The 60948-nt window shown below is 45.2% G+C and overlaps 3 protein-coding genes across 3 annotated transcripts; 1 reads left to right on the plus strand and 2 right to left on the minus strand.

The window, feature by feature from the left end:
• Positions 1-7675: 7675 nt before the first annotated feature.
• Positions 7676-13990, minus strand: LOC146185609 (endothelin-converting enzyme 2-like). Its single transcript, XM_084607880.1, has 3 exons — positions 12257-13990; positions 10509-10614; positions 7676-7866 (listed from the first exon to the last, which is right to left on the minus strand). Exons 1-3 carry the CDS (start codon positions 13988-13990, stop codon positions 7676-7678), a joined length of 2031 nt encoding a protein of 676 aa, XP_084464006.1.
• Positions 13991-23416: 9426 nt separating this feature from the next.
• LOC146185610 (G-protein coupled receptor moody-like) lies at positions 23417-28544 on the minus strand. Its single transcript, XM_084605562.1, has 4 exons — positions 28230-28544; positions 27368-27652; positions 26014-26137; positions 23417-23775 (listed from the first exon to the last, which is right to left on the minus strand). Exons 1-4 carry the CDS (start codon positions 28541-28543, stop codon positions 23548-23550), a joined length of 951 nt encoding a protein of 316 aa, XP_084461688.1. The 5' UTR covers position 28544; the 3' UTR covers positions 23417-23547.
• A 15914-nt stretch (positions 28545-44458) lies between these two features.
• Positions 44459-59710, plus strand: LOC146185611 (disintegrin and metalloproteinase domain-containing protein 10-like). Its single transcript, XM_084607881.1, has 9 exons — positions 44459-44479; positions 48403-48595; positions 49850-50034; positions 51520-51700; positions 52738-52891; positions 55155-55253; positions 57970-58160; positions 58756-58961; positions 59528-59710. Exons 2-9 carry the CDS (start codon positions 48466-48468, stop codon positions 59708-59710), a joined length of 1329 nt encoding a protein of 442 aa, XP_084464007.1. The 5' UTR covers positions 44459-44479; positions 48403-48465.
• Positions 59711-60948: the final 1238 nt, after the last annotated feature.

Genomic DNA, 60948 nt, shown 5'->3' on the forward strand with positions numbered 1-60948 from the left:
GGTAACTAGTTAGCTTTACATCATTGCCTCCTTCGCAGCTGGATTCTCTTGCATTACATTTAGGTCCATCTCGCGTTTAATATATTTCTTCTTATTCTGTGCAGTGCTTTTTTAGCTTTTCCTTTCATTTCTTTCCAATAATTGTTTCTCCGCATCTCAGCTCGAGCCCCCTAAAATGCACCATTCTGGGAAGAAAACTTCATCGCGTCAGAATTATGATGCTGTACTGGTTATTCCCCTGGAGCCCAAGCTAAACTAAAGCGTTCACTATGACGTTTTCAGCGGTAGGGCTAAGGTCAAACATTGCTTTTTATTTGCAAACTGCTAAAGATACGTTTCAATTCTGTGTTGGTAAAGCTCAACTGTCTATCACATTTCGAACGTTGTCGGCGCCCAGTTTACTATCGCAATGCACGATGACCCCTTTCTGTTTCCTACCTTTGGTTTAGTTAACACTCCTGCCTATAATATTTATCCCCAGTTTAACCTTATGGTGCGTGCGAGGAACGAATCAGTGATGATAACTTCTAGTTGCAGTGTTAGGAAAATACAATTCCGCAGCGAGGACGACTGCAACTACAAGGTTTAAACAGAGTGCAACTTGTTTAGAACTGAGTTCGCGACTGTCAAGAGACTATCATATTCCGCTGTTTTTCTTGACTCATATGCGTATTATTGAAATCCCCTTCTCCTTCGTCCGCCCCTTTTTCTTTTTCGCTTACTGCTTCTTCATTTCCCACTCTTTCCGTGTTTGCCAGAATAACATCAATAGCACACCTTCATACTTACGAGACACACTACACTGGTACGGAAATTAAACTACAAAAGGATGGCGCACGAACACACATTTGAAGCACAAACTAAAAAAAAAATGCGCAAATTCAATAAATTAAGCATAAAGTTTTCGAAGTAAGCTCATATCTACCAACGCTACTCAGCAAATGAGGAAACAATCTGCTCAGAATCTCGAACGCTTCATGAAATCAACGTTTTGTTCACATCAGCTCACAATGTTGTCCGAAGCTACTCCTGGAAAACTGCTATACAACAGTGGGAATCTGGAAATGGCGCGCGCAGCTCGGATACTCTGGTATCTCTTCGATTCTTTCTGCGACTTTTGCTTTGTTAGCAAAGTAGCATGTAGGCTAAACTACGCAGCAATGGACCCTCAAGCTGAACCCGGACATTTCTGCTCTTAATGGCCCCAGCTTTCACAGGAGACATAAAAGACAGGCCAATGCAACCACAATCGATGATCTTAAACAGAACATCGAGAGCAAACTGCATAGCTTTGAAGTACAGCTTTAGATATCTGCAGCCCTGCTCTCTGAACAGCTGGTGCTGCATTGATCATCAAATGCACAACAGAGAACAATAAAAGACGTCCACACAAGTGAACCTGCACGCACGTTTTAATGCAGTCCTGTTTTCAGGCCTTTTCCCAACCAAAGAAGTATTAAGTGATGTCATTTTGGTTTCGTTACAACAAGCAAACATGCTCGGGCACGATTGCCAAAGGGTGTTATGCAAGCTTATCAGAGGCCTGTCTTCCCATCTCTCCCGCACTTCTGATCGAAAATCGGAAATCAAGAAAAATGATAGTGCCATGCCATTTAAAAACTTGTAATCTTACAAAATAAAAGGATACCTACTAGTTTTTTGTTTTGTTTTGTTTGTTTTTTTTTTTTTTGTACGCAAGCTTGCCATAAGGCATTTTATATAAACTCATGTAAATGGTTTTCCGTGAGGAACCGGAGCAGGCTCCCGCTCTTAGCATTGTCGGTGAGCCATGCTATATTGTTTGGTGCTGCATGCACATCAGTTCGAGTTCCGCGTAAGCGCATTTCTCTGGTAATGAAATGTGGAACCGGCAGTCCAGGATCATTTCAGTGCTTCTTGCAAATGCCCAGGTGGCCGTGATTATTATAGAGCACTAGCAACTGCTTTAGAGGGAAGCTTTGGTACACAATTGTGCATTGGCCATTTTAACGGGGAAAGAGCTAATTTTACGAACAATTTTACTCTACGATAGTTGTCATCTAAACACTTGTGAAAGATTCTTGCTTACACCGTTGTTGCACTCGTGTCTACGCCACACCATGGGGCGTCTTCCACCTCTCTTTTCTTCTTCAACCAAAATGGCATCGCGCAGGCCGCCGCCACGTACCAGTCCTTTAGCCAGACCCAATTCATTTTTCCCGCTCTTTCACGCGCTTATTCCATCCCGGCAAACGCAATTTTATGCTCATTCAATCGTCCATAGGTGACGCCACTAGCACCGCCGGCATTCGTTTTCGGCTTCCCAGATGGCGCGCAAGGGATATAGAAGAGCAGCGATTCCTGGGAAGCGCACATTGCCGATTTTGTAGCCTTTTGTAGTCTCTGCCAGTATGCTTAAGCCCGTGAACATCGATTGCCGCTCCAGTTCAACGAAATTTATGACTCACGTCAAAAAGAAATATTTATTATTATAGAAGATGTTGCATGGCGAGTGTTGATTTCAAGCTGCAAAAGTTGAAAATAAACTAGACTCGCACAACCAATGGTCGCCTGCTCAAAGGAATCTAGGACATGAGCACAGCCACCAATTTACTGGTTTCATAATTAATGTGTCTGCCCCATACATATTCAGTGTGTTTTCGTAAAAATGTCGAAAAGAAAACAAAAACAAAAAAAAATGAAACGAGTGCCTTTATAATAAAGTATAACTCAGTTGCTTTTCACTCTTGCTGTTCGTGCCAGTAGCAAACGGCTGTAGCGAAGCCCTGGCGTCTAAGGCACGAGTATCAGGTAGTTACACAGGATTGTCGGTAAATTGACTACCGATAGTACCGATAGTGTTTATTGAAACCATCGACTGTGTAAAAAGAATCCCGATAGTGCTATTATCGGCAGACTACCGATTGTATCTTTAATAGCTCATTCGGCAGTATTAATATTGAGAAAACAGTGTGGAGTATTTATACAGGTACTATCATCGATAGCTTTACTGCCGATAATACGATCCATAGTGCTCTGAATAATTATGAAGCTGTTAGCCAGTTAACCAGCGATATTGCCAAAACACTTACAATCACTTATTCAGCTAATTATGTAGATTACGAACAATTTTTCGAAACTAACATTTCCGCTGTTAAATTCTGGGAATACCTCTGTCAGTGCAACAGTACAGAAATCTAATTGCACCACAGCAAGACATTTTGATAACGTTTTTATTTTAATTCCCCAAATTTGTTACAATTAAATTTAAAGCGATGCAGTTCCGCAGGCTTGTAACGGCTTCTTTCACGCTACGGCTGAACGGTTAAAATTAAATGTACGGCTCTGGTTCAATGCAATTGTAACTTGTCAGCCTGGTTCCGCCAAATATTATGGTGAAGGGATACAAAAAGGGTTAAAAGCACCTTGACTCTCTTGGCTTATCCTACATTAAGTAATATGTCGAACCGGTGAGAATACGCGTTCTTCTGGCACCAACGAATTGCACCTATGTTGTACGGAAATTTTCCTAACACTGTATATTTTTATTTTTTACTGCACCCGTATTTAAGTAACATGGCTTAATTTGCCTCCAACTGCATGCATCGTGCAAATGACTCGAAACAGCATTCAAAACATGAATTATGTCTGTTCAAGAAATCTTGTTAAGAGACCACGGTGCAAAACTTATAATGGGTTAGAATGTCAGTTCAGTAACTATAAGCGTTTTTGAACAATACTGCGTTTACGAGTACTGAACTGTTGGTAGTTCAGGCGGGAAAATGTTTGGGTGTGTTGGTGCATGGTCCCACAAAGGAAATTGCAAAAAAACACGACAAAGGACGAGCGCTTGTCCTGTCCTCACCTCGTCCTATGTCGTTTTCTTAGCACTTTGCTTTGAGCGTTGGGCTCTGCGTAATCAACATATCGCATGCGTGCTCACACTGAACGTCCTGTAGAAGCTCGCATGTCACAGGTGCCCGCTTCTACAAATTTAAAACCACCCCCATCTGAATTTCGGATAACACAGATTTCATCAGCAAGCATACCTGACTTCAGCTCAAAGGCAGGTGCGCCAAGTGGTGTGTCTAGATCGTTGTCGCCGGCACTGCTAGGAAATTCGCAGCTCTGACACTATACTCGGTGTCTCAACGTAGAGTACGTTAACACAAATCGGTGACGCGTAGACTGCAATAACTGAGAGTACTGTCATATTTACCATCACCTTCATATACGCACTCAGAAAACCATGTTTACCCTGCATTGCGTTTGCGCGGTTGATCACGTATCATCGAATGCACTTCGACAGTGCTCTGAAAATAGTGCTCCCGAAAATGCTATTGATAATAATGCTATCTACAGAACTATTGATATTTTTATTTAACACCGATAGTCCGGCAGTGACTCAGCTATTCGTGTTATTGATAGCTTTGCGTCACTAGTTTTAGGAGGAATATCTTGGACACCACGATGACGCACTGATGCAACGCACTTTCATGCAGAAGCAGTTTTTCCCCACCCCGTAGTTCCAAGAACGCGTTCTTTCCGTTCAGTTCTATACGCGCGGCTCTATTGACCAGCCTGCAATTTTATTTTACATCGCTCACTGTTTTCGCATACACCCATGAAAATTAGCACTCGCCTGCAATATTGTTTTACATCGTTTACTATTATACAATATCCACCAATAAAATTAGCGCTTTCCAGGATTTGTTTACACGTGATGCCTCTCGAAATGTTCGCTTCACACTGTGGCGATGGCTTTGTTTACAGTCGCAGCTTTCTGGGACCTGCGCTCCCTTACAACGATCTAGGCTAAACTGAACATCGCGCGCTGCAAAACTTTGTCACTTTCGCACCAACCTTCCTGATACCGGTGGCTCCATCACTGGGCACGCACAAGAACCGTCGTACAGCTGCTGCACGCAGGAGGGTGCGTACTGCCACCGTAGCTAGGGAGGGAAATATAAATGTGGCCGATTCAGTCGACGCCACGCTTGGGGGTATCGGTAGAGCATTTCGCCGGAGGCCTCCGTGCTGCTGTGTTCGTGAGGACAATCGATGTGTTAATTCAACTTATGAATGAAACGCTCGCTGTATCTTCCAAAGGAAAAGACAAGGTTGCCCACTAAATTATTGTTGTATCTATTAAAAATAGTTCATTACCAGTGAATTCTTTGATGAAATATCTGCTGCGTCCAGCCCATAATGAACGAGAGAGCTGGACGTTCCTCATTGCTGCAAACTACTTGTGAGTTGGAGCATAGAGGAGTGAACATTACTTCAGTTCGCATCAAACTTCATATCATATTCATTTCAACACGTAAATACGAGAACTGTTTAATAAGCTTTAATTTCCGCAATGTTGTTCGTTCAGTAAACAATGAATCAGGAACAAACACCCAAGACGCAGGGTGTAAGCGTGTTTTGAATGAAAAAAATGTCCAAAAAGTTGTTTTTGTTTTTACAGTGCATGCTAAACAGAAATGAAAACATAGTAAAGAATATACATTCGCTTAGTGATGTATAATTTCCCTCATTTGAGAAAGTCAATGTATTTCCACATTAGCTCCTATACAAAAATACTGTTTTGTATTCCAAGTACAAAACTTCTTGCGTAATCTCAAATGAAAGTCTGTTGCGGATCTCATGTTAAAACACATAAAAATTGTTTCTTAGGCAACATCCTACATATGCTAATCAGAAATGAAAACATAGGGCTCTGAAAGTGTGCAATTAACAAAGAAATAATATATATTCACTTAGTGATGTATACATTTCCTCATTTGAGAAAGTCAATGTATTTCCACATTAGATCCTACCCAAAAATACTGTTGCGTTTTCCAAGCACAAAACTTCATGTGTGATCTCAAAGGAAAGTCTGCTGCGGATATGATGGTAAAACACATCTAATCTTGAATCTCCTTTGAGTGGTTGATGACTCATCAAAAACACATTACGTGGGTAACAGAAATTCAATATCCATTTTTGTAAGGGATAGAAGACCTCGGCGGTTCTAAGTGAAGACATATGTGTGACAGAAAAGCAATTTAACCTGGGTAACTTTCTTATGCAGGTATCGTAGTGCCCATTTTCCTGTTGGAATCGTGCCATCCATGATATCAATGTAAGTTACAGCCAAGCGCCTAGAATTCTCAGCGATATATTAACGCGACAGCATTGAACACCATAGTTCTCTATGAAAAACCCAACGTCGGCCTAGACGTTGTAAGCGAAACCGCATGGGCATGCCTCTTGCATATGATCAATGGCAGATTACATGGGCGGGTAATGACTGTTGTCTGTTTATGAAATGTCGACACGTGAGAGTCCCTATACGGTCAAGCAATTGCCAACACAAAATTCTCAACCTTCAAGTTTTAAAATAAAAGTTCATTATTTTATAAAAAGAATTATAATATTTAAATCTAATATCACTAGCACCGACTTCCCCAGGGGGAATTGTTTCCGACCTTACGGGGTCTGTACCTGGGGGTCCACCTCTCTCCCTACTCATCTGCGGCTCTGGGGGTTCGCTAATGGCTTTACATTTACTGTAATACCTCCTCTGGGATTAGCTCCATTTTGTTTACGCACGCTTTTTTTTTTATTTATGTTCCTCTTAACATTGCCAGTGATTTTAAGGAGTAGACCTCATCCCACGGCAGGAAGTGGGCTTCGCCCCTCCCAACATAGCCTGCTTCAGTCTCGTGCTCCTCTTAACATGAGTGTTCTCTCCCCATACATTTTGAATTGGGGCTTTCCCCACTCGGATCTTTCAAAAAATGGAGTGGACATCGTCCCTCCCGGCGATTGCAACAGTTGAATTTACTCCTGCACCTCATTACGATTTATGATCTGGGGCGAACCCCACTCCCAAACCAATGAGCGAACTTCGTTCCTCCCAATGTCCAAGTACTTCACACTACTGCATAAGTGGAATGATCCACAACAGAGGAACAGATTCAACTATCCAATCAATTGTTTCCATTTATATTTTCTTTCGGCCTCTGTCTTCTTGCTTCCCTCTTGACTGGTCGAGTGGACTTGGGGGGCCACGTGGGTATGACCTCAGAAAACAGCTTAGCCAATCATAACAACGGCACAAACAAGATTGGACAGCATTCTAGGTCAGTGGTAGTGAGAGCAGCAGTGCTTTCGCGCTAAGAAGAATTAAGATAAAAGTACAAATTCATGGGAGGCTACGCGTTTGTCGCCATTTGAGACCGAGCCAGGTGGTCGGAAAGAGATGAGTAAATTGTGAGCCTAAAGCAAGTAATGAGTGCCACAAACACGTCTTTAGAAAACGCCTTTGCGCCGCCCACAAAAGTTCCAAGATCACCTTGCCGCACGGCGCAAGCACACTGGCAGCCGCCGGAACAGCAGGCGGGCAATGGCCAAGGTTCATTTGATCAAATATGGCGCCGCCCCTGTTCCCGCGCTCTAAAGCGCTGTAAAGCCTGTAAAGAACATTGCCTAGCTCCAGTTCACTGTCATTGTGATCCTAGAATATTAAAAGGCAGTTCAGTGATGTATCTCTTAGCCGTTTGGTCATGAACTATAGGAAACCAAAGCTAAAGTTTCTCGGCGCGGCGGTAGCGCGCACTCCTTCCCTAGCGGAAAATATAAAAGAGTGCTGATATGGGCCCAACGCCGCCGCGGCGCCTTCACTAACCGTGCTGCGCGCAGTTTCTCTCTACGCGTGCTGCTCAGGCCCGTTGCAGTCGTCTCTACTCGGGCCCGACGGGGGCGAGCGTATGCCCAGCAGGAGCACAGCTCGCCGATTACGTTTATCGGGCGGGAGTTTTGCGATGTCTGAATAGGCGTCTTGGTTGGTCTTAGTCTTGTTACGTCTTGCTTTCGTCAGAGGACGCATGCGCCTGCTGGCTGGCCAAAAATAGGAATCGTATCGACAAAAGAAACTTGATGAAGAGGCCCTCGTCCAAAGTAAAACCAAATAGTCCACCGATCGCTTGATGGCTGAAATACACGATGCCACTAGAGGCGGACCAAGAAAATTCTGGAGCCATATAGGCCGGGTATGTAAAAAGAATAAAAGAAAGTGGAACCTGATTCAAGATAACGAAGAAACTTATTTAAAGGGAGACAACATTGTGAACTATATTACATCAGGTATAGTCGAGTCATTTAAGAGCGCCGATAGGGTAATCTGCGCAAAACAGGGAGCAACGCAAGATAGCCGAATACAAAGCAACCTAAAACTGACCAATCTAAACTTGAAAAAGACTGAAATATTGATGTAACAAAGCAGGGCTCAGCAGCAGCTATTAGGGAGTGATAGGAACGGTACATCACCCGCGGCTACAAGAGAGAGCACGCCGACGCAATTTTAATTTGCTATGTGCATTTATTTGGTCCACATAAACCAGCAACCCGTACAACAGCGAAGACGAAGGTTGCATACGCCATCCCATATACGAAGTTCTATCTTCACCACGGTAGCGGTGCGGCTGTGCAGATTAAACGCCTTGTACTTTGTAGACCCCGGTGCGGGCACGCAAATCTAGTGCAAAATCGAAGCTTATCATCAAGGCGGTGGCCTGGTAATAATTTGTCCAAGCCAATTGTAAAGATCCTGCAATATCGTACTGAGAGCCTCTGGATAAGCACACAATTGTTAGAGGACTTCGTGTCTTAAATGCTCTAATTTCGACCGTAAATTAAAGGTAGGTAAACGCGGGAAAAACATTTATGGCAACACGCTACCATTTTACGTGACTGGGATTAAGATCTTGTCAGGCATCGGCTTCCTGGACTCGGACATAAGGTGGTAGCCACCGAAGAGGAGGCGGGTAGACATTTAGAAAAAAATTAACACACTTATTTGCATACTGACAAAAGACAAAAAAGCACCTAAATTGAGCACTTCCGCCTTCTTTTTAAAGGTTCTCTGTGTCCACGACATTACGTGGGAAATTTAGTTATGTATATAGTGCCCAATCAGTTCGGTTTAGTCGCAGGCACAGCCCTCATGAAACGACCACCAGAAACGAACCTGTGCACTCTCTCGTCTGCCGGCGAGATGCTAACCCGGCAAAAGTGATAACGGGCTTGTGGGGAAGTATGGTCGTTGTTAAATTTCAGACAACATGTGCCACCCACGGGGCTTATTATTTACACTGCGAGGCGGAGACTAGGTGCCCTTGCAAAGGTACGAACATGCTGACGGTGCTGTGCGAGCTTTAATACACAACTATGCCAGGTCGTCGGCCAGCTCGTGAGAGCCCCCCCCCCCCCCCCTTCTGACTCATTGAACAAAATGGAGGCTCTGCTGCTGTCATCGAAACGTCACACCGTGTCATCACGTTCAGGGTAGTTATACAGTAAGAACAGATGGTCGAAGTCGTCGGTATTTCTAGCGCAATCCTTTCTCTGTGAACAACTGAGGAAGCTTTTGCTAGCGCCGACTATATGGGACAACATTGCGTCATGAGTGGTCTATAAGACGTTACCTCACAAATGTCGATTTTTCCGAGGGCAACGGACGTATATCTGAGAACGCCTGTGTAGATGTCCAAAAAAAGTTCAAAAACATCACTCTTCACTTAGAGCAGCATGTGTTCAGTCACGTGAAGTGACGTCATGAATTGTGTTTTCGTATTTCGTCCAAATCAAACCACGGCGAGGTTAGATTACCAACCTTCAAGTCAGAAGCGTTGCACCAAAGACAGTTAAGACAGCGGAAATCAAAAGGAAATATAACAGAAAGATTCACTAAGAGCGTGAAAACGCCGAAAAGACCCGAAAAATCTAAGCGCACTCGTGCCGCACATTTCCTCGAAGGCATCCTTTTCATTTTTACTTCGTATAGAACGCAATCATTCATCCATGACAACAAAAAATTCGGTAGAAACACTTAGGACTACCTACGTGTTGGAATGCGGGAGCATTACTCTCTTTTGAGCACAATGCTTCTGGAAGTGTCCCGTCCGTCCCGCTACGGCACGCTAAGACATGACAGCATGTCAGCACCTCCCGCAATGCGGGACGTCCGCTTGAATAATAATAGAGAGATTTAGCTTACCGTGATCCGCGATCCGCCACCGTGACTTTCTACCGCGGTGGGCGGGGCGCTCAAGCTTATTGGTCCCGACGCGACAGGTCTGTGCGCCGACATCCAGTATTAGGCGCCATCTATTGGCGTCAAGGGGGGTCTGGGCATGCGCAGTGGAACGAGCGGTGGCGGATCACGGTAGTGGATCGCGGATCATGGTAAGCTAAAACTCTCTAATAATAGGTTCCCAGGACGGAAAAGACGCCTGTCACACCTATTTCTGTCGACACCTGAAATCGTTTCGGGGCGCCATTAGGTTTACACGCCGGCTACCGGAGTTTCGCGTAATGCGCTAGTCAACCTTTCGCTTTAAAAATACGTAGGCGAAAACAGCCCAAAATGTTCATTCTGTGAAGCGTGAGCGTGCGCACCATACACCTTTCTTTCATGGCAAGCGAGAAGGCTCACGCGCGCGCGTACATGTTTCTTTCACATGAGCATGGAACAAACATACACTTCAGTAGAAGATAGACTCGGCCTGCCCGGTCAGTTGGGTGAAGCCGCTCGGGGAGGGCGCTGTTCACTGGCGCCCGCAGCACCACGCTGTGATGCTTCGGTCCCTTCAGGCACCAACGACAAAAGTAACAGACATGTGACCGGCGTGAAAAAAGAACAGCCATGCACCAATCTTTATCTTCTACTATCCCAGATACCACACCATATGGGGTTCATGAGTGTTGCACATGCATCTGGTCGGGGGATCCTTCTAAGAAATACGTTTTAAACCTTTTCTTGCTACATGAGCATCACATCGGCTTTGCTAGTACTAACTCAAACAACATTTCTGTATCCAGCTCACATCATTCGTTTATCGGATAGTTGAGGGAAAGTGCAGCAAAAATTGGAGCTCAGTGTGACAATGACGTCATTATACCGTAACTACGCTGCCCACACTGAACCTCCGTGAGTGCCATATACGCAATGGCAGGACTAGAAACATTGTGACCTCATGTGCTCACACTGAATCATTTGGGGAACGTAAAGGTCGTTTCACTTTAAGTGTGGGCGCTGTGAAGGGAAGATCTTGTCTAGCCCAATTGTGCTGCTCAAAGAGAACCGCTGTAGATTCCGCATCGCCCATCGCGGGGCAGAAAAATTGCTGCGCATGATTGCTGATCATAGTTGTCTATGGTACGTTGCTTGAGTGTGGTACAACTCCACACTCAAATCTAAAACTGGTCACACCAAATAAAAGCAGCGCACGCAAAACCACTGTTGGCCCCACACGATCTAGGATGCGGAAACAATGTGAGCGTCACCGTATGCTGGCCATCATACCCCGCTGATTACATTTCTTGTTCAGTTTCCCAAAATTAAATTAAGTATACTAATACATTTGGCTAAACGGCAGCGGCATAGCAAGTCTTCACCGTCCGCCGCTTCAAGGAACATGTGCCACAGCGCTGGAAATATCATTCGTGACCTTGTTAGGCTCCGCATTTAAAGGTCTGAAGCGACCGCATTAATGGCTCCCACCTGCAGCTCCCTTGAAGATTCTAGTTTGAACGTACATACCTAGCTAATCGCTTAGTCACTAATACCTTATTTATGATTCTATGTCCTCACGGATGCACATTAGCATAGTCATTAGTTAGCACACTGTTTAAAAGACCACCCGACAATTATATAAATTTCTGCTTCAAACGGGCCTTCGTAACATACCTGCGCCCTTTAGCTGCTGCTCTTTAATAGTAAGCATAAGTAAAATGAATGCCATTAAATAATGGATTTATTTTCTAAAATATATTCACTAAACTCCAAAAGGAAAATATTAAACCATTCGCTATCCAACCTAACATTCACAAAACCAAGTTTCGCTTTCTTGATAAGGAAATGACACGTGGTGCTGTGGTGTCAAACACACTAAATGTTCGCGCCTGGAAGACCGGCGTACTTAGGTCGTAAAGCGGGAAAAAAACGTCGCACGTGAATAACGCCAGTTTTGCGTCCCTCATGAATGTTTCGCTTGATCTAAAAAAATATTGTCTTACAAAATATACAAAATAGCATTTAGAAAAGATGACAGCGACGTGCAGAGTTCATATACGAGTTTCGTGGACATTTAAAGGCACGAGAGAAGGCCTCCAAGTGCCTCAAGGCGCCATTACAGTCTTCGAACTGACCGCTGAAACTTCCCGAGCATTTAGAGTAGCATGATGCGATAAAAAATATCTGGGACCTCGTGTATTGCTCGAGCCCAACCAGCCTGATCTCTTCGTTGCCGGTGTTATTCTCGTACGCTTCAAAAACAGCGCCAAGGGCCAAAGCTTCAAGGTTATTTGACAAAGAAGGCCCGTGAGGAGTGCCCATGCAAGCGGACACTCCCGCAATGGCAATTTTTGCAGGCTCGAAAAGTATGTAAGTATCGAGAAACGAGCGGCTCAGGGCTAACGCAACTTCCTTGCCGAGGCCGGCGTAATTCACCTCCTCCGTGGCGTTTGGATCGTACTGCGGAAAGGAGGCGGCGAATGGCAGAAGTATGATGTCATTCTTGAGCACAACATGCTGCTCCAAAGATTTTAACGCGATGTACGCCGCGTCGGATCGCATGACACGGAGTGGCACGGCTGCGTGTCTCCAGTTCTCCGCTAGCGATTGGCCCATATCCGGATAGGAACGATCGTCGTCGATCGTCTTCGCACCATGTAAGTTTTCAGCGCTAAAGACGACGGATTGGGAATCCCAGTCAGCTACGACAGCTCTCTGTGGTTCGAAGTACTTCCACGTCTCCAACCTCCTGCGGAAAGATTGTCGAACGAAGAACGCGATGTTCTCGGTTCCCAGGGTCTTGTACGATCCAACGTGTCCGCTGCCCTCGGGGTCAAAGACGGAGAATCCCGCGACGAGGTAAGCCCTGCTGAGGCAGAATGCGCCCTGGTGAAAGAGTGCCGCGTCACGGGTGCCGTAGAAGTTGGTGATAAGCCTCTGGTTTGCGTACAAAGCTGCAACTTGTACAGTGCACCACGACACGAGGACCTCGGTCATAGCTTCACCGTATCGTTCCCAGAGCCCAAAAAACTGCGTCACAAACGGCAAAACCTCCGTCTCGTAAACAACTGTCTCGTTGGGCACCCCATAAGCAGCGAGCGCCGATTCCCAACGCGCCTTACTGGGCATGGCTCCTGGTCGGTGCAGCCAAGCGGTACTGATGGTCTCTGCTTTTTTCTCGTCTGGAAGAGATTGCACAAGTGGGGCTAGCATCTGCTGCGTCACGTCCTCGACTTCCTCGAAACGCACCACCGTCTGGTCAGCCTGCGATGCCCCGAACTCATCGCACAAGATGTCAAAATACCTGCGCCTTTCTGCGACCGCTGACTTTTTCATGGAAAGGTACTTGCTCGCGACTAGCTGGAAGTCGTCGAAGGGCATCAGGAAGACCTCGGTTGCGTACCTTGACGTGGTACGGATCTCTATGTTGAAGAGAGGACTCCACCTAAGGCTTACGGACGTGTAGAAAAGTGTGTGCAACACATCCGGCTGTTCGGGGCGTCGTGGCCATTCAATATTTGCCTCAGCCAGCAGCCTCTTGATGACCGACAGTTCATCCCGGTCGTTTCTGAGGATCGCGTCACAGCTCCGGTAGAAGGCAGCGCCTCTCTGGGCAGCCGTCTGCCCATTGCTCGGCGGGTGACTTTTCTGCGCTAGATTGGAAAGAGCCCAGAGCGCTGCTACAGTTAGGTTCTGGCGCACACTGTAGGCGTTGCTGCGATGCCAGCCGTCGCATACGAAAAGAGTGAAATTCTGGCACGGTTCAGCTGCCGATGCGTTAAGCGAGTCCGCTAACCTCTGTGCGTACAGGGCGCAGCTGTCAGTCGCACATGTAACGTAGGCTTCTTTGTAGGGGTCAGGCGGCCATAGGAGTAGGATGATGAGCAAGGCAATCACGCCTGTTATCAGAACGATCTTCTGACCAGCTTCCGCAGCTGACGAGAACATGGCCATACGTTTCTGAAAAATGCAGAATGAATAAAATAAGTTTTTACATCAAAAACTGCACATTAGGTAGTCATTTTATGGCCAAATGGATAGAGGCACAGCATCAACCTTCATGTACAACAGGACAGTGCATGAAATCCCGATTTCGCGAAAGTCTCCTCCGGATGACAAAATTGACTCTACGCCGATGCAGTGACGAATGTCGACCATGAGATCATTGAAAACTATTCGTTGATGGTACTCATGCTGCTTATCACCTGAAAAACAAAACTCGGCATACAATCTTTTAGTCCTAAAGTTTTCAGGCTTTTGTTTTGACGTATATTTTTCTTCTCATTACTTTCGTGGAAGTGCTTGTATTTGTGTTTTCATCTTTTTCTGCGTATTTTGCTTTGCTATGTGCCCTTCTTATTTTTTTCGAGTTAAACGAAGTTGAGGTGAGCGCCTGTTGCGTTGCTATTCTCTCTGTTGTCTATATTTCCGTGCTCTTGTAAGCTATCTATTCCTACCAACTCACCCAGATTACTATGGTCATAAGCAATTTCAAAACTAATTCATTCCCTCCGCAAAGTAATTTATACCCTCAGTGTATAAACAAATAACATAGGAACCAGAATTAAAAGCGGGGAATTATTAGTTGAGTTTGCAGAACGAGATAATTTATGAATCACGAATACCTCGTTAAGCAAATGGAACAACCGGAACTGGACATGGAAAAGATAAAAGTGGACAGCAAAGTAAGGTGGTACAAAAAAAAAAAGCACTGAAATTTTCGAAACCATTGCAACTTCACCATAAATGGCAGCAAATTTTACGAAGTAAAATCACTCGTTACACGTGATGTGTCGCTGCGCATGCTATAAGCACAATGGAATCAAACAGAATGTGTGGTGGGCAATCAATAACTGTGCTTGTTGAAATTAAGAATTGTGCATTTCAATTCGCAAAGTATCCGAAAGCCTATCAAAACGCTCTGTGTCAGATTTGATGCAGCTAAATAGGCAGGACAGCTCCTGGATCACTTCAACTCCATTTCCGTGAATGCGCTAAAACGATGGGATTCTATCCTCGCTCGAAAAGACCTATGGCTCTCTCTTCTGCATAAGGAATAATAAAATAATGACCATTATCATTATACTAAAGGCACCGTAAAAGTGGCATGCAACCACTTTAGAATCAACGTTGTTATTACGCATTTCTGTATTGCAACCCGGGCTATTTTATTTTTCTGACACTTATAACTGGTTGTGCATCCGACCTAGCGACGACACAAGCAATGTTGATTATCACCCCATTTTGCCTACGGAGCCTGTTTCAATACGCGGACCTTCTAACACATATCTGAACACAGCCAAGCAAGGATTTCAACCATCGCCGAGACCACCAACGTGCTTTGCCATGCATGTCAAGTGATCACCTATCCCTCAAATGCCAGTGGACCTGCAAAGTAGGCAATGTCACGAGGTCTCATGACGTCACAAATGCCGGCGACCTATGAGTGCTCGGCCTTGTCATCTGTCAATTGTCACCTGCAAATTAGGCTCTTTCATGTGACTTTGTGACGAGATCGGCTTCTCAAGCAATTAATTCTCCTTTTGTCTACTGCAAAGCCAAATCGCGTATATTCAGTTGAATGCTGTCCCCTTGAAAAAGCATCGTTTTCCCTTCAATTAGCGATAAACATTCAGTAGGTATCAAATTGTGTGTAACGACAATAATTCATCAGTGTCCAAAAGGATTCTTTTTGTGGTCTCAACGAATCATCTACATATCTTCTCTAGGACGCCGCGGGTAGAAACGCGGAGTAGGAGAGGGCTCGTTTTCTACTGTACATGTATTTGGAATCAACGATATAGGTGGCGTATTTGGGTAGCAGTGTTACAGGAACGTGAGTGTCATTATCCTCAGAAACAATGCCCGCTATTGATTCACTCGTCATGAGAAGACAATAGACAAGACAGTCGGGACATCTGGTGATGAAACGTTATTCCTGCACTCGGGCCTGCCTTCTACGATTGCTTAACGAGGGGAGTACAGCGGGGAAGAAGCTGCTGAGCGATGCTGTGACAAGGCCTGTCTTTGCGCCAGGTTGAACAGGTACCACTGGCGCAGCAAATCATTTATACACATAGTATAGCGATGGGAAGACAGCTGAAATCATGCATTGTTAACGACTGTGTAATGCCGTTAACTCTTTCTTAGTAATAGTAAATTTCTGAAGAGCTTTATTGGTTGCAGAGTCGATCATACTTGTCTAAAGCACTCGAGCGGCACCCTGCGGAGGAAGCAAACTGAAACGCTAAGGCGGCTAGGTACTCAATGCAAATGATACTAGAGCTTTAGCGAAACTGCAAAGTCATGCGAGCCACACAAACACAAGCGTACTGCCCGTAACAATGCAGTTACGTTAAGGCCTGACAATCCCCCCCCCCCCTCAAGATACCAGGAGTGCCGGTGCTCTCTCAGGCTGGCATACGTCGTTTCCAGTAACTCATCCCCCCTCATCATAGTTACCACCACCACCACCACCACCTGACAATTTTTTCCGCGCACGCCGCTCGGTCAGTTTAGACAAGTGTGATACACTACGTATGTACATGGTGTCATATTCTTCGTATTCGCAATACATCCCCATAGTTAATTGCCACGTTATCATTCCCGACAATGTTTGTGAGATTAAAGCTTTGCTTGTGTGACCACTCTCAATAATCGTCACAGCAGGCTCATGCGATTAAGTAAATCTTCGCTATGTCGGCCGTAGAGTGAGGGCTCTTTTAGATGGACAGGGGACAGTGCTATATAACTGCTAGTGTCTTTTCTCCCCGTGGCGGCTGCGCACGTCGTCTTAAAAATGGTGATGCCAGACGCCAAGCATGATGCCTTTGGCAACAAGCTTTAAAAGAACTTTTTCCGAAGAACGTTTCTCATTAAATCGCGAAGAAAAGGGTGAAAAGTCTGGCTGCTTTTTCGAATGCACGACTGCCTATCCTTCAAGCTCCCATATCCTGCATACGCTTACCTTTCCTTCCTCCACTTTACTAGAGTCCTGGACCTCGTCTTGCTGCCGGCTCGGAGACACCGTTGCATCGCTTGATGCCGCTGAAGCCACGGCTCCCACTTTAATAGATTCCTGGACCTCGTCTTGCTGCCGGCTCACAGATACCGTTGTATCGCTTGATGTTGCCACCGAAGACACGGCTTCTGGTTTACTAGACTCCTGAATCTCGTTTTGCCGCCGGCTCGCAGAAGCCGTTGCATCAGTTGTTGCCGCCGCCGAAACCGCTACTCCCACCGCTGCACCGTCTGACTTCTCACTCTTACCGACAGCGCTGGAAGCCACTTCTGGCTTCCACAGCTCATTACTACTTGATGAAACCCCAGCTTCAGGCTTCTTCTCACTGTTATCCGAAGACTTAGCGTCTTCCTTGTGCTGCCGCTTGAGAAGAGACGGGGTAAGCGAAGCATCCATGCTTTTTATCTCGGACTCCTCCTTCACGCTTTGTGTTCCCGAGTTTATCCTGGACCTCTTGCTCTTTTTCTTCAAATGGCGAGGTTTGTGCTTGCTGCTTTGCGTTACTCCGGAATGGGAAGTGGGGGAGACGCCTGCCTCTGTACAAGGCTCAGAAGCCTTGCTTGCCATCTCAGAATTCATTGCGAATGAGCTGCCCTAACGCTGCAGGGAGAAGCCCGGGTCACTTCTTCTTCGTTACCACGCGGAGATTAGGAGATTGCCACGCGGTACATGATCCGTCAATTTTTTCTTCCACAAAGACAGTCCCATGCGGAATCTTCTTCTTCTTCTTCTTTTAGACTTTTGAAACATAGCACATACTCACATAGAGAGGTTGGCCAAGGTGTAGCGACATGTACATGGAAATTTCCACAGGCTATCACGACAAGAATAGTGGCGCCAAGCGGTAATTTTCAGAAATGTGTTAACAAATAACGACAAAAGACCATTTAAGGTAAAGAAACAAACACATTATGTAGTAGAAAATAAGCTCTCGAAGAAATTTAAAACAATTACCAATTCAACCTACCAGTTGCAATTAAGTAATCACGGAGAATCACGCATATTGAACCAGATGCAAATCATTTAGCGCTCACACCAAAGGAGAGTAGCACTCGTAGAGACAACGAGAGGCCTAACCTGGAGGGAGGGACCTCAAGGTATGTTTTTTTTCTTAAGTGCAAACTTTCGGCAGGGAACGCGGAAATGCTGTATAGGTTCAAATGTTCCGCATGAGCCACATAAGCTTGTCGGTGTCCACCCACATCTGCATAGATACGTTCTAACTAGGAATCATACACCGCCACAGCGTCATTGATACATCATGCATCCTAGTTTTTCTATGACCGGAAGTAACAATTATATGCAAAGTGCTGATAATCGGTTGCATTTAGTAATTGATCAGTCAGCATGGCTGATATGTCCTGGAACCGCTGAAACCTGGAAATCACCAGCAGACTGAAGTTGGGATGGGATATGCCACTGACACATTAAGATTTGATCTTGCTAAGAAATCAGACACCTAGTTTGAGTGAATACCTGCATGGTCATGGAGCCTAGAAAAAACGGACCTCTTTTAAATTGCAAAGGATAAAAAATCGAAGGGAACAGCTCAAGTAGTATGATTATAAAGTTTCAAGCGAAGCTAAAACTTACAATTAACGAGAATGATTACGTATGACCCATGACATATAATTTTGCGAAGAGCCAGTATAATTGCCAAACGTTCCGCAAAGAATATAGGAATGGAATCCGGGATAAATTCTCCGAAATCTGCCAACTGCCGCTTTTTCGAAGCTAACGGAAGCATCTGTTGAAAGAACGGTATGATGGGGCTATTACTCTATGTGATCGCTAAAAAAAAAACATTTAAAATGTTTGCGTGCATGTGATTCGCATGGGAGTGGCAGATGTGGTCGCAATGGTGTTCCACTACTGCCAGCATGTCATCCACCCTCTGCAAAGAAATGAGCTCAAACACAATCGGGGTTAAAAGGTTCGGTGTTAGCGTAACTGTTGGCATTTAATACAGCGTGCCCAATGATTAGAAAACAATAATGCTGGTTAAGGCACAAAAATGGGAGTACTGACAACAATGACCGGGGCAAACGACCTGATTATTTCATACCTTCTACTCCTTCTCGATAACATTTTTATTGCCGCACGGACGCCCGGATCGAACGCCCGGCAGGGTCAGCTTCGTGTATGCGTGAATCACCTGGAGACGTCATCACCATCCCTGCTAACATGACCGGATGTGATGTCATTATCACTTCCTGTTATTAGACATGGCCGGATGTGACGTCACCATCTGAGGGCGCCATAGTCAGTCATTTGTCATTACTCGTGACTATTCAGTCAAAAATAATGACTAATTAGAACTAGTTAGAGACTAGTTAATCGTTAGTTAGTACTTGTTTGTGTCTAGTTAGCCATTAGTTAGTACTGGTTAGTGACTAGTTAGCCATTAGTTTCAATTAGGTAATTAGATAATTATTGGTCGTTAGTCAATTAGTTAAATGGGCAATTTAGTTTTGTAAGGTGCTATGACTCATTCGCTAATAAGTAAACTATTTATTGCCTAACTGCCATGTTACTCACTACTACTGAAACAATTAACCCGTTAGCTACGTTTCAATTAGTTACTGTTTACCAATGCCCATATATGATGCGCTCTCGAGAGTGTGACACTCTCTGCCGACAGCCTTTTCCGACAGCGATGAGACATTAAAAGCTTTCGCCCAAAACTCTTTTAGATACATTGGATACAATAGAGAGAAAGAATGAACTTTATTTATATACATTACGCGGGTGGATCACCCAGATCCGGGAAACCATTGGCGAATATGGCCCTCCAGGCCTGACCGATCAGCTGGCGCTGAAGGGGGAGCTCTGTGTGGGCCAGCTTCGCCTCCCACTGCTCATGGCTAAGTTTCTGTAAACCTTATGATTTACGTTGTTTCGGGCCGTTCCAAGCCATGTGGAGGATGTCGGATATCTCTCCACAGGCGGTACATGCATTTGTTGGGTATTGCGTGGGCCAAATCTTGTTCTATCGGGTTGGCTTTGGTAGTGTGCTGGCTTGCATGTTTCGTCATATAGTGGCTTCCTGACGAGTGAGGTCTTCGTGGGGATCTGCATATTTTCTGCGACAAAGTCAATGATAGTTTATTATTTCGTTGTATGATAGTGGAGACGAAGGTTTGGAGTCCCAGACGTGGCTCAGTTGGATACAGGAAGACGCTAAGAACGTTGACAATAAAAAAAACAGACACCCTTACACACCAAGCCCCTAACACGAGTGCCTTATCTACAAGTCTGCCATCTGATCCCCGCTTCGCTCTCCAAATCTTGGCATCTGCTGTAAGGAGAAGTGCACATGCCCTGATTCCCCCGTGCACTTACCTCTCTCATAACCTAATGAGAATGGAAGAGGTGTTCCTTACAAGGATTAGGGCTGGGGCGGCCCTTACCCCGTCGGTGACGCGCCGATGAGGCCCTCAAGAAAATGCAGGGCCGAGCACATGCCCTACGTATCCAAGGCCGGTCGTCGAGGCAAATCTTCGCCACCTTTTTGGGCATACCCAGGGATGCAGTCATCAAGAACAGGACGAATGCAAGTTTGGACCTTCGGCTACAAGGGAGAAACCTGAACTTGTGGCTAATGAACAACATTAAAAGCCGGAACCTGCTCCGGCTTCTTAGACAATAGACTACACGACTTACTTTGAAGGTCCACTGTCCACCCACCGGTCGAAAATAGTTGTTTCCCCGTGACTGTGAGGCTTCGGCCCCAGAACGCAAGACCGGAAAAAAAAGGTTTTTGAAAAGAGTAACTAATAACACAGTTACAGCCACCGCAATCACCCGATTCTGTCATGTTTCTCTCCTCCCGTTCCGTCGGAAAAGGTTTTCTCTCTCCTGCCCGGTCGTCTAGCCTCCGCAATCCAAAATCCCCTTCCTCCTCTGCGTTTGGTGGGAGGTCGGGCGTGGCACTCTGCGTGCGCGAAAATGAAACGGGCAAGGGAGCGCGCGCCGCTGCATTTATTGCATTCAGTCCGGCCGTGGCGAGGGAAGAGCGCGCAGCAGTGAGCGGTGGTCACAATTAGTGGTATACGCCCATCCTTCACCCGTAGTCAACGAAACAGACCAATGGACGTCTTTTTCTAGTCCAACGTCAGCCTTGCGGCTCGACTGGCCAGCGTAGAGAACGGGGAAGCTGGTTTCCCGAAGGGGAGGCTGATAGAGCTTTGATTTGTATTTTTGCTGCTTTGCGGTGCGCATATCGCTGTAACATTTTGCACAGACTATCTGCGATATCTGATCAAAGCAACGGGCTCCTTTACTTAAAATGTCGTACCCTGGACAGTGGCCCTTTAAGTATAAAGACAGCCCCACTTCATGCCACATGGCAAGTATTTGAATAAATAAAAAAAAAGAAAAAGAAATGAGCAGGACACCGCTTCTCTCACCACCACCTAGGTGCCCGCCCAATGAAAATGGCATCGCTTGGCGAAGAATGCAATATTCTAATTTCTGTCGTTTGTCACTTCCCTTTTAACCTCGATTTTCGAAACTACCTTTATCGCGGCATACGCGTGGCGCCCTTCCACCTAACCTTGGTACACCAGGGCATCCCATTAACGCCCCTGACTGCCTCCTCTTCACAGTCGCATTAGAAAGACCAAATGAGGGTCCACGAGACCGAGGAGAACGCAGCACTTTGTACAATGCATCCGGACTGTAGGCAACACCACATGTGTTCGGCACTGCGCTCCTCTCTATCATGTGTTGGGGTTCCTGAGACTGTATGACTAAACATTTATTCGCCCACTTACTCTTTCAGTGACTATACTGGGGCTGTCATCTTTAAGTACGTAATATAAAAAAATCTAATCATAAGGTAGGTGGATTTTAAAAACAAAAGTGAAAAGAAAAGGATGGAAGAGCAATTTTGTGTTATCACGAACCCTTGTCATCTTTATTTGTCCGTGCTGATAGTCACTGGCATGCAGCCTTCCCATTTGGCTTGTACCACGCAGACCAATCTGCTTAGTTTGCCGTTAGTGTTGCCGAAACGCTGAGTATCACTTTATTTGTAGCAAAAGGTGTGCCGAGATGTATTTTGAATGATTGCAGCCACTCCCGATGGTTTCCACATGACCACAGCTATTCTGGCTTCTATGGCGAGTTTGGCTAGATATTTATTCACCAACCTTAAGTGCTTCTAAATGCTGTTTGTATCGGTAGTTCGACGATCGGCGAGCGTGCTTGATGCTTTCACCTTCACGCCGAGCTCCTTAGCTCTTTTGCGGGCGCAAATCAGTCCAATAAAGAGTTCATTTCAGTGCAACATCAGTCTCTTCACTTGTTGCCCTCGTCATTGTCACCATCATGTGACGATATAGCGACACGTGTATGTAGTACTTGAAATGATAAGCACCGCATGAAAATGCAGAACGGCAAGAAACCTTAGGACGATAATCTCGGTCCTATGTCAAATAGTAAAATTGGTGATGCACTTAGATGCAACCCATTACTAGTCATGTATTCTTTGAAATCCTCTTACAGCTCTTTAAGGTGGTCTGCAAGGCGTGAAGAAGGAAGCCGTAACAGCACAGCAAACTGCGCAATACTGGTTCTCGACTGAAATTTCTGCGCTAAGCAGATAAATTTAGCAAGTCTTGGTATTTACCACCCGTCAAAGAGTAAATGAGGCTTACTCCATGCAGTTCATTGCACTCGTTATCGTACGACCTGTTAATGCTGTCAAGAGGCCGTGATGGTGAGTGCACATTTGAGGAAGACTCTTGCCCAGGGTGTTCCTCAGCTCTCAATTCTCCACCACGGGCCAGGGAGAACAATCTAGCAGTATGCACTTTTCGTGAGGTACTGTAAGAAGCTCATTGATCTGAAAAGCGACAGTGTTGTTGCTCTTAAGCAGCAAGTCAGCCAAACAGCTAGCCGCCCAGGTAGACAGGTAGATAGCTAGGCAGACACCCAACCAGCCAGGTAAGCAGGCAGACAGCCAGGCAGACGGCCGGGCAGCCAGCCGAAGGCAGCAAGCAAGCCAGCCAGCTGGACTGTTGGAATAGCAGAACTGAAAAATATGCTCATATAAATCTCCAGAAGTAGCTGCAGTTCTCGTGAAAACTGCATTCCACATCGTTAAAGTCTGATTACCGCTAAGAAATGACCTCACTATCGGGTGCACTCGAAGCAAGCTTCTTCATTTCTGCAGTGCAACATCCACTCTGTCCATGAATAATTATGCTATAAAATGACGACAATTAGTGCCTGCTGCCTACACAACCTAGGTCGATAGAACGCATGGAACCCTTCTTTTCTCAGTATGAAACAAACTGGGCTTTCTCCAACATGCAGTAATAACAATTCTCCCATTGCAGTCCTTGAGATTTATTTTTCTCGGTGTATTGAGCTGTCCACAATATACTCTCATTTACACTTGCAGCAATTAAATCTTGATTTCAGACAACACAATAGCGCGCCGTGTATTCTTCTTTGAAACCTACCAGCGCGAAAGTAGTCACAGGCTGGTCTGCTGAGACTCCCGTGGCTTGCTGTCAGCCTGCTCCGCTTGGAAAGGTCTGGGCGTACAGCACAGAGCAGCGATGGAGGCCAGCAGGTGCGCGTACGCTCGCCTGTACTGGCGATTGGTGACGCCGTAGATGATTGGGTTGATGCAAGCGCTGAGGTAGAGAAGCAGCTGGCTTCCCAAATGCGCCGCGGGGTGCCGCACCTCAGCATCCACCACCTGCAACACCCACAGCGCTATGGTGCGTATTTAGGAACACGGATATCACTATTAATATAGGCACATTGTAACCTGCTGCTTAGCATAATATCGCAGTTTTTGTATCAGGCATCATGTTCCGCATTGGCTAATTGTCTCCTGGATAACACAGTGCACGTTAAGGAATCCCACGTGGTCGCAGTTTTTCGGAGCCCTTCACAACTGCGTCTTTCATAGCCCGAGTCACTTTGGGGCATTGAACCCTACAAACAAAACCAATTTACAAGCGCCCCAGAAGGTATCCAGTGCTTACTTCATGTGGGTTTAAATGATGAAGTAAATGTCTAGCTCTCCAGTGCGAGCCACACCCTTGATGTCTTCTCTCACATCTAGCCTACAGATTTTATGCATTCAAACAAATGTCATGTGCGCTCTCGACTACGTGTGCTGACGACATCTCCTTGCCTATGTCGCCCGCAAAATTATGGTTGGTCCAGCGGACAGCGTGATACGGCAGGCGTGAAATCCAAGGGGATGGGAATAAATCACCTGAATAAAGACAGATGGGCAACGCACGACAGTTGAAACTATATTTGTCAGGCGGAAATAGACAGTTTTGCACCGTACGTCACAGTCCCTGACTTCAGTCGTTAACAGTAAGGAGAGGTATATTGGCATGGTTGGCCATGAGGAATTCGGAGTTAACACGGTAGTAGGCTTGTACTTTCTCGTATTCGTGCCAGCAGAATGCGCTTGGACCGAAAGGCACGAACAGCACCAGCCATATCAAACTTGCAGTTCACTGCAATTCCTTACCGCACATTGCTACAGTTTTGCAATTCTTCCACTGGAAATTGTGCGTCTTTGTCTCATATGTCTCATTATGCTCTCGTAATTAGAGCACACAGTCGAGGGAGGCTTCGTCGCACGACATAATGCCAGCGCGCCCCCTGCCTCCATAAAACCTCGCAAAAATGTTTCCATCCTTTGGGAGAACATGGCCTGGCTTGGAATTTGTTCACAATAATATAAATTAAGAAAATTCGTGCTGGCATCCCTAGAAAATCATTACATCCACGCGACAAAAAAGCAGCATGTCTGCTGTGGCTGCGACCCTTTGGGATGTACGAGAGCCCTCATTGCCACAGTCCTTTTACTTGCGAGCATGATCAAAGAATGTGGCCAAGCGCCGCAAAGACATTGTGCAGATATATCTGGAGCGGTCCGTCGGGTTACGCCATCGACGTCGCCGCGCCGAAAACTGTTTCTTGTGAGGTGAAGCTCCCGCACGCATAGTAGCACGGGGACTTGTCTGTCTGGAAAAATATGTCTTGAAAGAAATTGTTACGTTCAAATGACCACACGAGCTTAGCTAGCCGTTTTTACAATGTACACGTTTATTTATTTTTTTTTCGGCCAAACTAATGACGGTATTCCGCTTAACAGGTGGTATTGCCCATAAGCGCTGGAAAGAGAGCAAACGTAGCGTGCATAAGCAGAAGCCCTAATGAAGTTTCTTTTTTAATGGCTACGAAATTTGCAATATTTTACGCTTCTTGAAAGAATTCATTGTGAGAAGTTACCCGACTAGATAATGAAATCACATAGTCAGCTTTAATTCCATTCATACAGCTGCTGAATTGGTATCCATCATATTAAGTAATTTTTGAGATGCGAGCGCATTGTCTTTCGAATAGTGTTCAAAACTGGGCTAAAGAGGAAATAAAGTCAGCCAGACCGTTTTCGATTATTGACATCCTACATTTGGAGCACTTCATTTATAAGTCCATATTTACTGCAAACTGCTGAAGAGGTCTGTGCGAAGGTGCGCTTCATCTAGGGAAAGAGTGCCAACAGCCCTAACTCGGACGTGAAAGTCCGCGAGATTTTTTTTTAGATGACTAAGCAGCTACGCGCAAAACCAGCAGGAAAATAAATCAGCTCAAGGATCATTTATTGTTCACTTTTCTAGTGAAAAGAACCTTTCTGCGAGTGCTTTACAAGAAAACGATACCTCCAGAGAATCAAATTTTCTTAACAGAGCCTTCACCTCAAATTTCCACCAGTCAATTTCGTTGGTATACTTTGTTGTTAGGTCTCGATGTGGCACTAAAATCACTATTCTCGGTTCGTTTTACTTTCATGCAGGCTAATACCGTTTTTAGAAAAGTACATCATTAATTGGGCCTTAAAAAAAAAAAAAAGAGCTTCGATCAGCATGCCCCGATCTGCCTAATGGGTAGTTCTCCACAGTCTCACCTTTACGATAGTGATCGGTAGGTAGCAGGCTAGGAAGGAGAGGAAAATGACAAGAACCATGCGCGTAATGCGCCACTCGTCCCGGCGACGGCTCGCTGCTTCACCGTGCGCCTCCAGCTGAATCCTGCGCGCGCAATAAAAGCGATCATGCGTTAAAGGTAAAAGACTGAAGATTTCAGTGCTCACCACGACGGAAGGGCACCAGAGTACTAAGGGCATGATGCATAGGTGCTACTTGGGGCCTCCTCTACGGTGATTGAAGGTCACAGCTCCATGGTTTCGCAGTGACAGATTACTCTGACAAAAGCGGGGACATGTACCTGCTACTCATGCGGGTAATTGCAGGATATCATGTTCAGTGTTATGTACAGTGTTCGGGGATCGGTGTTTTATGGAGTGCACTGTAAAAAGAAAGCTCCACTTTACGTAAAACCCCGCTGGTAATGCGTTGCCGAAGGATTCTCTGGTCAATAATTACGGACCAAATGTGAGGAACATGTGAAAATTATCGTGTAATTGGTAATAAAAGTTTCCGAAGTTTTACAGAAGGAAATTTGTTTTTGTCGGGACAAATGCTTCTGTTTTGTTGTTACTGAATGTTACGTAGTATGCTTGCGGACAAAAATATCAAAAACGTATGCCGGTGATGGTAATAAAACCATCATATCTCTGACGTGCTGAGTCCATGACTGTTTGAAAACGCTTTGAATTATTTGAGACACAAAATACATGCTGAAGACCGCAGTGCTTCTGATTTCACTCTTTATAATTTTCCCATGCGGAGATTCGCTTTCCACTTCTATGTGTTTCGACTTGCCGCGGTGACTCGTTCGCTATGACGTCCGACCTTCTTGACCTCAACTCAGCGGCCGCATTTCACTGCATTCGAGATTCAAATAGCTCCATCTTGTCACGCCTTAAACAATACCAGGTGGTGGAAGTTTGTCTGGTGTTCTGAATTCTCACGTAGTCCAATTAGGTAAAGTTTCGGGAAGTTGTTCTCCAAAGACCTACAATACCCTACTTATTTCCCTCCATCAAAGTCTTGAGCATGCTGAAAATACTGTCTTAGCCAAATGCACATAATTTGTTGGTATATATTCAGTGCTGACTACTAAGCTAGAGGTTAAAAAAAATGTTCGCTATTGCAGATACAACTGATGTGATACAAGTGTGTGCACTGCTACGAATTTGCAAGATTCACGTAGCCTCAGCAAGCAAGGCATGCAGTTTCTTAGCAGCGCTAATTTCACGTGATATTATTTTGAATATCCCTAGTATTATCATATTAAAATGGGCATGTTGCGGTCATTAGAAACCGCGTTCGAAATTAGCCGGTGGGATAGAAGCTGACCTGGCTTTTCGCGCGTGTCTGAAGATGGCGGCGTAGCAGTAGACGATCGCCAGGCAGGGCACCAGGAAGGCGGCAACGAAGAGAAACGCCTTGGGTGATCTGCCACCCGACGCGACAACTGAGCACCCTGGACTGCGAGGGTCCGGACCGAAGCGACCCCAGGTTCCAGCTAATGTAGGTGCCAGCAGCAGGCATGGTGCTAGCCAGGTGGCAGCCACCATCCACCATATTCCGGCACGCCCATACAGACGGTTGTACAGCGATGGGCGCACCACAAGCACGTACCTGAGCAGCGGGAAAGGTGCGACAAGCGACATTATTTTTGTGTGCCACGTGGAGCCACGCATTGTTAGAGATTATCACATCCGATGTAGACTAAAGTTATCTGCATAACTACAGAAAAAAAAAAACGGCGTATATACTGTTATTGGCGCCGTTGCGATAACGGTTGCAGTGGAGAGTTACGCATTATAAAACTAAGCTGTGCCACCTAGCCATTAGTAACATACCTAAACAGATCTTCCGGTGTATGCGGGGATCAGCGGCAGCTACCTGCCACATCGACTTTCTAATTGTGTCTGGTACGTCATAGCATCAGCTACCGTAGCGCTATTAACCGCCAGCTAAGTCTATTCCGCATTTTCTCCCACACCGCTCTGTTTTTAAGCCACTTCTCAAGAATACTATAGAGTGAGCATAGGGTCCCGGAAAAAGAAGCTTCACCGTGGTCGACTTTCACCACTGCCTTTCAAACTCCTCTGTCGAAAAAATTCACTAATCAAGCACTAGGGAAAGGTGTTCCCTAGAAAATCACTGCCCAGGACCAGCACTCTTGCATGACGCGACATAGCGATGCGCGCACCTGTTAACGGCGATGGCAGTGATGGAGAGGAGCGAGACTCCCACGTTCAGGTAGCGGCCGGCTGCCACGAGTCGACACAGCAGCGGCCCGTGGGTCCAGGCGCCGCGCAGCAGGCCGGATGCAGCGAAGGGAAGATTGAGCGAGCAGAAACACAGGTCTGCTGCCGATAGGCTTAGGATGAATACGGACGAAGCGTTGCCGCTGTGCTCCCGGCGCATACGCAGCAGTAGCGCCGCTATGGTCAGAGCGTTGCCTGCCGTTCCGGCGACTGCGACGGCGATGACGAATGCACCACCCGCACTGGACGTTTCCATGCCGCTCCTATGAAACTACAGCTGCACCTGGAACGCGAAAAAAAAATTCAACAGGAATAGACTGCCACCTCTGCACTTTTGTACTTAGCTCGAGGTGCATCGAAAAAAATGTCCTAAATATTTTTATAGAAATAAAACAATGTACTCATTGATAGTGAGAAGAGGGCATAGAGCTAAAAGAGAGAGTCTGTGTGAGGTAAATGGATACTTCGTTGGATCCAAGCGAGTCATAAGGGGTGCAGTGCTAACTTCGGCAATATTTGTTTATATGAATCCGTTTTCTTTGAGCTTCGTACCCTTGCTAACAAAATATAAACAAATGCAAGATGCAATATAAACCTCATTTAAGGGTGAACTGAATTTCGTTTTAGTAAGTTTTGATCTAACGCTGTAATGAAGCTGAATTCAACAGTTTGGAAAAATTTATAACCTATGATGCTCGATTCTAAATCACATCAGCAGCGAAGAAAAGAAAGCCTGCGTGTGCTCAAATGGTACGGAATCTAAAATGTTACCTTAAGGCACATAACAACTTTGTAGTCTCATAGGTGCTACGTTTCCGTTCCCAACCGATAGAACATCGGAAAAAAAAAAAAGATAAGCGGGGCAGCGCTAAGGTTTCCACTCAGCTGAAGAACCGTTGTCAGTCAGTCAGTTTATGCGGTTCCTTTAGCTCAAAAGGAATAATATAAATACGATCGCAGCTGCGCTGACCAAAGGTTTCGATCTCGCTGCGTCGTGAACAGATGAGCTTCACCGAACACAGCACCAGAGCCCTACGCCAACACCGCAGCCAGATGGCCCGATTAATCGCATTGCCCAAACACTCTCCATGTTGCCGTTTTCATCAACTTTCATCCGGTCACAACGGATTATGAGCACCACTCTGACGCACTGCTGTCCTAATTTGCGTTAAACGATGCCGCCATTTTATAATGCGTTACCACTAAGGTGTCCAACTTCTGTTTTCACTGATATTCGGCTTACACTTAACCTTGAAACTCGAACCTCAGACGAAGTGAAAAGTGACCCGTAGCGCACATAGTTCGCATATGCCAACTAAGCAAAATCGGCTCAATTACTTTTTAAACGTTTTTAGTGGAGAAGGAAGAATTAGCAAATCCCCCGCCATTTTCATTCCTTGGGGATGTCTTTTTTTATTTCATGTTGTAAGGATATTTTCAACCATGAAAGAAATACCCTGCACAATATCTCTGTTGATGCAATCGGAGCTAAAAAGGCTGCATGGACGTTTCTGTACACTCTCGGCTAAGAATGAATTTGGAAGATATGGTTAAAACTGCACTTTAGAAAATAGTATGGCTCATTTATGATCTTGTTTGGAAGTTACTGTTAGCTCGAACAGTGGATAAACTTATGAAAACAAATTAACAAATTATTAGAGCGTAAGGTTGAGTTAGATGTACTCACGACTGCGTACAATCCCAGGTCCAATGCTAAAGTGCATGACCCCGTTGAATACCTCTTCGAGTCCACACTGCAGGCTTTTCACGCTGCTCCACCCTACTTCACACAGTTACTCAGAACCACCCGTCAAAGCGTGAAGATTTCTTCTTTGACTCAAGAACACATGAGCATCGACCGCTTGGTAATAACCATCAGTAGATCAGAAGGCAAGTGACAATCAAATATTGGCGCATATTGCTCAGAATATTGGCTTGGGCACAAATAAGGAAGAAGCTATCTTCAGCTCGGACCCAAGAAGGCGGTTGTATGAACTCTGTTGACCACAAGAGGAACTCGCTGTGGCGCACTTCTCAACCTTGGATTTTCTTCGTTGGCAGGTGACGTCTTCTTTCAGCGACCGTCAGAACATCCAACTCTTCATGCACCTCCTGTCCTCATTGTGCAGTCTAGGTTGCTGCAAAGATCATTTTGCTGCAGAATAAAAATTTCTGTCTTCCTTGCGGTCTTCTGTGCGCGCCGAGTGGTTCTTGAACGTCCGCCAGGATGAACCGTTGAAAACAGACTTGCTCGCTTGATATAAAGCCAGAAACAATACAGCCGCTATGAAGCCAGCAACTGCGCGATCGTCACAGTTCTGGGCTCATGTAGAATCGTGTTCCAGTCATCCCCTCCCGAATTCGTTCACATTAAAAAAAGAAACCTCGATGTAGCCACGGAACGACTCATGCCCAGCCGAACTTGTCGCCAACTGTTCCGTCCATTGAGCCCACATCCGCGCGGGCCATACGGAACGATGGAGAGGAGGACCTGCCTGGGAAAATCCGCTCAGGAAGTTCGTTCGCGGGACCCCGGGAGCTCGGTCGTGGGGCACGGCGCGCAAGTGGTGACAAGTAGTTGCCACCCGCGGCATTCGACACAAAACTGTCGAAACTACGAAGCGCTTGCCAGTGCTTAATTTCTGCGCTTAACACACGTGATGTACGAAGCTCCCGCATTATTGAAACGTTGCATCAGCCAGTATTAAACCCCACATTTTGGTATATTTAGTATAGGGAGGAAGGGAAAGGCGTATTGGTGAAACTATTTTTTTCTACAATGCTTACGTTCAACCTGCGAGCATGTCGTACAACCACGGTTCGTTTTTTTCGGTAATGCGCTTACTTCACGTTTTTTTTTCTTTATTATTCTCCTGAATTAGAAAAGCTGCAATACAGTTCGTCATTCTGAGTCGATAATAAAATTTTATTCTCCTCGCGCCATTTAAATTACTCTTGAGTTAAAGCCCATATAAAGAAAATCTTGTAGCCCTGAAAACCCCAGCTGTAAACAGCACTTGCAACAAACGTGCGAGGAGGCTGGCGGCTCTTGTCACCTGCCATTGGAAGGTGGTAAAGGCTTCAGTACCACTACGCTGATTTTCGGCAGTTGGAAGAAGCTTTAGAACAGGGACGCCACTTTTCTTGACAGGGCTTCAGAACCAGTATGCCCCTTTTTTATTTTACTGGTTTGGCTGTTATTGGTTCAGTCATGGAATTTTGTCGAGTACAGCCCACATCCCCAGAGGAAAAGCCTCAGAAGTCTCGCTAGAATAGCATGGTTTCGAGAGCTTCAAAAGAACCCCGAGTACTTTACCAGATTATTCAGACTTCTGCCCTATGGCATCCCTCACAGTATGCGCCGTTTGGGGACATTGAACCACGCAAAACAAACCTGCCAAACCCTCGTATAACCGGCTGAAAATGCCTCATATACCAGCCTCTCACACTGGTGAAAGCTGTATTTCCAATCCGTACTGTAGCTTCCTTGCGTTAAACTCGCCAAGCAAAACCGATACTTTGTCAGCATGCACGAGGACGGTAACCGAGAAGACTGATTCTTCTGAAGCGTTGCTACAGCGCACAGATATTCACCACAGTTAATTTCAGCTACAAACAATGCTAGAATTACGAAAGGTATTTTATCAGCTTTCTTTTGAAGGAAATTACGTCTACATCCTTCTTCTCTTTTTCTCCCGTTTCACATGAAACCAAGGAAAAACTACCGCAGCAGACCTTTACGCGCATACGTCTCCCCCCCCCCCCCCTTACTCACAATAATTATCTGCTTTTAGCAAAAAACGAATCCTAATGAAATTTTGTTTTTAACTCGTGAGCCTCTCCTACCTTGTTATGTATGTAATGCAATTACATTGCAGAGGATGTAATATATTGCAGACAGCAGCCTAAACTTCCCGGAAGGATTATATTTTTTAGTTTCAAGTGCAGCTTTTTCTTGGCCAGCGAAGAAGACGAAGAAAAACGTGATGCTTGGTCAGCATTCGATGCTGCGTGTGCAAATTTTCCTTTTCGCATTTACCTATTTCGCGGCAAGCATGTGTTCTGGTAAGCTCATTATTGCCTTGCTCTATCTACCGTCTCATGTTTCTGTTTTTGGCTGGATAAATTAGACTGCGTCCAAAACCTTTAGCTCCCTGGCCAGTGTATTGGATCGGGCCCTTCATGTGCAGTGGGCAAGCTTCAAAGATACGGCCAGCTAGTCCACATAGATTTCACGATTCTGTACTATAAGCGGTATGATTTGGTACCAATTGCCGTCAAGAATGACAGGTTTAGATTCTGAAGACTTGTTTCGATATATCTCCTGCTGAAATTGTGGTATTCTATGAGTTGTCTCATTTATGGACTGATCCTTAACTCCCCTTCTGCCATCAGCTACGTCGCTGTGCGTACTTTCAAGCATGCCCTCATGTTTTGTAGAAATGCCTTTTTTTTTTTCACCATGAGACATTAATCAAACTACATCCTATGATTCTGATTCCTGCAGCTTTATAGGCGATGCATAGCGGTGCTGTAATTTATTCTTTGGCTTCTAACAGTAAGAGTTTAAGTGAATAATTTTGGCAATTTATAGCTCTGTGAACAAACCTGCACGATCTTTTATGCGCTGTCTGCGTGTTGCAATAAACGTTTTTGCCACGGTTCTTTTCTTTAACTAACCTTTGCTTACGCTATCTCGGTCATGTTATAAAATATGTACGCAGCTCGAGTCCTTAACCGCTACATCCGGCACTATGAGCCCCTGTCTTATGAGCCTGTAAAGCTTCACCAAGGCCAGGTAGGAAGAGGACGCTGGAAGCGTTCAGCAGACACCCATCGGGACATCGGCCACCCTATCCAAGTGACCTTCAAGGCGCTCAACATGTACGTGACGTGAAACGCACTCTTCGGCCATCGTGTTCATGACCTGCTAATCCTGTGTAGCTGAAGATTCACTTGCTCTTCCAGTTATGCGCACTCCTTGGCTTCTTGCTGTGTTGGTGACCAGACGACTACCACGCCAGAGCTGTGACTAAGAAGTCTAACTAGAAAACATGTTACAATTACTGTCAAGGTAGCAATGCTAGCTAAACCTTCAGCCCAGTCACATTTCACGGACACATTTTGCAGTGGCCGAGCGAAGAGAAAGTGAACGTAAAACAAAGATCAAGATTCCTCGTGCAAACAGTAGGCTATGAGAATCAGAACTCTTCAATTATACTCGCTGCGAAACCCCGCTTCGAAACATAACTAGTTTTAGTATCTGCCTTTTACCTACTTACGAATGGTAGCGCCATCTACTGACTCTTGCGTCGCTCGGAGCACTTCGAAAAGCGTTCTTTTGAACTGTTCCCTTGTTCGGGCTCCCATTTAGCACAGAGTTGACATCAAGTGATAAATTCTATATGATGCTAGGTTTTATTAGGGTACTTGCCTGATTAGGTCAGAGTGAATCATTGGATCCTCGTTGTCTGCATCGATGGCAGATCAAAACGGAGTAAAGTAGCAGTGTAATGGCAGTGGTACCCATAGCGCTGTCTAGCGCTATGGGTACTCATATCACGGCTGCTATTCGTCCTCGTGTCTTGTGCCCTAGGCTGGAGACGAGTCGGAGGAGAACGGCTGGTCGGATATGATAAAGGCGGCCTTGGACTGAGCTGGGTGGCGGAATCCAGGTGCCCGCGGCCGACGACCAAAGCGCGCGGAACAGCAGCACGTCCACCAAGATATTACTTGTGGAAAGCGAAGGAAAAGATGGCATGTGACAAGTATTAATGTGGCATCACAAATATCCCAGATGTTCGTTTCCTTACTCACTTTTTCTACGATGTCACTTATTATGTTGTGACTCAGCCTTACGTCTTCTTGCTGTTTATTCATTTGCGGATTGAAAGAGGAAATTCATGTATATAATGGGTTTAAGTCTCCGGCTCGAATTTTAACCGGTTTCTTTCTCAGAGTGTTGTCTTATATTCATTTTTGACAGATTATTTCGCCTGCGTTTGGTGCGGGATCAGTCCTCGTTCTCCGACGACTTCGTCCTGATGACTAACCACGGTGCAGTCAACACCAGCCTCGACCACTTGTATTCAGGCCACGTCATAGGTGAGCCTGTGCTCTGTGGTTTAATTTGACGTTTATTGACGTGTTGACGCTTCGTTATTCTTTTAGTCAACTCACTGACGCATTTAATAACGGCAACAAAAACCGGATTGTTAAGTGAATAGCAGAAGTGCGTCATTTTGGGGGTTATTAATTTCAGTTGTATACAAGAACCAGGCAATATCTGCAATCACGCAGGGAAATCAGAAAAAAAAACTAGGGAAAACTGAGTTCAGCGCTCATGCAGTTGTAGCCAGCTAATCATAATTCTGTTATGAGTTTCTTTGCCTTTCTGAGACGCAATAGCTGGGGTAAAACGTTATTGAACGAGCGCCTAATAGAGCGATTGAAGTGCGCCCCACCTTAAGGCGATGAGTCCATTTATATCCGTTGCTCCTCTCAATCCGAGGAAAGCAGGTTGGTATAAAGGATGTCATTTTTTAGATGAGCTGCTCGTCTAGTTGCTCTAGTTGGTGTTCTTCCACGGTGCACAACCGCTCTGCTCGGCTGTATCTCATTCTAACATAGTTGGGATGATATACAGACGCCCTTCTTTTTGTCTCTTATATCTTGTCCAACCTATATCCCAATAGATTTCTTGTTTTCTTTAAGAAGAGAGATTACCCACTGTGCACCATAACACCCTTCTCCCTGTCAAACACGAACAAAATGAAGGAGGTTTGAGGGAAAGCCTCTGTCTGCTAGCCAAAATTTCCGGCCAGATGTTCATTAAAATGTTCGTTATTGATGGGGGCTTAAAGAGGACATCGGTCTAAGTAGGAAGCACCCGTGAGTGGGAAGGGTGTTATGTGTAAAGTGTGGGGAATGAAAAAGCATGGCATATAAAATCTGTCGTCAAGGCAGGATGATTGCTACCGGTGGCATGCTACAGGGGTAAAATCAGCTAGCTTACAAAATTGGGATAAAGTACGCAAACTCAGCAGAACGAAATTTAGGGGGTGCAAAGGGTTTAGATGTAGCCAATGTGAAGTTTGAAGACTGTGTGTTCAGGAATTAGGGGCGCGACAGGCGGCATGGTAGGCATGAGCGAGTTGAGCTCGAAGAACTCCCATGAAGCAGTTGATCAGTACGGTAAAACTAAATACAGGAGAAACATTCCAGGAACTGGAGGAGAGTGAGCCAAAGAGAACAGAAGGTAGAGGGAGAAATTAAACAAAAATGGCATGTCACGTAGCTTTAAAAAATATCGAAGAGGTAAGAAAAGGAATTTAGCAGCAAGGGTTCTTGAAAAAGGATAATAGGGAGTGCAATGCACAAAGTAAGATAAAAAGCACGAAAGTGAATAAAAAAAAAACTTAAAGCAAACAAAAATGAAGTAGGTGAGGGAGAAATGAAATAAAGTGAAGGGGAAGTATTAGGAAGGCTGGTGTAGCGTATTTATATCTAGTGGTTGCGTTTTTGCTCAGCATGACGTGTCATATAAAATAGTTACCCAGGGAAGAGATACAACAAAAGTTTCTTTCCTGCACATGCACCCCGGTCTTACCGAAACCGAATTCGCCGAGGCCTCAGCTTACGGCCACACTAACCAAGCAGCGTAGAACTAATTCGATTTCACACACGTACGGCGACATGCGACAACACCGCAAGAGCGCCAGGAAGCGTTTTGCCATCTCCTGACGCCAAACTAAGCAGTAGGCAGAGGGTCCGCTAGAGCCAACTGCAGGAAAATATCTTTTCAAACCCCTTTAATCTTAACAAAATCCGCACAACCAAATTCTAAGACAGATGTCCTTATTGCTGGGACAGATCAACACTATACCAAACAACATGATACTTTCAGAAAAATTACAGTGGTTTAGCCATAGATAAACGCAACTTCTACGTGCGAAAGCAGGCACGCTGTAAGCCGTTCAATTTCAAAGAACGTAAAGTGGATTTCACCAGCTGGCGACAACAAGCATGACTTTGGGCGCCCAGAATGCTCTAATTACTGTTATTATTAGTACTTTATTTTTGGTACTACTGTTAATTCTTTTTAAGTACGCACATACACATTATAGACCCATTTTATGTGAAAGTGCAAGGTACAAAAATTTAAAAACTAGCTGTTACCTCTCACCTATGCGGTTGAAACGTGGCGGCTAACGAAAAGGGTTCTACTTAACGTGAGGACAACGCAGAGCTATGGAACGGAGAATCATAGATGCAACGTTAAGAAATACGAAGCGTGCAGAGTGGGTCATAGAAATAACTCAGATTAATGACATTCTAGTGGATTTCGAGAAACGAGAATAAGAAATAGCCATATGGAATATAATGCGAGGAGAGCATAACCGATCGTCGTTGAGGGTAACAAATTGAATTCCAAGGGAATGAAAACGCAGCAAAGAGCGGTAGAAATTTAGGTGGGCGAAAGAGGTTAAAAAGTTCGCAGAGGCTAAGCAAAGTTTTGTGGCGAAACTTTAGCGAAATTGATCGTTCTAGGCGAGAAAGTGCTAGCGCACTAAAACCACATCAGTCCCACACATACACTATAGTCGAAGCCGAAGCAGTGGAGGCAGCGCCGTCCAACTAAGACCTGACGACCACGTCCAGGTCTTCGCTGTAAATGAGAAATGCCTCTGCACATTTTACACCTCTTGTAAATTTGAATTCTGATTTGAGAATGAATAGAATCAGTCAGTTTAGTCGTTCAGTCGTGTCCGACTCTTCGTGACCCTATGGACCATGTCACGCCACGCTTTCCGGTCTCTCACTATCTTCCTAACATCACATAACTTCATCTGCAGTGCCTCGAGGATGCCATCTAACCATCGCGTTCGCTGCCTACCCCTTCTACGGCGACCCTCAACCTTTCCCAACATCAAATCTTTATCCAGCGACTCCTCTCTTCTCATCAGATGACCAAAGTAGCTGAGCTTTAACTTTAAAATTTGACCCTCCAATGAGCAGTCAGGGTTTATGGTCGACAATATCGACTGATTTGATCTTCTGGCAGTCCAAGGAACTCTCAAGAGTCTTCGCCAGCACCACAATTCAAACACGTCAATTCTTCGGCGGTCAGCCTTTTTCACAGTCCAACTCTCGCATCCATATATCACAACTGGAAAGACCATAGCACGAGTTATACGGATCTTGGTTGGCAGACTAACGTCTCTGCTCTTTACTAGGCGGTCAAGGCTAACCATTGCTCTCTTTCCCAGAAGCAGGCGTCTCCTAATTTCATGGCTGCAGTCTCCTTCCGAGGTAATCTTGGAGCCCAAGAAGAGAAAATCTGTCACAGCTTCCACTTCTTGTCCATTGATGCTCCAGGACTTGATAGGGCAAGACGCCATGATCTTTGTCTTTTTAATGTTCAGTTTAAGCCCAAACTTCTCACTCTCTTCTTGTACGCGCATCAGAAGTCTCTTGAGTTCCACTTCACTTTCTGAATTTCGTTGCGAAAGAAATAACATTGTAGAATGTAATTTACGTTATACTGCACAGAATAAAACTAGGATTTATGCTTAATATGAAGGCACTTGCCGTCCTTCAAACAGCAGTGCGTTTCGCTGTGTAAAAGCTTCTAGGTCAGGCCAGGAGCTTGAGCTTACTGTCACTGGGTTATTATCTTGTTTAGATTAGAACATTCCCCAAGTTTGTGGTGCGTCATTATGTCACTTTTTGTGCACTACAAAGTATCTTCCTGTGGCGGCCGCTGATATTAAAAATGTTGCAGTATTACCGCAGAATATCGGTTGTGCTAGGAAGTACATTATAATATTGCATTATAATTTCGTAATGCCCTGCATTGTTAGCTTCAGGCTGTCTTCTAAGCTAGCCATCAGTTTCAAATTGTTTGCTAAAAACAAACCTTACTCAGGAAGTTCATAGGAATGTTTTTACACTTAGGTTGATTTTAAATTGGCTAGGACGTCTTTAGTCAATGTTTCATCCTTTACATGCTACCGCTGGACATGAACAGGCTTTCCCAGTAGCCGCGTGGTGGGTGCCCTGCTCGATGGCGTTTTCGTCGGCCGTATTTCGCTCAACTCGCCATCGGGTGCTGAGAGCGAGGAGTTCCACGTGGAGCGAGCCAGCCGCTATCTGAGACCCCCACACCGCGGTGTCCACTCGGTCATCTACTCGGCGAGGGATGTGGCTCCGTCGGGTGGACGTTGCGGCCTACACGGGGCCGCCCAGCAATTCCTCGAACGGGTGCAAAGGGAGCACCGCACGGTGGGCCCGGTATGAAGCTGCTGAATGACACTTCCAGTTAAAGCCCCCTCAGACTTATTTCTTAGACAATGACGCTAAATAAACATGACACAAAAGAGAGGGCGATGGGCGCCTTTTAAAAGCCGTTCTGCATAACAGCAAACCTGAGATCGTAAACTGAAAGAGAGACATCAACCTCTCTACATATGCCACGTGACTAATGTCATGATCCTGCTGACTTGGCACCCTGTAGTATAGAGCATTTTTGGCGGCAGTCGACATATATACTAACAGACAATACTCTGTGTTCTCAACTTTAATTTTGACGCTACGTTTCTGTTGATGGCGTGGAGTTCATGAGCAGAGACGGCACGTTGAACGCAAAACATCTCTCTCGCTTCCGGAGCAACTATTGCAGCCTGTCGACGGTTGCGTACACAGCAACCGCATTCGTCCTCACTATGAGACGACACTCCACAGCAGCATTCGAATTGGTTAAGTATAATTAGACAGCTAACCTCTCAGCGATATACGTCACTCCGCTAGCCGTGTGCACCACAAACGCCGCTGAAAATAGGTTACACCTACGTTTTGATAAAACTAAACATCGTAATAAAAGACTGCCTTTGGGCTAGCTGTATACACCGGTGGGGTGCGCTGCGACTGAAGTAAAACTTCGTCGGCTGCCTCAGGCAGACTATTCTGCCTTTGCTTTTAAATGCATCTATAGCGACCTAAAGGCTACACTCATTTTTTACACACATATATAGGGACACAACTCTAATCTGCGGGGTTTAGAGGCGATCGGTTCGAGGCAAGGCAAAAGGCACTACCACCATTCTCATTTTAGTTCATTCTTGGTGAAAACGCTTAAGAGATGGGAATATTTTCACACCATTGCGCTTATTTTTAGTTTTTCGCTATGCATGCTAAAATTATTCATTTATTCGTTCTAAAATAAAATAAAATACAAAACTAAAAAATAAAATTCGTCCTAAAATAAGTGTAGTATATTTTTCGTAGCTGATCGACGTCGCCTTCTCTTCTCCAGAAACCTAAGAAACACAGTGGCCAGCAGCTCCGCCTGAAACGCTCCGTTTTGGATTCGACTGACGGGAACATGCGTCACTCAGGTGGTGACCACTCTGCGGCAACCGATGCCACCGACTCGTTTATGACGTCTGGGACAACAACGTCCCCTGACCACGGCGCAAGAGACTTCGAAGTAAGGGCATGGAAATGTTACCAATCAGCTGGAAGCAAATTCTCTCCATGGACTTAATTAAGACGATCAGCTGTCATAAGCCGAGTTTATTTTCTGTGTGGTATATTCCATCAGCGAAGGACCGAAAACAAAAGCGGTCAAGACACCGGACAATGTTAAACAAGCCGCCATATACAAGTAATCGGCTCTGAATGTACCTTGTCACGTTTTTGTACATCCAGATGTTGACTAGTGTGCTTGTTCAATGCAAAAAAGGCCGCTATCTGCTGTGTTAGAGTTGAAAACATGGAATGCCTTGCTACGCATCTATCAAAACATTCATAATTTGACGTTTTTACACCGATAAATGGCTTTATCGTGGTTGTAAAATGGGTTAACTTCAGATGTCTACGTTCGTCTTGAATTGTGGTGACCCGCAAAAGTTGGAATGTTAACTGCCTGACAATCCACGCTCATCGCTGAGCGTATTTGTGCCGGGTAGCTCATTGCGCGATTGGCGTGGTAAAAAGAGTTGTTCCGCGATCTAGTCACCTTGACTGAAAACGGCCGACATAATCTAGGCAGGGCGAATTTCTTGCGGAACATGTGTTGCCATAAGAAATCCACCATCCTTAGGTATGTTCGGCAATTAAGGTAACAAAAAATATAACTTCTTTGTTGACATATTCTCAAATAATTGCATATTCTATGCCTCGTTGAGGCTTTTGTGAAAAAAAGTATAAAACGGTATAGTTTACAACTATCTGATGCAGAACTTTTATAGCTTTCAGCAAATTATAGGGCACTTAGGAATCTACCATAAGGTATTTGTTTGACCTTTTTTGTGATGGCATCGAATGAAAAGGGGGAGCATTTTTACTGTTGTAAGCAATCAATTTTCATACTTTGCCAAATGCTAATATAAGATTTATTTTCCTTTTAGCCAATGTAATACACATTGGCATTAGCAAACGTAAATATGTTTTGTTTTGTTTAGTTTTTTTTATCCTGAGAATTCATATCGAGCGGAAAGGCAGACGGTTCCAAAGGATGCAAATTCTTCAGAAGCAGTTTTTCTCAAAACAGTATTTTTGGAAGTTTTATGTTTCATTTTCTTAGAACCTACTCCGTGCATGCTGAATTTTCCACAAGTACCATTCAACGCATTTTACTTAAGTTATGGCTATGATAAATAGTATAAGCAAATTTCCGTTGTTGACAGAAAAAAAAATAATTCATGTTATCAAATTTGTCCCCCCCCCCCTTTACTCATGAAAAAAAAATACAACATATATTTTGCCTAAAGTATATAATTACGTTTCTGACTTTGTAATATAAAGCGTACACTCTCATGAGAAATTTCAGGACTCTGCATACAGTAGCTTTCAAGAAGAAGGTTCGTGAGTGAAAACCAAACAGTGAAAATAAACCTACAAAATGCGATCACAAGTTCTAAATTAGTTGCATTCTCTTAGAGAAATGGTGGCGAATTTCATGGTCATAGTTCCTAAGTCACTTCGCCACTCCACTTTCTTCGCCCCCACTCTCTCCCTCTCTAAATGTGAGTGCGCGATTTCTATCACTCCTGTTTAGCCCCTGCTATCCGCGGCAGATGGCGTTTTGTTTTCTACTACCTACCACGATGGCAGGTGTCACATGTTGCACCGACTAAGCCGACGACAACTATGACGAGCCAACCAGGGACGGGCGCCTAAGAGCAGCGCTCTTAGAAATACCTGGTGTCCTTTCCACACGTGCGAGGCTAAGGCGATGGCTTCGGAGCGAAAGTTCGTCGCCGCAACGCTTGGCGCCGGCTCGGTGATTGCGTGCACGGGTGATTAGTACGAGTAGTAGCGCACGTCTCATCGAGCAACTGCAGTCCTTACGCGCACGGAAAGAATCACCCAAACTCATTCCGACGCATCGACTTACTGCCTCGGCAACTCTGCTAACCGCCCAGCACCCCTCGGTAGAGCTGTTCTGACCCCACGAGTTATTACCAGACTTCGAGGAACAGTCATTCCACGCGTTCTTTCAGTGTTGGTCATAGACGTTCGTTAAGGTGAGACGGTCAGTTCTTGAGGGGAAATGCTAAGGTCAGAGCGTATTTGGGCTTGCACGCAGTCACCTGCGCAGCTCGGGAACATGCTCTAAAAGATGGGACTTTATTTATGGGATCTATGGTCACGAAGCGAATCGTGCTATGAAGAACGCCGTAGTGCTGACTTCAATAAATTTCGGCTATAAAAGGATCTAAAGCATAAAATTACCACACAAAACGCGGTCACTTCGCATTTTGCTGTACCGAAAAGCGGCCGCCGCGACCGGTATTGATCCTGTTGTCTGTGATACACCGTACTACTATATTACGGTTATACGGCTCAGAAGCAAATTCGGGGGTCTGAAAGCCTATACCAATGTCCTACATGCATTGAAACCAGCCAACATGAGCGGGAACTTTAGCAAGGATGAGGCCAAGATGCCGCGCTAACCTACTGTGCACTGACGCCATGTTGCGCAGGAACGCGATGCCATCAAACGCCAGGGGGACACCCATCTGAAGCGCGTGTGCAACCTGGAGGTGTTGGTGGACCACACGCTATTCGAGGTCGTGCTCTCAGATTTGAGCGGTGAGCGCGAGAAGGCGCACGAGGCCATCATCACCATGGTGAACACGCACGCTGCCGCCGCTACGGACATCTTCAACAAGACCTACTTCGGTAGCATCACAGGCATCTCCTTCGAAGTGCAGCGTGTACAGGTTAGCTGCGCTTCCAACTCCCGTACACTTTCCTTATCTTGTCCCATGCATAAGGTCTTGGTTCCTAAACAAAGCGCTTGCCATATTACCAAGTATGCGGGCAATCAGAAACAAGTAGCGTAACACGTTTACTGGGTGAGCGTGTGCTCTCGAAACTGAAGGCTGACTCAATAAAATGGTAGCGGTGGTGCAGTGATCTCTACAGCGGCCAGCCAACTGACCCCCTATACCACGTGTCTCCGTGCTTTTATCCAGTGCAACAGCGCATTTGTCACATCGCAACAGAACCGATGGTCCGCGTTTTCTTCAGCGCGTTCCATGCTTATGAGCTGGTGCTCTTCAAAAAATGCCGGTGTACATCATAGAACTAGCCACAGCTATCTTTGTTATCATTGAGAAGAACCGGAGCATCGACTATATCGCAACTGCTCTCACCGTCGGCTAGGTATGCAGAGTTTTGTTCTCAATATCGCGAAAGACGCGAAAGGCTTATTTCATCTATTTCCTTTTTCATGTCGGAGCAGATATCCTATGCTGATTCAATACAAAAGTTTTTTACTGTAAACCTATGATTGAAAGGCTCCAGATTCGTCAGTTAGATGGGAAATAATTTGACTGCTAGCGTCTTTTATCTTGCGGTTTTTCGCTAGATTTCGCTGCTTGTTTTCGGGCGAATGTTTACGCTGATCCCCTCTAGAGTGTCCCTACGTATCTTTCCAGCTAGTTCATTGTACATTGCATAATGAAAGCAGATAAAAGAATGCCATATGGTGTCTTCCTTTCGCACAAAGACACTCTGCCAGCACATGAAACACATATTTAGCTATCATTCTGTGAAGAAACACGAATGTTTCTGTCCACACAGTAAATACCTCTTCTCAACTTTATTATTTTGCATTATTGAAGTCGTCGACGGAAACATTGCTACGCAGAACTTCCACCGCGAAATTCCCATGTCCTCACTGCTACAAAGCGTGTAGGAAATATTAGAATGCATGTCGTCGGGGTGAAGATTTGAGCAAGCAATCACCGAGTGAGATTAGACTTATTAAGGCGAAATCCTTTATTGTCTTCTACTTACAGCGTTCGTTCGTCCGGTCACACTGTAGCTGTCAATAAAATGGCGTCATCATCCGAAGCTGAAACTAACGTCATTAGAAAATAGAAATCCCGTCTCCGCCAAGAACCGAATCTCCGTCCCTCGGATCCCCAGCCGAGCGCTTCAACCAACTGCGCCACGCCTGTGATCACAAAACACACATCATAATTCCCCTTACCTATAGTTAACATGACAGTAGCGATGACAATTACGCTGCAATCAGGGATAATGACAATTATGACAGTAGCAATGATAATGACGGTGCATTTACTTGATAACGATAATGGGAGCATACTCGATGCACCGTGTGCTCCAACAACGCTCAGATTTTCGCATTTCTGCAGTGTAGATTCCAAAGTGGTATCGAAATTTTTTCACTAGCAGTTGCCGCGATGCACTCTGGGAGCTGTGGAGGGAGGTCGCGTATGTGTGGGGTGTGGCGTATAACCTCGAGAGGCAGTTTTGCGTTGTCGAGACGCGTCGACGCACGATGCTCGCACAAATGCAGGCAGGTCCCTGAAGCACGAGAGTCTGGAATTTCCATTTTAAGGCGAAAACATTTCGCCCATAACGCGAAAATTCATTTGGCGATGTTGTTGTTGTTGTTGTAGTTAACATTCAATCGATGATACCTAAAAAAAAAAAACGCGTCGCAATAATCGTTGTGAAACTACCGAAGCGGTAAGTGGGACGACGGTAAGTGGGTCGACGTAGTGGCAAGACCCTTCGCCTCCATATTTCATTTCATTTCATTTTATTTCCTTAAAGGCCCCAGGAAGGGGTGTTACATAAGGGGTGGGAAACATTATAAAAACATTGTTATTGTACATATTTTTTGACACTTTCAAGGAACTTGGATGAGCAGGTGATAACAGCGATGTCACCTGGAAGGCCGTTCCAGTCTGCAGCTGCGCGGGGAAAAAAGGAATTCGAAAAGGTAACGGTGCGTGACAATGGACGGGCGACGTGCAGGCGATGACTGGTGCGGGTTGATATGCGTGCTGGGGGAAGAATATAAGGGGCGGCCCGCATGGGACTGTTGAATATTTTATGGAATAAAGAAAGGCTTGAAATGCGACGACGGAGAGATAGTGATGATAAACCTGAGGCTGTTTTTAGGGCAGATACACTAACATCATAAGAATACAGGGCATGGATGAACCTGGCAGCGCGATTTTGAACGGACTCGAGAGAATTAATGAGGTAAGCTTGATGGGGGTTCCAAATGGGTGACGCGAATTCCAGTTTAGACCTGACGAGTGAATTATAGGCTAAGAGTTTAACATGTTGAGGCGCGCAATGTAGATGACGTTTTAAGAATCCTAATGTTTTATTGGCCGATGATATTGTGTTAGTTACATGCAAATTCCAAGAAAGATCACTAGAAAGTGTTACGCCTAAATATTTATATGACTGAACAGGTTGTACGGGCACTCCAGAGATTACGTAGGAAAAAATAAGAGGATTACGACGACGGTGGAAGGATAAAAGTTTACATTTATGTGGGTTAAGTTCCATTAGCCAGTGGTCACACCAGTTATGTACAGCATTAAGGTCATTTTGTAGTGTTGATTGATCAGTGGGACCAGTGATAGTACGATAAACTACACAGTCGTCAGCAAACATGCGTATGTTAGAGGTTACATGTGTTGGTAGGTCACTAATGTATATAAGAAAAAGTAGGGGGTAATGTAAAGTAATGTATATCACCTGTGACGTGCTATTTTCTCTTAAATCATCACTAACGGACCTTCGTGTGGCACCGAATTTCCCCTCTTTCGTATCAGAATTGTGATCAACCGATCTTAATGAAGCGTTTCGGTAGGTTTCACACCACCTGGAGGCACCGCATCGCGCTAGCGAGCTTTTGCATTCATATATGTAGGTGGCTCTATGTGTGTGCTCAATTTTTTATGTCGAAAAGAAAAAAATTCCCCATTTTTCTTTATACAACGTAGGGGCTGGTGTTACGAGGTAGATTAAGAAATGCCGTTCAGCACGTTTAGCTGCCTGGTTCCTGCTGATCAGTATCAATTGGCAAATCGTAAATGAAGAAGGGCACTTAAATTACCTTTCAAGTACAGCTTTGAGTGGATCCTTAAATCACCAAAGAAAGGGCGAATCGGATTACCTTTCATTCTGCCTTGTAGAAGTGTCTTCATAGTAATTTCTGCCAGATGTAAGTTTGGGGGGAAGAAATGCGAAAATAATTTTTTTTTTTTGTAATATTCACGAGTCCACAACAAACGTGTGCTTGATGCGCATATTCATTCCTGATAAGTTGCGATAGTTGCGGTAGTGCTTTCTCTGCTTCATTTAACGAGAAAACGGTGCTATAAAACCGTAAATTTATGAAATTCCACATTGGTCTCTAATCATATTTAATACTGACACGCGCCACCACCGCGCGGCCTCTGCGCTTGGCCGCAATGACGATGAAGCGGTTGTTGGCGCGTGGGGAGCGCTCGGGCTAGACTCGATGACTAAAAAGACTTTTTTTTTTTTTGTCTTCACCTTTATGTCTACCTACACGGCTCCTTGCTCCATGATAATATTTTAATTGTAGCAACAGGTCACAAATAACAAATATCACCGCCTTTTTATTGAGTGTTTCCGGCATTAAATAAAGAAACGGCCGCCTAGTTTGTACCACTCAAAAGATGTGTTCAGACCAGTACTGAGCAAACATCGAGAAATTGTAGCAAAAGAGAGGGTCTAGTGGCTACTATTACTTTAAATCAGAAAGAAGTTAGCATATAGTATAGGCCGCCAAAACAAAATTCTGGGCGAAAACATGCGAAATCATTCGGCTCTAATATTTTAATATTTTTAGCTCAAAACATTCCCGATTTGTTCTTCCGTTACTTATTTTATTGAGCCCACACATACGTCACAACTTTATTTAGGAAAAATGCGTAGCTCACTCGTACTAATCAGCTTGTGATCGTTGTGAACATATTTGTGTTTATTTCAATAAAAATAATGACTTGGCTATTTTTAAATAAGAAACGCAATGAAGAAGCAGAGGCAACAAGCATTACGTTACAAGGCCAGATAATGGCTAAATGAATACTGCAAGGATCAACCGGGCAAAATTTCGTGGTATTGGAGGTTGTGAGACCTTGCATGGTTTGAGTGGGGAAAAATTATAATATATTAGAGTCTTCTCGCTTACTTTCAGTCAAAAGAAAAGGACTTGAAAGGGAATGCAGGACTCGATCCCTCTTTACTCCCTTCCGCACAACTGCAAAAAAAGAAAACACGCAGCCCTTAATTCTGACCTCCGCAGATTGGCTGTCTTTGTGTACAATGCGATTTCCGGCCTCTACGTCTTCACCTCCCTCATTTATTGACATTTTCGTCTTCAGGACGCTGTTATTCTGAATGAACAAGATAGCATGCATGGTTGGTGCAGCGCCGTAAGTGCCTGGAAATTAGTTTGTAAGGAAACGAAGGCTTGGTCTCCTCTAACAAGCTGTACGGGCGTGATGCGGACTACGTGAACAGGACCGGGATTTTAGGTGCTAACTGCTACGCTATTCTCCTCGACCCTTGGCTCCCGCATGCAGTGCTCGTGGGTGTCATGAGTGAAATACGGCGCGGCGCCGAGAACAGCGAGCGCTACTACCATTGCAGGGCTTGTATCTAGAGAAGTTAACGTGCTGTGGTGACGCGGAGACTGGTCCCCTTTAGCTCAATATTTTCACTTCGTATAAGGAGAAATACGACGAGCCATACATAAATCATAAAGGCAAGCTACACCGTCGCCTTCAGTCTTGACAAATTCAACAGAGACGCTTAAGACTGCTTACGTGTTGGGAATTCGAAAACATTATATGCTCATTACGCATCTATTTCAGTATTGCATTTAGGCATATGAGTGTTTACTATGAATATGAGACATGTCTATGCATAAGGTTGAATCGTTTCGCCTTACATTACGTTATTTTTACATGCTTGCTACGTTTCACTGCTGTTACGTTTCATGATTCATGACATGCATTTTGTTTTGTGCTCTGCGATAAAGTACACCGATTTTATGAAGTGGTTAAGATTTTATGCAATCGATGGTCGCCGTCGTCTTATGTGCTGCTTAGAAATGATCACAATGCATTCTTATTAAAATTATGGCTATCTGCTGACGATGAGTAATAGACTGTTACGAGAAGCATGTAGAAAAAGATTGGCTGGGAAACAAAGAGCCTGCTCCTAATTAATGTTTTTGCGGAAATCTCTGAGCCCCTACTACGCAAGCCTTGTCTTTAGTTCAAATCAACCCAAACATCTAATCGCTAAGCCACACACTGTAATTCTTCCATGAAAAGATAAAAGGCAAGTGCTTTCTTTTACATGAACACCACAGTCACTTCAGAATGGTTTGTAGACAGCTACTAGAAGAGTGTAATAGCTAACGGCGTTATCACGTATATGAACACCTTGAAGATAAAACATTTTCTAGGGGATAAAAGAGAAAAAGTGTTACCCGGCCTGTCCTTTTGAACGCTCCTTGAAGGTGGCAGGCGTTTATTCGAAATTTACACAGATTTTCTTCCACGGAGAATTAATACTCTTTGGTAATGAGGACAATTGGGTGGAGTGTTGTCGGAAAACAAGACAGATAGTTAAACCTGCCTCCTGCTGTCGATGAAAAGGGTGGAATCTTGAGAGCCAGCGGCGGGTCGCATGAAATAAGTATGGCCCGCAGTAAGCATATGACCAGTCGACCAAGTGTCTGATATTCTTGCTTTACAAATTGTGCGGTCGACAATTCTTCGCCACGATACGCAGATAAACGACTCGAGCGCTTGCGAGGGCCCTACACGGCACACGAACCCGTTCTGCCGCGAGAACATGGACGCTACGCACGTGCTGTTCGAGCTGTCCAAGATCAACCACGATAATTTCTGCGTGTCGTACGTGTGGACGAACAGGGACTTCCCGGGCGGTACGCTGGGACTCGCCTATCTGGCGGAGCCCGGAGGTATGTCTCAATAGCAAATCGTATCTGATGACTGGGATCCCTTGGAAACCGCTGCGATCGAATAGAAACTTTACGCCCTTCATTAAAATTTTTCTCACAAGACCTTTTAATTTTCTTAATCATTAGACGAAGAAACGAGTTAATGAAAAGGATTTGCTCCAGAAAGTAGGATACCGAAAAGGCATCATTTTACTTATTATGGAAGCCTCCCATGTGAAGCTCCAGAGTAAGATCAGTGTCCCTTTCGCAGCAGCTGACAGTTGAATCCAAATCTCATAGGTCATCAGTGTCCTCACCACCGTCGTGGGATCGATTTCAATGATTGCCCTTGTATTGAACGAAATTGTTTCATATCGAAATTTTGCTTTAACGCCATTAGGAACAATTAAAGTCTATAGAGCTTATATCCAAGCATTCAATCGCAAACCGCCGCAATTTCTGTGCAGAAGTAGTAGTTCTCAGGGTTGTCTCAACAAAATGAACGAAACAATTACCATCATCATTGTTGCTGAAAGCCAATTTTTCATGGCCTGAAACCGCCTGAGTTGTAGTGAGCCGTATCGAGGCCCCACAGGTGCCTTCGTATGGCTTCGTAAAAGCGGGGCTTTATATTGATATGTGAGGGTGTTCCACTTATACCGGTTTCCATTAGGCGAACAGGAGCAAGACCAACGAGCAGCCAGAGCAGCGCACGAGAGCACTGGAGACGCGCGTTCTTGTCACCCCGACGGAACCTTCGAGTGGGAGTGCGTGACGTCAGGCGTCATCTGATCAAATTTTTCCCGCGCTCACGTTGCTCGTATCCCATCCCGACATCAAAAAGGTCACGTGACTTCCTCCGTTCTCCCGGTACTCCGCCGCTGGCGACGGAGCACCGAGGACTGCTCTCGGCGGCTCTCGGAACCCCAAAAGCACGCCTCCTCTTCCAATAGAACACAACGCCTGCTCCTGTTCGACCACTGGTAGGCGCCGAAACTCGCGAGAGCACTTTTAGTGCAACTAAAAGAGCTCCTGTTCACCCAATGGAAACCGGTATTAGTGTATTAACCTACGACCGAGTGATAATGAGCATGTGCGAAATGACAGACACAAATCAAGAGATTAGTGAATAATAAACTAGAAAAATGCACATACGCAAACTCGTATCCCCAAGGTAAGCAAGCGTAAGCCATTGCCGCTATTGCGTCACGCGCTTAAAGACGAAGCTTGCAACAGAAAGTTGATGTGACGAGCAAATTGATTTTGCTCACGCAGCCGATTCAGGAGGCCTGTGCGACAAGTACCACTTCGGCGCCAATGTGGACTTGTCGCTGGCTTACAAGGGCAGCCTCAGCCTCAACACGGGCCTCGTCACCTTCATCAACAACAACGTACGCCAGTCGCAGAGGGACACGGAGGTCACCTTCGCCCATGAGCTGGGGCACAACTTCGGCTCACCGGTGCGAAATAAACTTGGGGCACCCTTATATTAGGACCGTTCGAAAGAGTCGTGCTATCTGGCGTGTAAATATATTTGCCAAGTAGTTATAATTGTGCTTGCGTTGATTACGAAAATGAACTTGGGCATTTTCACTTACGACATATGATAAGAAAGGAAGATGTTCAGGCAGGAGAAACTTGCCTGTGCCAGGGCCGCAGTAAGGAATCCTTCTCTCGGCTTCGCGAGCTTTCTGGGTGTACTAATGTTGACTACGTTCAAGGACCTGAAATTGCCAACAGTATGTTTCAATTACACGCAGCATATTGTCGCGTACTGGTGACAATGCCGTTGGCAACAAATAAGGAGGCTTGAACTTCACTGCAATAAACTCTTTATTGGGCTGACTTGCAACCGCAAAACACTAAGCAATGGGTAGCGGCGATAGCAACAATCGTGCTCGCCGTTGTCGAACAAAGAATGCCCGTCGCACGCGCCAACACTCAATTTAAAGGCGGTGAAGAAACATCTAGATAAGCCGCACACCGTGACTAGCATAACGTGGAACATTGCAGAAACACACGCGAGTGGCCGGAATCTTCTAGGTGCATATCGGCGCATTTTGCACAACAAAGAAAATGATAAAACAGCATCTCGTGGCAACGAGCATGAACAAAGTATACAGAATCGGTCCGTGGGCTAGAATCACGTGATAAGGTCGCATGACGGCGGCTGTCGAAAAAGTAAAAAAGATCTTAATTTTTTTTTTACGTTCACTTTGTGCAAATTCAGGCAAGCACTAATTATTACAGAAAAATTAAAAGTGTATTAAAATCTTGCGCATACAAGGAAATAATGCAGCTCAGTAGACGATATATAATTCTGTTACACATAACGCGGCAAATGCATTGACACACAGTGTCGAAGTTGGGCACTCAAGCAATTTTAATAGATTGCCTACGAATAGTGCAAAATTAGAAGTCGCACATTTGCAAACGAAATCAACCAACGTCTGCTCTTCAACGCAACTCAGTGCCCTCTGTCTGATATACTGTCACTTATGTACTCTCCCTCCCCTGCTTGGACATGCGACATGTCCGCAGTATTTCATAAATAATGAAATATAATTATACTTGTAAGGACGGTTCCAGCCCTTTCAATGAATGTAAGTGCCTCGGTGCGAGAACCTAGATCGCCAGCTTCTAGGCTTAAAAGTGTAAAACTGCTAACCTCATGTTTGATCCCAAATGCAGTGCACTCTTTTTTTTTTCTAGGTGGATGACGCTGTTCACTGCGCTTACTTTATCATGGTACTTGGTTTCAATCCTTCATATTTGTATACGAGCGCCCTTTCAGTGGTTTCTTATTCTACGGGGCGGAGGTGGTGGCACTAATGTGCGACTTCATTTTAGCTCTAGTTTAGCTACGCTCCGTTGACCATGTAGATAAAAATCGCGTTCCTCGCGCACGCTACTTCCTTTTACACTCGTCCCTTTTACACCCACAGCACGACTTCCCAGCAGAATGCACACCTGGTGGCACAGAGGGCAACTACCTGATGTACCCGAACGCCCGCCGCGTCGCTGAGCCCAACAGCCGGACGTTCTCGTCATGTAGCATCCGAAACATCACACGTGTCTTGGAGGAGCTCATTGGCGGCGATGCGTTCAGTCCCAACTGCTTTCAGGGTGAGCTGTACTCAAGCAGCAGCTCATGTAGACGGAAAGAGGCAGTAGAGTGTCTGCCTTATTTCCGCGCGGCCCACACACGTCATGCTTGCCAGCCACATGCTGAGTGGTTATAAGCATTTGGTCTGCACCGGTACCTATGCCATTACGCGACACCTAATCACCTCTATTGGCATTTTTTTTTTTCAACAAGCTGCAATCTCAAATGGAAGGGTATGTGATCGAAACGTTTTGGCTTCTGTGTGATCAAGCATGCTATATCGAACACGCCAAGCTTATAGAGAAGAAAGGGTGCAGCTTTAATGTGCGCCGGTACTTCTTGAAAAAGGCCTAGTCGCAATGTCTCCGTGATTGCGGCACTCGACTGCTGGGCCTAACGATGTGGAATGGAATCCCTGCCACGGCGGCCGCTTCCCGATAGCCCCCCACAACGGCTTCTCTGAGTGGCTTTGGAACATTAAACCCCATAAATAAAAGCTGTTGAGAACGAATTCTTGCTTCGCTGGGATCCGGTGGAGCCGGTCGAGTGAAAGTAAAAAATGTAGGTGGTATAGAACATATGCGGAAACTATAATGGCAGCATTGCACTAATATATAACTTTTTCTTTACCTGCTCTCACCGCAAGACAATTGGGACAGCGAGCTATTTCGCACCTCTCAAATTTGCAGAGCTTTGGTGTGATTGCAGCAGAAGATTTCTTTGTTTTGTAGTCGGCATCCCTGTAGTTTTGAGTGAAAAATATATCGGTGACTGAATATATTGCGCGAATTACTCAGAAGAAATGTGATCGCCATGTCACTAATGACAAACGCAAGGCATTGCACACGTCCTTCTCAGAACGCATTTTGCTCCACGGCGCCTCTGAAATTCCAGCTGGCACTCATGCTTAATGAGATTAGTTCCTGTAGCTATTACTGCAAAGTCATGATAAGTTTCAAGATGCATAAGGTGCTGCAACGCACAGCAGCGTTGCGCAATGCGAAAGGAGATGTCTTGACCTGCCATAAGCGATCCGCCGATACGCACGCGTTTTCAGAGCCCCGCGGTCCGTTCTGCGGCAACAAGATACGCGAAGAGGGCGAGGAGTGCGACTGCGGTTACGACAGCCGTGACTGTGTCGACCGATGTTGTTACCCCCGCGAAAGCGGGCCCGACAAGGCGTGCAAGCTGCGCCCTGGGGCCAAGTGCAGGTAAGGGGACGTCGAGCCGTTCGCTTCGTTGCGATTGGTTAATCGATTGCTATTTTAGAGTTTGGGTGGTGGATGTATTCATCGGTTTTTAATTTATGTGCACACTAATTGATTGATTGATTGATTGATTGATTGATTGATTGATTGATTGATTGATTGATTGATTGATTGATTGATTGATTGATTGATTGGTTGATTGATTGATTGATTGATTGGCTTTGTCAGGCATTTAAAATAACCTGTAACTAAATCGTGGTGGCAGTTTTTTTGTTAATTAAGCATACGTACTTACAACCTTCCATGGAGCTGTAGTAGCGACTGTCTTCAGGGAAATCACAAACACACAGCCTCATAGCCAATACTTATTTTACATCTCCAAGTTGTTCAACGCGCTAGCGAGGTCCAGTGCTGGGCACTAGCTTTCGTGGCACACTGATCACACGTAATTTTGTAACATTTGCACTAAAGTTGCTGCACGAACTTCAGATCATATTGTGAGTCAAAGTCGGGCTTTTCAAGCAAAGTATGGGATTCATTCTGTCCAGTATATATATATATATATATATATATATATATATATATATATATATATATATATATATATATATATATATATATATATATATATATATATATATATGTGAAGAAACGAAGCTAACAGTCGGCGAGGCCAAGGAAAGCATTGGGGGTTGTACTTTATGTCTTTTTTTTTTAATTTTACTTTGGTAATCACATAAGTTAGTAATGTAGTCTGTTAATCTGTTTAGGGGAAATATAAACACAAAGTAGAAAGAAAAACAACGTGCCGATGGTGAGAACCGAACCCACGACCGGTGGCCTTCCAACTGAGCTACATCGGCCGCGGTCCCCCCTGCTACTTTCTTGGGTATTAATGTTATCTGTATACGAACCGATATTCGGAGGTCGTGGGTTCAGTTCCCACAATCGGCACGTTATTTTTCCTTGTACTTTGTGTTTATATTTCCCCTAAACAGATTACATTACTAATTTATGTGATTACCGAAGTAATTACCGATTGGCCTCGCCGACTGTTGGCTTCTTTCCTTCATGTATTATAACGAGCACCCTCATTTCCCCTTAATTGATCTTCTTGTAGCTTACGGGGGTCTCGTTTCTGACAGTCCTGTAGCCATAGGTAGCGTAAGAGGGTTCTAAAACAGCTTTCGCCCTCGCTCTTGATCACGTTCTACGTGACGCTGGCGGTAACAGGGGACGTTCCACGTCCACCGCTATGGCTGAGGGTGGCGCTGGTGAACACTCTCAAGGTTCGTATACAGACAACATAAATACCCAAGAAAGTAGCAGGGGGGACAGCGGCCGATGTAGCTCAGTTGGAAGAGCACCGGACGCGATATTCGGAGGTCGTGGGTTCGGTTCCGACCATCGGCACGTTGTTTTTCCTTCTACTTTGTGATTATATTTTCCCTAAACAAATTGCATTACTAATTTATGTGATTACCGAATTAAAAATTTAAAAAAGGCATAAAGTACAACCACGAATGCTTTCCTTAGCCTCGCAGACTGTTGGCTTCTTTCCTTCATGTATAATAACGAGCACCCTCATCTCCCCTTCATTTATCTGCCTAAATATATATATATATATATATATATATATATATATATATATATATATATATATATATATATATATATATATATATATATATATATATATATATATATATATATATATATATATATAATAGGTGCCATCGCCACTGTGTCTAACGTATGAAATAAACTTGCGAACATGGCTGGTACCAGAGGTATAACAAACGACTATTTTGCATGCTCACATTGAGACTGATTACTTGGTATCTGGTATCTTCCACAACAGCCTGCTAATTAGCAGAGAAGGCGATATGGATGAAAAGCGATACGAGAACTTCCCTCAGCAATGTACCCGATATTGTCCACTGACATTTAGGGCAACCGTTATTAATATATATATACTGATGGCTTAACCTTCCTACGAGCTGCAGACACGCAGTGTCCCGGCGTTCTCACCGAAACATTTTGACGGCCACAGGAAATCACTGTAACGTAGCAAACAATCAAAATTTCAAAATTTTCTGCACTTGATATGGAGCAGGGAGCGTACGAGAAGACAGGTGCGTTGTTTCATGCAGTGAACTCACCATGGCTTACCATTCTACATGCTCTTTAAATCTCATGCTATATCTCTGTAATCTATTATTGCTCAGCACAACGACCATGCAGAACATGACTGCATTTCGCGCAGCCCGAGCAATTCACCATGCTGCACCAAGAACTGCGGCTTCCAGGACGAGTCGGTCTCGTGCCGGGCTGAGGACGACTGCCGATTTGAGGCCTTCTGCGAGTATCCTTTTCTTCCACAGAAAGTGGTGTGGCTCATCGCCGCATTGCAAGTACCCATAGACGGCACCTGATACAGGCACATATCTGCCGTATAAAATCACTTTGAGCAAACTTCTAATCGGCGATGCGATGTGGAAAGGAATACGCAAATGGTCAACATTTTGTTTCTTCACACGACTTTCCCAACAGGCAGCGACTGCTATTTTGAGGTACACGCTCACTGGTCGTACTGTTATCTACACGTCACGGACGAGCGCGCGGTTTGAGGCAATTTCTGGAAGCGAAAGCGAACTCATTGCTGCAGAAACTTTGCTATGTCCGTCGTACGAACAACGCGAAACGAGGAGCCCGAAGTGGTTATAGAGACATTCGTGCTCCATCGTCATCGAAGTCCCTCACTAGGCTTAGCAACTAAAGAGCCAAAAAGCAGTGTAGAAGCTAGCAGTACGTTCTTCTAATCTCGTTTCCGGGTTCTTTTGCCTGCCATCAAAATTCACGTCATGACAGTATTGCGAGCGACAGACTGGGATACGTTGCAGAGACTCCGATACTTCTTTTTCTCTCTTCTCTGTGAGACCTGGACTAGCCGATCTGATGGTAGGCAAGCATCTGATGAAACGAAGTCACACCGCACACCTCAGGTCAATGGTAAATCCATTTTCTATACGTACACTATCCTCTAAGATATTCGCAAAAGTAGAATCGATCCTGTTTCTGATAATACATCACGGCTGCCCTCCTTACTCCTTGCCTGCTGCGTCGCTTTCACGAGTACAGAACTCTACCTGGCTACTGCTATGGGAGTAACTGCCGCAGAAATCTGAACCATCTGCTTAAGAGGTACTCTCTTTCTCTACTTCGTACCCTGTTCGCCGTGAGGCAGAGTCCTTTGCTTTGTCCTCTCTGGACTTGATTAAATTCCATGCCTTCAGAGAGTGCCAACAAGTTTTTTTTTTTTTTTTCGGACACTTTTCTGCCTAAGATGGTGCCGATAGCTGGCGATCGGCTCTGCGACTTCTACAACGCGTGCGCGGCCCCGGTTAGCTGCCTCCGAGGTGTCTGTTAATAAAATGATGTCACCATTTAAAAATACTCCCTTACCACCGCACAGGCCTCGGTGTATTCCAATGCGTAATAAATATTGTTCTATTCGTTCATTATTAGCGACAAATTTTTCGGCGGGTACAAACTCATTGGCTTTGAAAGGCACCGCACTTTTCTTCCGATTGCTGCTTCTGTAAAGGTGTACCTCTCCCTAGCACTTGCGGCTGTATCTTTGCGTATTCGGGACAGTACTAATCGCCTCGGATAACTTCCGCAAAAGGTGGTTGCTGCTCTCGTAGCGGGCAACACCCAAGAATATTAAGAACTCTTAATCACTCGTGCGCGATATTCGAATCTCTGCAAAATATAAGCCCTGTCGGTGAAAAGTCTCCCTTTTCGCTCGAATTCTGCTTTATTCGATGTAGTTTTCGATCACCCTGCAGTCTTCAATAACGATGTTCCCCTCTATGCATTGCGCAAATACTCAAGCAGGTCCCAATAACAGGCATTTCGGCGACATACATGTCTGTTCTCAGTTGCCCTGCCGTCATGGCTCATTGGTTAAAGGAGTATTGACACTTAATTCTGAATTGAAGTAATGATGCGTAAGTAATTAAAACTGATTTGTTTTCACCTACGGTCGCGAAAGAATATATAAGTGAATTTTCTTTTCTCTCTCATTTCGATTTCGGTTTGAACAACTGTGACGTCAAAATCAAGCCAACTCCACGTGAGGGATGAAAACAGCAGCCATATAACCGTTCCTATATCATTTGCTTTCACTACAACGCTAAAGCCAGCCAGCCAGCCCCATGAAGCAGGAATCTCACCAAGTTAGGACTGAGCGACTATATAACTGTTTTGTCATGTCGTCCGTGACCCAGACTTGTTTATACATCACAGTCATTTCTCGGCTGCTGAAACCAAAATCAAAACTTGAGAGAAAAGAAAATTTAGTGATGTATTCTTTAGCAATCGTAGGCGAAACCCAATTGGTTATTCGTATACAGGAATGTCTTACGCATCACTAACAAAAGAAAACTGCCATCAAAATTTAGTATCTGCACTATTTTAAAACGATAAGTCGAGCTCGAGCACGCCAGTTTGAACGCAACCGCGGTAATTATGTCTCGATGGAGGCAGAACGCGAGGCACTCTTCAGTTAACGATGCCAGTGCACGTTAAAAAAACCCAGGTAGAGCTTCTGCCGGAGTACTCAACAACAGCCGCCCTCAAACCCGATGTCACCTTGCAACATGAAACATCATAAGCCATACCATTTACCGTACTAGCGTATAATGGACAATGAAAGCCAAGTGCACTGATGAAATTAAGAAGTATGCAAGTATAAGTACGTGACCACAGCTGACCTAAACCTGGGTTAATTTAATATATGTGGGATATTCCCATACCCTCCACGGATGATGCTGACCCCGCCGCGGTGCATCAGTGGTTAGGGCATCCGCTTTTGAATAAAGGCAAAGAGAAAGGCACCCGTATACTGTGTGATGTCAGTGTATGTTAAAGAACTCCAGGGGGCCGAAATTTCCGGATTCCTCTAATACGGAGTCTTTCATAGCCCAAATCGCTTTGGGACGTTGAATCCCATAAACCAACCAATCCATTAAGGGTGACTAATATTATTAACCTTGACGAGCGTTCCTGCGCGTCAGGGGTGTAAGCGACCGCTGTCCCGACTCCGCATGGCGCGCAAACGGCACCCTCTGCAACCACGGCACGCAGCTGTGCGAGGCTGGCGAGTGCTTACGCTCCGTGTGCCTCAAGTACGGCCTCGTCCCATGCTTCCTCAGTGGGCCGGACCTGACGCCGGGGCAACGGTGCCTCATTGCCTGCAAAGGACATGGTACGAATGCAGCCCCAACCCCCTTCGCTTTGCATTGTAAACCAGAGTGGACTATAAGTGAGAAGTTAGAAAAAACTTCGCTGCTGCTTCCATTCAGTCCTCAGATAAAACAGAAGTCCATCTCTTCGAAACTAACTACACAGAAAAAAACTGATACATTTCTTCCAATAACAAACTGTCCCGTGTGTGTACACTATATGTCTTTACTTTTCGCTTCGAGTTGTGGCAGCGGTCATGGGCGCACACCACTATACTTCAAATGCCCTCATCGCCAAGTGGGCCATACTCAACGCGGTAAAGGATCCTCTCTATGTAATGGAGATTCTAGGCGGCTACGATTCATTTTAAATTTTTAGAAAGTGTTACTACAATCATTGCATCGATTTTCGTATAATATCACTCCCGCTTGGCAGCGACGTGACGCCAGAAAGTGTCAGTGCGCGCGACTGGAGGGTAAAGCATCAGGGACACTAATGGAATTCTAAAATTTTCTACGTCAACGGCGCGGCTAGTCAGAGTACCCTCGCTTATCAACGCAGAGCCAGACACTGTCGTCTTTGTGTGGCCAACAAGCCCTTCGCATCATTAAAAACAGGTGCGGACAGCGAATGTCACGAGGCGTGCCACTTTGAACGCATGCGCGGCCTGTGCAACAAGAGGCTCGAGCCTGGAGCGGCGTGCGACAACTTGCGAGGTTATTGCGACGTGTTTCAAAGGTGTCGCCACATCGACACCGAAGGCCCGCTCACCAGGCTACAGTGGCTCGTCTTCGGACACCAGGGCATAACGAACGCCCTTACGGTGAGTGCCGCTTACGCCCACGCGCCGTAGTCTCATCTACTGTTGTCATCCTTACACCATCCTTTGTCCTTCCCGGAAGTTGGTCAGCAATAATCGCCATGTTTACAAACCCTTACAGCATAGTATACTTGACTAAACAATGCAGGTTTTATCGTTGAAGGCATTGGCATGCGTAAAGTCGAATACAACTCAAGACAATAGCAGCATTTAGCCCAGAAAAGGTCCCCCATGTACCCAGCGGCATCGGCCGGCTCTAGTGAATAATCGCCTTGGATCTGCTATCGAAGCAACGCATCATTTGGCAGATGATAAAACTTTTGTCATGTCTAAATCAGATTAATCGCGGCACTCTGAAAATCGGTCGAGTCCACTGGCTTAAAATCTTCCTTTGAAGCATATTAGCCACTTGCCGTTTCCTGTAGATCATTCAACGCTGCATTGTTCACTTCCTTTTTGCCCTTGCTTGACCTGGTTCCCAACAGTTTAAATAATTAAACAGTATGCCGACTAGTCACTTCTACCTGAGACCTGCATAAATTTGTTCCCGATGTTGATCTGTGATGCAGAGATACTGGTATCTGACCATGCTGGGCATCCTGCTGAGTGGCGTGCTGACATTGCTTGCCATTCGCGTGTCCACCATCTACACACCCACAAGCAACCCACGGCTGAAGCCGCACAAGAAGCTCACCGTCACCGCCATTCATCCGCTCGACCACATCATCAGTCACATACACCGGCACTGGTGACCGCTGGGCACTGCCAGTGTTGGGCGCTTTTTGTTAGAGAAATTCATAGACTTGTGCCTGACCTGGAGCGCTACCAGGCGTTTGGAATTTTTGAACAAAAACTTCGCACCTTGTATGCTGCAATACGAATGCATATATATTAGTCGAGATCTGAAGCACGGTATGAAAATATAACTATGAGATATTCAGTTTGATGACCGACACATATTTTTGAGCCAGCAGCACTCATGCACTACTTTCACAGAGGCCCGATTTGCAGATGTCCGTCGGATAACGCGTAACACCAAAATAAGCACAATTTTAAGCGGGCTACCCCATAGAGTTTGCCCCATGGAGCGCTTCTTACACTTTGAAGCAGAGGGTGGTGTTCCTTTTATTTTAGCCGCGCTGTAAAGACAAGCTAACGTTTACATATGTGATCATACTACCACTTTGAATATAAACGTCCCACACACTATCTCGTTTTAAAAAACGGCATGTAGTTACTAGTGTGCTCCCTTATGCGCCCGTACTCAGCATTGTCGGCAGAAACAATGTTATTTGCACTCGGCCAACCACTCCGTATTACTGCACTTCTCAAGTCCTTCGTTGCAGATATAAATTACCAGATGTGGAAGAAGAGGACGTCGACGCTGTAGTTGTTATTCGGTGGTGGTGGGGGATCTCGGATACAGGATATGCATCAACCTATCCGCCTAGACGGCGGCCTGCAGTCTTTGGACTCGGGCGGCGTGTTCGGCCAGTCGGATTACACCTGGTTGAGTTTCATGGTGTGAGCTCAACAGTAAAGTTTCCCAAAAGTCTTCTGTTCTGTCTCTTGATTTATATTTTTAATTTCTGGACAGGTCCATAAGCACCAGATCGGCCGTAGGCTGCCATAGTTTCCATACACTTCGTTACAGTATTATATATACAATATTACTATTCTGTTACAATATTATTTAGCTGGTTCGTTTCTAAGCGTGCATTCTTGAAATTGCACAGAGATTTCAAAACGCGAAAAGCAATCATAGTATCTGAAAAAGCCATCGTCTTTGTTCCTGCCACCATCTATGGCCAGCATAAAACGTATCTATTTAGTGGTCAACAGGGTGCTACCTCACATAATGGCATAACGCGAAGCATAGAAGTCTTATCTCGTATACGAATCCAGCCCTGGCGAAATTGTGTGAGCCGTATGAACGCGGCAGCTGTGTGCGAGGGTTCTCGCGTGGTCAGTAGCATGGCCACACCGCTGG

Source organism: Amblyomma maculatum, chromosome 6 (genome assembly GCF_055883805.1).
Source record: "Amblyomma maculatum isolate TAMU_Amacu chromosome 6, ASM5588380v1, whole genome shotgun sequence".
In the NCBI taxonomy this organism is placed as follows: Eukaryota; Metazoa; Arthropoda; class Arachnida; order Ixodida; family Ixodidae; genus Amblyomma; species Amblyomma maculatum.

What these genes read in the sequence shown, in the direction of transcription:
- LOC146185611 (XM_084607881.1), top strand. Translation starts at nt 48,466, where the DNA reads ATGGACGCTACGCACGTGCTGTTCGAGCTGTCCAAGATCAACCACGAT. An exon ending in GGCACAACTTCGGCTCACCG is followed by an intron (nt 50,035 to 51,519) that starts GTGCGAAATAAA and finishes TTACACCCACAG; the next exon opens with CACGACTTCCCAGCAGAATG. An exon ending in CAGTCCCAACTGCTTTCAGG is followed by an intron (nt 51,701 to 52,737) that starts GTGAGCTGTACT and finishes ACGCGTTTTCAG; the next exon opens with AGCCCCGCGGTCCGTTCTGC.
- LOC146185610 (XM_084605562.1), bottom strand. Translation starts at nt 28,543, where the DNA reads ATGGAAACGTCCAGTGCGGGTGGTGCATTCGTCATCGCCGTCGCAGTC. An exon ending in AGACACGCGCGAAAAGCCAG is followed by an intron (nt 26,138 to 27,367) that starts GTCAGCTTCTAT and finishes TTGCGCGCGCAG; the next exon opens with GATTCAGCTGGAGGCGCACG. An exon ending in TACCGATCACTATCGTAAAG is followed by an intron (nt 23,776 to 26,013) that starts GTGAGACTGTGG and finishes TGGGTGTTGCAG; the next exon opens with GTGGTGGATGCTGAGGTGCG.
- LOC146185609 (XM_084607880.1), bottom strand. Translation starts at nt 13,990, where the DNA reads ATGTTCTCGTCAGCTGCGGAAGCTGGTCAGAAGATCGTTCTGATAACA. An exon ending in GCAACGAAGAGATCAGGCTG is followed by an intron (nt 10,615 to 12,256) that starts GTTGGGCTCGAG and finishes TGGTGCCTGAAG; the next exon opens with GGACCGAAGCATCACAGCGT. An exon ending in AGTCTATCTTCTACTGAAGT is followed by an intron (nt 7,867 to 10,508) that starts GTATGTTTGTTC and finishes ATTTTTGGCCAG; the next exon opens with CCAGCAGGCGCATGCGTCCT.